This window comes from Arvicola amphibius, chromosome 11, assembly GCF_903992535.2.
Source record: "Arvicola amphibius chromosome 11, mArvAmp1.2, whole genome shotgun sequence".
NCBI lineage: Eukaryota > Metazoa > Chordata > Mammalia > Rodentia > Cricetidae > Arvicola > Arvicola amphibius.
The window spans coordinates 59151396-59223484 of record NC_052057.2 but is presented as its reverse complement, the minus strand read 5'-3'; the positions used below and the strand labels follow the sequence as shown (position 1 = coordinate 59223484).

Here is a 72089-nt window from a genome sequence, read left to right as displayed (position 1 = left end):
ATAGCAAAGAAAAACTGTTGCTCAATACATCGATCTATGACCTTTAATATAAATTATGGCTCAATTAAGTATGTGTTCCAATATTTCAATGTTGTACTTTTGATTTAATCACATTAGCGATAACTAAATTTAAAATATTAATAAACTAATATTTGTTTAATGATTCATTCATATATCTAGATTTATATTTTGTTGTTTCATTTATGTTCTACACAAGCCTAATGTCTCTTTCTTTTTAATATATAGAAATGATACTAATTTTTATTTGAACTCTAATTTCATTAACATCTTTTTCATATATTTAGTTTTTTAGCTACAGTTCTATTCAGTTATTCGAGGAAGGAGAAGATGTGTCAGCTGAAGAAATGGACTATGGTACTGTTCACTGTCCTTTGCATCTTTAATCAACAAACATCAAACCAGAGCATCAGGTGCCATGCGTAAAGTATTTTTTCTCATTATGCATTGAGAATATAAATTTCAAACTTACATGAGATGTCTTTTTTATACAAGGGATTTATTACAGCCTAATATTTTTGAAAAGAAAATACATCCATCAAATTTGTTCTCCAGAGTTAATTTTAAAATATAAAACTGATTTAAGAAGCAAAATTTACTTGTGAGTGTTGTGCCTTTAATATTAATTTTTGAAAAATGTTTATTTGAAAAGCATAACCTGTTAACCATATTTTTACAGTCTGCCCTTCTGATCACAAGTTATGAAGTATAGAAATGACCAACAGGTATATAAAAACTAAAAATTATCACTAATTATGAGAGAAAAGCAAATAAAAAGACAAGGACATATCTCTTTCTTCTAATAAAAGTAGTGACTAATCAAGGGAGTAAGACAGAAAATGTTTATTGTTTATGGAGGCTGTTCATTGGTTTCCAGGCCTCCTAGGCCAGAAATAATCACAAATAAACTGTATTAATTGCAATACTTTTTGGCCAATAGCTTAAGCATATTTCTAACTAGCTATTACACCTAAAATTAACCTATTTCTATTATTTTAACACAATGCTCATTGTCTACCAGTACTGGCGCATGGGCATTTTTCTCTGCTGGTGGCTACATGGAATTGCCAGACTCTGATTACTTTCTCTGAGAATTTTGTTTAGTTTTCTAGCATAGCTCTATTCTGCCCTGCCCAAGGCCAAAGCTGCTTCTTTATCAACCAATGACAATAAAACATATTCACAGCATACAGCGGGGACTCCCATATTATATCCCATTTTCTATATAACTAAAAGGGAAGGTCTTTAATTTAGTAAAATTGCAAACTACAAAACAGTTATCAAGGAAGAATTATAATTACAATATTTGTTCCATTTATTTTTTACAAATTACACTCTATCATCTATCCTATCTTTGTGAGTCTAAAATTTTATATTTAATTTATCTTTTATCATAACTAAAATATTATAATTATTTGTCTTCAACTCTTCAAAGACTTCAAAAGGATACCATATTATCAAAGGAAATATGAAGTGCATTACAAGCAAATTCCAAAACTCTAGAATTGACAAATACATGGAAAGTCTCCCAAAATTCTTCTGTAGCATTGTGGTATCCATCTTCAGCCTACAGGCCCACAGTATCTGGCAGACTTTTCCATGAAGCAGGAAACTTTAAAGTCAGTTTTGTCTATGTTGGAAGTTTTTCAGACACGTTTTTCTGTGTCCTGTAGATTGTCTTGCAAATTCTTTTATGAAGCAGGAACCCTGAAAGACTGTTTCACTTTTTTTAGGCAACTTCAGCAGTCATTTTTACGTGTGTGCTGCATGTCCAGTTTATACAACATTCCATCAAACAGTCCAGGCAAGAACAGTTTCTTGCTAGCAAATTGAGCCAAAACTCCTGAAGTAGCCTCTATAATGCCCATCATATTCTGGAAGTAATTGGTGCTATAGGGAGCAGCCATGTCTCACTGTCAAGAAAAGTCTATGTAGAAAACCTTTAAAATATCATATTCTGTAGGTCTTGAAATGTTTAAGATTAACTATGTCATTGAAATATATCTCTATATATCTACAAAAAACTAGTATGACCACAAATATGACTATTATAAATACTATCTATTAATCTGTAATTCTGTAATTTTAATTATACATTACAGTTTTTAAATAAGCTGTAAAACATAGTACCTTAAACAAGAGCATAAATACATATAGGCAATAGAAAAAATAAACCATAAATTTTTATCAATATACCAAGATCCGTACCAACAAAGCAAAGTATTTATCTCTATATTATATTCCCCTTTAAATGAATATAGATATTTATAAACAATATTAGGGGATTTGGGCATATTTCCCTCAAAATTACCTACTGATTTTCATTGGGTGAACTGTTTTGGAGTTTCACAAAAACCTTTCAGTGGTTCTTAGCCCATCAAACCACATTAGTCTGGAAGGAATTAACATGTTCTCATGTTCTGTGGAAACAAAATCAGTATCTCTTTTACAAAGTAACACATCCTTAGGCCCAAATTTGGAAGTCAAGATACCTTAAAATATATATGTTGGTTCAGATTAGGAGCCTATGCAATGAAATATCTTTCTTTACTTAGCTCATTCACAGTCAAAAAGTTAAAAAAAAGCCCTTCTTCGGGGCCATAACATCCGCCAGCTCATCCTGTTTGATGGCTGGGATGGAGTGGTGAGCACAACCAGGTGGGAGTTCCTTTGTTTCATCAACTTGCCTGCAGCAAGGTAAGCCTTTTGTCTATGAGGTCCCTGCCCAGCTAGGGGCTCTGATCCTGTACCAGAAGATCCATCAGAGGGGTGAGTGAGTTCCTGACCAGCAGCAGAAGTCCAGGAGCTGGGGCACAGACATTCCTCAACCCCCTATACTTCCTGGTCATTCTGCAGGGGCTTCTCTCCCTGGCTACTGCTCTCTCTTCCTATTCCATCCTAGCTTGTACCCAGGCAACCCCTCCTTTCTTTCTCCCTTCTTAGAGGCCATAAGATCCCCCAGCTCAGCCTGTTTTGGTGCTGGGATGGGGTGGTGAGTGCAATCGGGCAGGAGTTCCTTTGTTTCAATAACCTGCCTGCAAAAAGGTAGTCCTTTTGTCTGCGAGCTCTGTGGCCACCTAGGGGCTCTGATCCTGTGCCAGAAAATCAATCAGGGAGCATTTGGAGGAAGAGATGGGCAGGCACCAATGCAAGAATTCCTCCAACAATTTGAAAACAACATGAAAATACCAGAACCCAGCGAACTTACAACAGGAGGACTTAAACACCCTAATCCAGAAGTAGGAGAAAAAATTGACTTTATGAAACTGATAGAGTCCCTTAAACAGGAGGCGAAAAACTCCCTTAAAGAAATGGATGAAAAGAATAACAAAAAGTTTGAAGAAATGAGTAAATCCATAAATGAAACCCTAGGAAACCAAGAAAAAAAAACAATCAAACACATAATGGAAACAGTTCAAAACTTGAAAACTGTAATGGAGGCAATGAAGAAAACACAAACTAAAGGCCGGCTGGATATGGAAAACCTAGGTAAATGAACAGAGACTACAGAAACAAGCATAACCAACAGAATACAAGAGATAGAAGAAAAAAAATCTCAGATTCTGAAGACACCATAGAGAAAATAAATGCACTGATCAAAGAAAACAGCAAATCCAACAAATTCTCATCACAAAACAGTCAGGAAATCAGAGATACAATAAAAAGACCAAACCTAAGAATAATAGGGTAGAAGAAGGAGAATTACAGCTCAAAGGCCCAGAAAATATATTCAATAAAATTATAGAAGAAAACTTTTCCAACATAAAGAAAGATATTCTTATGAAGGTTCAAGAAGCATACAGAACACCGATAGACTTGATAAAAAAAAAAACCCTTGTCATATAATAATCAAAACACAAAACATACAGAATAAAGAAAGAATATTAAGAGCTGCAAAAGAAAAAGGTCAAGTAACATAAAGGTAAACCTATCAAACTTACCCTTGACTTCTCTATGGAAACCATGAAAGCCAGAAGGTCCTGCATAGATGTACTGCAGAAACTAAGAGACCATGGATGCAAGCCCAAACTACTATACCCATCCAAGCTTTCGTTCACTATCAGTGGAGAAAACAAAATATTCCGGGATAAAAACAAATTTAAACAATATGTAGCCATAAATCCAGCCTTAAAGAAAGTAATAGAAGGAAAATCACAAACAAAGGAGTCCAACAATGCCCACATTAACTCAGACATCTAGCAACACTTCACCAGCACAACTAGAAGAAGGGAAACACACAAACTGTAGTACCAAAAAATAAACCCGGATTAATAACCACTGGTCATTAATATCACTTAATATCATTGGACTCAATTCACCTATAAAATGGCTAAGAGATTGGATACAAAAACAGGATCCAACATTCTGAAACACACCTCAACCACAAAGACAGACATCTACTCCAAGTAAAGGGTTGGGGAAAAGGTTTATCAATCAATTCCCAGCAACCATATGGTGGCTCACAACCATCTGTAATGAGGTCTGGTGCCCTCTTCTGGCCTGCAGGCATACATGGAAGGAATGCTGTACACATAATAAATAAATAAATATTTTAAAAAAATGTTTATCAATCAAATGGACCTAAGAAACAAGCGGGTATGGCCATACTAATTTCTAAAAAAAAATTGACTTCAAACTAAAATCAGTCAGAAGAGATGGAGAGCGACACTTTACACTCATAACAGCAAAAATCCATCAGAATGAATTCTCAATCCTGAATATCTATGCCCCTAATATAAAAGCACCCACTTATGTAAAAGAAACATTACTAGAACTCAAAGCAGCCATCAAACCACACACACTGATAGTAGGAGACTTCAACACTCCTCTCTCACCAATGGACAGTTCAGTCAGACAGAAACCTAACAGAGAATTAAAAGACTTAATGGAGGTAATGAACCAAATGGACTTAACAGACATCTACAGAACATTCCACCCTAATAGGAAAGAATATACCTTCTTCTTTGCAGCCCATGGAACCTTCTCAAAAATTGACCACATACTCAGTAACAAAGCAAACTTCCACAAATACAAAAAAAAAATATTAGTAACCACCTGTGTTTTATTGGATCACTGTGGAATAAAGTTAGAATTTAACAATAATTCTGTCACCAGAAAACCTACAAACTCTTGGAAGCTGAATAGTCAATTACTGAACCACCCCTGGGTCAGGGAAGAAATAAAGAAAGAAATTAAAGTCTTCCTTGAATTCAACGAAAATAAAGACACAACATACCCAAACCTATGGGACACTATGAAAGCAGTGCTAGGAGGAAAGTGCATAGCTCTAAGTGCCCACATTTAGAAACAGAGAAAGCTCACATTAGAGACTTAACAGCACAGCTGAAAGTTCTAGAAAAAAAAAAGAAGCAGACTTACCCAGGAGGAGTAAAAGACTGGAAATAATCAAATGGAGGGCTGAAATCAACAAAAGAGAAACACAGAAAACAATTCAAAGAATCAATGAAACAAAAAGGTAGTTCTTTGAGAAAGTCAACAAGATTGACAAACCTTTATCCAAACTAATCAAAAGGCAGAGAGAGAACATGCAAATTAACAAGATCAGAACTGAAAAGGGGGAGGCCGGGCAGTGGTGGCGCACGCCTTTAATCCCAGCACTCGGGAGGCAGAGGCAGGTGGATCTCTGAGTTCGAGGCCAGCCTGGTCTACAAGAGCTAGCTCCAGGACAGGCTCTAGAAACTACAGGGAAACCCTGTCTCGAAAAACCAAAAAAAAAACCCCAAAAAAAAAAAAATGCAAAGGGGGACATAACAAGAGACACTGAGGAAATTCAGAGAATCATTAGGTCTTACTAAAAAAGCTTATATGCCACAAAGTTGGAAAATGAAAAAAAATGGACTTGTTTTTAGAGAAGTACCATTTACCAAAATTAAATCAAGAGCAGGTGAACAATTTAAACAGAACTATAAGTCTTGAGGAAATAGTAGCTCTCTTATACACAAAGGATAGAAAAGAAAAGAGGGAATTCAGAGAAACTTCACAAATAGCATAAAATATCTTGGGGTAACTCTAACCAAGAAAGTGAAAGATCTATTTGATAAGAACTTTAAGGCACTGAAGGAATAAAATGAAGGGGACACCAGAAAATGGAAAGACCTCCCCTGCTCTTGGATGGGTAGGAACAACAGAGTAAAAAACGCAATTCTACCAAAGGCAATCTATAAATTCAATGCAATCCCCATTAAAATCCCATCAAAATTCTTCACAGAACTTGAGAGAACAATAAGCAGCTTTATATGGTCAAACAAAAACCCCAGGATAGCCAAAGCATTCTTATACAATAAAGGAACTTCTGGAGGCATTAACATCCCTGACTTCAAACTCTATTACGGAGCTACAGTATTGAAAACAGCTTGGTATTGGCATAAAAACAGAGAAGTCAACCAATGGAATCAAATAGAAGACCCAGATCCTAACCCACAGACATATGAACAGCTGATTTTTGATAAAGGAGCTAAAAGTACACAATGGAAGAAATCTTCAACAAATGGTGCTGACATAACTGGATGTCAACCTGTAGAAGAATAAAAACAGATCCATATCTATCACCATGCACAAAACTCAAGTCCAAATGGATTAAAGATCTCATTATCAATCTGAACACACTGAACTTGATAGAAGAGAAAGTGGGAAAGAGTCTACAACATATTGGCACAGGAGACCACTTCCTACGTATAACCCCAGTAGCACAGACAATAAGGGCAAAATTTAATAAATGGGACCTCCTAAAACTTAGAAGCTTCTGTAAAGCAAAGGAAACTCTCAATAAGACAAAAAGGCAACCTACTAATGGGGAGAAGATCTTCACCAACCCCACAACAGACAAAGGTCTGATCTCCAAAATATATAAAGAACTCAAGTAACTAGACTTCAAAATGCTAATTAACCCAAATAAAAAATGGGGCTCTGAACTGAACAGAGACTTCTCAACAGAAGAAGTTCAAATGACCAAAAGACACTTAAGGTCATGTTCAACCTCCTTAGCATCGGGGAAATACAAATCAAAACAACTTTGAGATACCATCTTACACCAGTAAGAATGGCTAAAATCAAAAACACCAATGATAGCCTTTGCTGGAGAGGATATGGAGTAAGGGGACCACTCATCCATTGCTGGTGGTAATGCAAACTTGTGCAACCACTTTGGAAGGGAGTGTGGTGGTTTCTCAGGAAATTCGGGATCAATCTATCCCAGGATCCAGCAACACCACTCCTGGGAATATACCCAAGATATGCTCTATCATACTAAAAAAGCATTTGTTCAATTATGTTCATAGCAGCCTTATGTGTAATAGCAAGAACCTGGAAAGAACATAGACTCCCCAAGAATGGATAAAAAGAGTGTGGAATATATATGTATTAGAAGACTAATCAGTGGAAAAAAATGACATCTTGAATTTTGCATGCAAATGGATGGAAATAGAAAACACCATCCTGAGTGAGGTAACCCAGACCCCAAAAGATGAATATAGTATGTACTTACTCATTAGTGGTTCTATTCATAAATACAGGACATTGAGCCTGAAATTCATGATCCTAGAGAAGCTAAATAGGAAGGTGAACCCAAAGAAAAACATGTAGTTATCCTCCTGGATATTGGAAGTAGACAAGATTGCCAGGCAAATATTGAGAGTTTGGGGGTGGGGGTTGGATGGGGGTAAGGGGAGATAGGGAGAGAGAAGTGAGAAGGGGAAGATGGGGGGAACTTGCGGGAATGGGACACTTGGGATGGAGGAGGAGTGCATATGGGAGCAGGGAAGTATATATCTTAATTAAGGGAGCCATTTTAGGTTTGGAAAGAGACTGGACTCTAGAAGGGTTCCCAGATGTCCAAAGACATGTCCTCAGTTTGTTCCTTGAGCAGCTGAGGGGAGGGCGCCTGAACTGCCCCTATACTATAGCCACACCGATGGATAACTTTTTTACCATAGAACCTTCATCTGGTGTTGGATGGAGATAGAGACAGAAACACACACTCGAGCACTGGACTGAGCTCCCAAGGTCCAAATGAGGAGCAAAAGGAGAGAGAACATGAACAAGGAAGTCATGGCCGTGAGGGGTGTGCCTACCCACTGTGACGATGGGGCTGATCTATTGGGAACTCATCAAGGCCAGCTGGACTGGGACTGATGGAGCATGTGGTCAAAACGGACTCTCCAAATGTGGCTGACAAGGAGGGCTGACTGAGAAACCAATGGCACTGGGTTTTGATTCTACCGCATGTACTGGCTTTGTGGGAATCTAGTCTGTTTGGATCTTCACCTTCCTAGATCTGAATGGAAATGGGAGGACCTTGGACTTCCCACAGGGCAGGGAACCCTGACTGCTCTTTGGACTAGGAAGGAAGGGAGATGGGGAATGGGGGAAGGGGAGGGAAATGGGAGGAGGGGGGGAGGTGAAAATTTATAACAATAATAATAAAAATAATGATAATAATAATAACAACAACAAAAACAACAAAAGGAAAAAGTTTTAAAAAACACAAAAATATACATAATTCAGACTCAAGTACTTTTTATCCTTACATGGCTCTCTTTTCTTTACTCCTTTAATTTATGACTGTACTCTGTCTTTTTAAAGACTATGTTTTATTTTTAAAAATAATTTATTTCCTTTTTATAATCTCTATATTCTTTTTCTTATCTCTCACCAGCTTCCATACATTTTTTAAACATACTGTATCTCGTTTAGAGGTCTTTATGTCTGCATCTCTCCTTTTGTGTATCTGAAGTACTTTTGTGAAAAAACGTATTTTAAAATGGTAAGCAATGTGTTCACTGTGGCTCTGGATACTGGTTCAACCTTGCTTGGCCTTTTTAAATGGTGGAAGTAATTCACTGCTGGGATGGAGCCATCCATCCTCACAGCCTCAACTCTGGTAAGCAGTTGATCGTTGCTACCAAAATGTATTACAGCACACTGTCCATAAATTCCATCCAAATGCTCAGCCTCCTGAAACAGCTAGAATTTGGGCTGTGTGGACGAAGAAGCCACCATTTCTTGTGCTGAGTCAGTAACCATTTCTTTTTTTTTTTTTTTTTTTTTTTTTTTTTTGGTTTTCGAGACAGGGTTTCTCTGTAGCTTTTTTAGAGCCTGTCCTGGAAGTAACCATTTCTTAAAGGAGCCACAGCTGGACTGGGAGTCAACTCTGAAGGGGGTTGACAGTACAGACAGATAGACACTGGAATTTGTCTCTATGGCATATACTGGCTTCTTGGGATCTTATTCTCTTCAGATGTAAGCCTTGCTGAACCTAGATGTAGTAGGGAGGGCCTTGAACTTTCCACAGGGCAGGGTGAATGGCCCTCTCTTAACATTGGAGAGGTGGGGTTGGAGGGTCTATGTAGGGAGTGGGAGGGGAGTGGGAGAAGTGGAGGGAGTGGGAATTTGGATTGATATTTTTAAGTAATAAAATAATAATATTAAAAGGAGTCACAGCGTCCCTGTTCACCACCAGCAAAGAGAGCCCATCCAAAAAATAAAAAATAAAAACAAAACAAAACCAAAAAACAAAAAAACCAAATGTGGCTACCAAAAAGTTATGCTTAAGTCTGTTCTTTTGTGTCTAGAAATACTTCACAAGCTCTCTCAAGTTTTATGTGTACATAGTTGATCACATTGGCACAATTCTGTTGACAGAGGCCGTTCATTCATTTCCTGACTAACCAGACCCAAAATAATCCCGCAGAAACTGTATTAATTTCAATATTGTTTGACCAATAGCTTAAGAATATTTCTAGCTAGCTTTTACATCTTAAATTAACTCATTTCTATTATTTAATATTTGATCATGAGACTCATGGTTTACCAGTACTGGTACACAGACATCTTTCTCCTCCAGTAGCTACATGGTGTCTCCCTTACTCCACCTACTTTCTTCCAGCATTTAGTTTTGTTTTCCCACCTAGCTCTATTCTGCTCTTCCATGGGCCATAGAAGCTTTTTTCTTAATCAATTATAATAAAACAAATTCAGACCACAATTCACAGCATACAGAGGGGAATCCTATGTCAGTTGATAGTCATTTAAAGCAAAATTTATGTGTGAGAGGAAGAGAAATTTATAATCAATTAATAATCCTTATGGAAAATAATGTTGAGATCTCTCAAAGATAAACAACTCCCCTATTAACTCAAATCCTGCTACTGAAGAATGTATGCAATGAGTATCGAATCATTTTTCCATAAAATACTTGACTGTAAGATTTATCTCATCATTCTTTATAATATCCAGGGTATGAAATCATCTCAGTATCAAAATAATAGGTGTATACATGATGTAATACTTTTAAACTTTATAAACAAAGACTGCCAGTGATGCATGGATGAGAATGAAGTATTAAAACAGTAAATCAGCATAAAATGGCAAATAGTGTGTACTCTTCTTTATAGGTGAAGCATATAAAAGTCAAAATAGGAACCAAGAAAAATATATTTATTTGAATAAATGGAAAATAACTTACTTGATTTATATGCCTATCTTAAAACTTTATGTTGTATACCACAAATATGTTCATTTTCATGGTATGAAAATAAAAACAGAACATATCTGTATATGTAATTATATTTGCATAGTCTAGAGTTTCTAAACCTTAAAATAAATATTTCATTATAAATATAATTAAGCAAAAATTGTAAGTATATATAAACCTTTATCTTTTATAATTCTGTGAGAGAAGTCTCTTAATATTTGGCATACTAACATAAAATTTATAAGAACTGAAAACTTTTGCAATATAACTTAAATAACTGTAATCTGTTTTCACAGCCTTTAAAGTGTTATCACTTCAAACAAATAGGATACCTACTCACATTGCCTATCCTGAATTAATTAGTCATCATCATTTGTTGTTTATAAGTCATCAAATTCAGCAGGGATACATCAAAGTGAGAATGATGATGGCCTTCAGAAATCACAAATATCCATTGAAGTCAACAATTGCTAAGTAACATCACTTCCAGACTACAGAAATAGAAACTTGATAAGCTTCAGTTCAAAAAATTTTTACACCTCCCATTTTAATCTTTTCCAGGAAACCAAACCTAAAATAATGCTTCCAACACATTAATATATCTCTATCAACAATAATGATTTAAGAATATTCTTAAAGGGCTGGAGAGATGGCTCAGAGCTTAAGAGCATTGCTGCTCTTCCAAAGGTCCTGAGTTCAATTCCCAGCAACCACATGATAGCTCACAACCATCTGTAATGGGATCTGGTGCCCTCTTCTGGCCTGCAGTCATACACACAGACAGACTATTGTATACATAATAAATAAATAAATAAAGAATATTCTTGAAAATAATTTTAATCAAAATAATTTTTTAAACTTTCATTATTGTTTGTTTCATAGATTAAAGTTTAACAAAAAAGTTTTTTTTGCTTTTTTTAAAAAATTAATCTATATATTTTTTCTTTCATCAAGTTTTTCTTGACATATATTAATGGTTCATGATAGCAGATTTTATTATGACCATTTTATAAGTGTAAGGTGTATTTTGATCACATTCACCCCTCTGCCCTCCTTTGTCCCCTCCCACTCCTACTGATCCTCTTCTTCCCAAGTTGTCCACTCTACTTTCATGTCTGTCTCTAAACTGACCCCATGACTAGCACACACATTTTTTCCATTCAAAAATTTACACTCCCTCCCCTCCTTCTAATTACCTGCCACTCCCCCACTAACCCTCCTTCCTCCTCATCCCTGCTTGAGAAAGGGCAGGTTAGCCTGCCCTGTGGGAATTCCAAGGCCCTCCTCCCTATATCCAGGCCTAGGAAGCTGTGTATCCATATAGAATAGGGTCCCAAAAAGCCAGAACATGTTATAAAAACAAATTCCAGTGCCTTTATCAATGGCTTCTCAGTCAGCCTCCATTGTCAGCCACAGAGAGTCTGGTTTGATCACATGTTCGTTCAGTCTCAGTCCAGCTGGATTTGGTAAGCTCCCATTAGAACAGGCACACTTCCTCAGTTGGTGGACCAACCCCTTGCAGTCCTGACTTTCTTGATGGTCTTCTCCTTCCTTCTGCCCTTCAACTGGACCTTGGGAGCTCAGTCCATTGCTCTGATGAGGGTCTCTGTCTCTATCTCCATCCGTCGCCAGACAAAGATTCTATGGTGATATTCGAGATAATCATCAGTGTGATAGTTGGGCAAGGACAGTTCAAGCACCCTCTCCTCTGCTGCCCAAGGACCTAGCTGGAGACATCCTTGTGGACATCTGGGATTCCCTCTAAAGCCATGTCTCCTGCCAAACCTAAAATGGCTCCTATATCTGCCCTTACTCCATCTCCACATTTCTGGCTTCAATCTCCTCCTACCCTCCCTTCCAAGTTCTTCTCCTCAATGCCTACCACCATCTTCCAATCCTTTCCTCTTCCATCTCCATTCAGAAAAGGCAGAGTGTCCTGTGAGAATCAATAAAATACTTCATATCAAGTTGCAGTAAGACATCCCTGTGTATTAAGACAGGGCAAGGTGATCTGGTATGTAAAATAGGTCCCCCGTGAAGCCAATAAAGAGTCATGACAGCCCCTGTTCTAGCTGTTAGAAATCCTATCAGACTACAAAGCTACACAAATGTAACATATATGCAGATTGTCTAAGTCAGTCCAGTGCATGTTTCCTTGTAGCATGATTAATATAAAGCCAGAGAGAGATATTGGAGTTCAACCAGAAGACCAGAAATGTAAAGCAGCCAGCTACTGGATTATACTTCTACCTCAGTCCAAAAATGGTAATCCAGCCTCCAGGAATCCTCGGAATGAGACTGAGACTGCTAAATCTGAAACCTGTGTCCTTGCATTTTATATTCCTCTTCATTGCTGGGATTAAACCCATGTACCATTACTGCCTAGTATCTACAGCAACCCTGTGTGGCTACTGGGATTAATGGTGTATGCCAGCATTGCCTGATCTATCAATGCAGCAGTTTTACTCTCTGATCTTCAGACAAGCTTTATTTATTAAAATACAAATGAAATATCACTATATTCCCCTTTTGTATAAAACAAAAAGGCTAAAATTAGTAAAATAAAACTGTATACAATAAGTACAATGACTATATACAATACATATAGGTAATAAATATATCAACAATATTAAATCAATTTGCATTTGACATATTCAGAAAAATACTCCATATCTATCCTATTTTGGTGAGTTCAAAGTCTTGTACCTCATTTACTTTCTATCATAATGTGCTTTCAACAGCAGGTAACAAAAAAACTATAACTATAACTATCTACTCTTCAAATCTCTCAGAAACCCAAGGTAGAAATTGATGTGGAAGTTGATATATGCTGTGAATATGTTTTATTGCTTTTAGTTATTCTGATATATATATATATATATATATATATATATATAGAGAGAGAGAGAGAGAGAAAGAAAGAGAGAGAGAGAGAGAGAGAGAGAGAGAGAGAGAGAGAGAGAGAGAGAGAGAGAGAGAGGGAGAGAGTAGGCAGACTCAGAAAGAAGTCACTTAGCCCCACTGGAAACAGATGCCAGACTGGCAGATAGCACTTTACTTGGTAAGCCACAGCCATGTGGCAATACACAGATTAATGGAGATGGGTTAGTTTAGGATATAAAGCTAGCTAAAAAATATTCTTAGGATATTGACCAAATAGTATTGCAAATAATATAATTTCTGTGTGATTATTTTGAGTTAGGGGAGTTGAGACATGAGCTAGCAGGTTCTGCCAACAAGAAATATTAACTGAGTAAGAAAAAATTGTGAGCAAGTGATTTCCCAAAAAAAAAAAAAAAAAAAAAATGTTAGAAATGACAGAAACATCTGGCTGCCTGGATAGTCACCCAAAGTTTCTCTGCATTGATGGGGCATCTATTTTCAGCCTACAATCCTTGGTTATCTGTTCAATCTCTGTGAGCCCCTATGAATCCAGGATAATTGATTGTGTGAGCCTTCCTGTGGTGTCTTTAACCCATTTGGCTTCTACATTCTTTTCTCCACTTCCTTGCAGAATTCCAGAATTCTCAGTAATGTTTGGCTCTGGGTCTCTGCATCTGCCTTCATCAGTTGTGGGATGATGCCTCTCTTAGACAATTTGGCCAGGCACCAATTCTGGTCACAGAGGATGGCCGTTTCTGGCTACTTATCCCCAATACTTCTAGGAATCTAAGCTGGAATCCTCCCCATAGTTTTTTGGTAGAGTTCCCTGCTCCAGGCTTCTGCTGGACTGGCTGATAAAGTTCACCTCAAAACTCTTCCACTCCTTGCCCCTCCCTATAACCTGATCATTCATGATCTATTCCCACCTGCTCTCAGTCCCCTCACAAAATCTCTATTTTCCCCTCCAAAAAAGATCTGTGTGTTCCCACATGAACTGTCCTTGTTATCTAGTGTCTCAGAAAGATTTATAAAAAATGTTTTTAATCAAAACAATTGTTTTAAATTTTATTCTTGTTTGTTTCATAGATACTAAAAGTTTATTAATTTATTGAGAGTAGAAAAGATTTGTATTTGCAATGATAACATTGTATGTATATTCTTGTCAATCATCTGACATATTAATATTTTATCACTAACATGTATGCTATAATTTAGTATCTTATTCCCAAGCATCAACAAATTTAGTGCTAATATAATAATGTATTTTTAACCATCAAATATCTAAAAAGTAAAATATAAATATAAAAATATATAAAAGAGAATAAAACTTCTTCAGTAAATTATAAAATATGAAAAAATTAAGAATTATGAAATAATTTGTTCACCACCACAAGAATACAAATTTTAAACAAAATAAATTTATTAAAGGCTGGTAAAACTACTGAATAGACATTTGGTTGTTTAGTAGCATGCTCTTAAATCCTCTTTCTATAAGGTACATTTAATTACCAAAAGCAACAAGGAAATAAAAGCAAAAAAAAAATCAAAAGAAATTTTCAATTTTTTTTGTCGACAATGCAATTGGTGCTGAGGTTGTGGTGAGTAGGAGAGTTTTAGGGCAGAGTGGGACTTGTAGCTTGCAGGGTCTGATCTATTTCCCTGATTTCTATCTCAGTCTATTTTCATTTGTATATAGAAAGACCACTAATATTTGTGAGATTATTTTGTATCCAGCTACTTTTCTGAAAGTGCTTATCTACTATAGCTGTAGGAATTCACAAGTGGAATTTTTCAGGACACATATTTATACTATCCTATAATTATACCTTGACTTCTTTTATTTTCCAATTTGTAATTCTTTGATTTCCTCCAGATTTTTTATTGTTCTAGCTAAAACTTACAGTACTATATTGAGTAGGTAAGGAGAATGTTGACTTGTTTCTGATTGTGGAACTTCTTGTTCCAAAGCAGTGGAATTGCTTTGAGGTCCTCTCACTTTATGTTGATTTTGGCTATGGGATAGCTATAAATTGTGTTTATATGTTGGTGTACATCTCTTGTATCATTAATTTTCCTGGACATCTATCACAACCGGGTGTTAAATTTTGTCAAAGACCTTTTCTAGATCCATTGAGATGACCATGTGGTTTTTAGTCTTTCAGTTGCCTATACAAAGGATTACTTCTGAATTTCATATAATGAGTCTTCCTTATATCTGTGTGATGAAGTCTATTTGATCATGGTGGTTGGTATTTCAGATGTGTTCTAGAATTCTACTTGCAAGTATTTCATTTAGAATTTTTGTATCTATGTTTATAAGGAAAATTTGTCTGTAAATATATTTACTTCTTTAGTCATTATGTATTTTAAGTCTTTCATCATCTGTGTATAAGGGACCATTCTGAGTTAGTTACAGTAATGTTTGTTTTATAAACTGTAATACCTCTTACATTTGGAACATAAATGCTAAAAATCAAAATGATATTTTGTGAATTTTTTCTTTGATAAACATGTTTTCTTTCATATCACTTCTGATTTGTTTTTGCTTGAAGTGTCTTTTGTTAGCTATTAAAATAGCTATATTAGCATGCTTCTTAGGTCCATTTTCTTGTAATATGTTTTTACAGCCCTTTACCCTGAAATAAAATGTTAAAGAATATTTCTTGGGTGCAACAGAAGGATGGATCCTGTTTATTTCATCCTTTCTGTTAGTTTTAGTCTGTGTCTTTTTATTGGGGAATGGAAATAATTGATATTGAGAGAAAGCTGTAGTGTTTTTTTTTTTTTTTTTTTTTTTATAATCCCTGATAGGTTACACTCAGTGTTGGCTATGATGGTAGTGTGTGCTTGTGTGTGTGTGTGTGTGTGTGTGTGTGTCTACTTTTGATTTCATAATATGGTGCTAGTTATGAGTTATATTTTTATCACTGTATCATATCCTAAGTTTGGAGATTTTCTCTTGGCACCTCTGTAAGACTGGATTAATAGATAAATATTGCTTAAATTTGACTTTACTGTAAAATACCTCATTATTTCCATCTATGGCCATTGAAATTTTTGTCAGATATAGTAGTCTGGGATGGCAAGTATTGTCTCTTAGAGCTTGTAATACATCTATTCAAGCATTTTGGCTTCATAGTCTCCATTGAGAAACTAGTTCTCATTTTAATAGATCTGCCTTTATATCTTACTTTACTTTTTTGTAGCTTTTAGCTTTTAATATTCTTCCTGTGTTCTGTACACTTTTTGTTTTGATTATTATGTACAAAGAAGACTTTCTTTTCTAGTCCAGTTTTCTTTTCTTTTGTGTGTGTGTGTGTTCTATATACTTCTTGTATGTTTATAACTGTTCCCTTCTTTAGGCTACAAACATTTTCTTCAATGATTTTGTTGAAAATATTTCCTATGTCTTTGTATGCATTTTTCTCTTTTATTTCTATTATTCTTAAGATTTTGTCCTTTTATAATATTCCAATTTTTTTGAAAATTAGTATTAAGATATTTTTATATTAACCATTTATTTGATCAAAGTATCCATTTTTATAGAGGGGTTCCTGTTAGAGTTCCTATATTTTTCTTTTCCAGACTTCTCTCAGTCAGATTTTTCTCTATTGATTCTATTTACATTTTCATGTCTTGTTAAGTTTTATTCATTGCTTTCTACTGTTTGTGTTTTCATAGATTTGTTTAAGGGGTTTATTCCTTTTCTTTTTAAGGATATCAATCATAATCATAAAGGTTATTTTAAGAAATATTTTACTTGTACCTCAGTTATGTTATAATATTCAGGGCCTGATGTTGTAGGATTGCCAACCCCTAGTGGAGACTTATTATCCTGGCTATTATTCATTGTGTTTTTATACTAGTGTCTAAGCATTTGGGATTGGAAATATTGTAATTCTAGGTGTTAGTATCTGGTATTGTCTTTGATGAGTGGCTGTTTTATTTCTTGGTTTCTGTTTTCTATCTGGTTTTCTTAGAGTTTCATGGCTGTATGTAACCTGATAAGAAATTATTCTAAGGGGTGTAGTCGCAGATAAAATATGTTTCTGGGTATTGGGTGTCAAACCTTAAGCTGGGGTATGAGTGCAGGTGTCCTCAAATGAAATGAAAGAACAGTTTTTCACCACATTTTGCTTAGTTATTCCCCTGAGGAGGGGAGCAGAAATTGAGGAAGCCACAGGAGAATGTTTTTATGCAAGTGGAGATGAGACTGCTGGGATGAATTTGAAGGATCAGAGGAGAGTTGAATATCTGCAGTTATCCTTTCTGTTTCTGGCCCAAGTGGCCTATGTATTCCCAGGGAGTTCCAGATGGAATAGAGGGCTAGGACAAAGCAAGAGGCAGGGAAAAGTAAACTTGTAGGGGAAGATTTCTGTGATCTACTGGAGATGGGTGTAGGGGTAAGTGAGCCTGCAGCAGGTGTTCTGCTGCCGAGCTAGAATTAAGACTGGATACTGAATTTGGAGGCTCTCAGAGAGACTGAATATCTAAAGTTAGCCTACCTGTTTCCCTGATCAGAGTTAAATTTGTACAAAATATTTAAAAAATAATAAAATACAAAATTTAAACTTTGAAAATGAATTATGTTCAATGCGTATTTGCTGATATATTTTCTTTTCATTCATATGAAGAAATCTCAGTACCATTTGCCTAAATAAAGACACTCATTTTGTATGTATTTTGTCTTTATCATTATTTATAGGTCTTTCCATTATCCTTCATCCTAGATTGATAATTGCAATATTTGATCCAGGAAATAACTCCATGTTCTATGTTCCCAACTTAGTTCCATTTCTTTAATGAAATCCCAAATTATATGTAAGAAATCAGTGGTGTTAAATAAATTACATGGTTTATATTGTTTAAAAATATATGTTATATTCTGTGATTTCTCTATTAATTGTTTTATCTAATGCAAAATTTTGCAACTGTGATAGTTGGATGGTGGGTGACAAGTTCAATGGGTGTTAAGAAGATTAATACTATTCCCATGCTATAGAACTTTCTGTGGCAAACCTTTTAGTGAAGTAAGAAATAGAAATGAAACATCTCATTTATGCTACTTAGTCATACAATAAATAGCTTTGAAACAAAAAGACAATCGTTATTTTTGATTTTAATAAAAATCATAGTGTTTACATTCTTGCTCATTTTCCAGATACCTGTTATCCCTGTTTTTCAATCTTGTGACAAAAAAAAACTGGATAATGATACTAAAACTTTCATCGGCTTATTAAAAATATAAAAACAAATGTGTATATTGAGCACTTTGAAAAATGTCAAGTACACAAACATATAATCATTTATACAATGCTGCAATAAAATTCTGGAATTGAGAAGAGATTTATTCTATAGTCAACAAGGAATAAATTATTTTATTTATTTATTTATTTATTTATTTATTGACAGGGAAATTTTTTTGTAGTTTGGGCAAGTGTTGAGTTGTAGGCTTATTTTAAGGGCTTTTACAACCCAGAAGACAGATCCTTGGGGGTGGTAATTTTATTGAACTCCAGCTTGGGAAAATGGAGTGGAGACCACTGTGCTTCACAGAAAAGCAGTCCCCACATTCCTAGGAAGCCACAGATGCGGGGTTTTTCAAGGGCTATGAGTAGAAAACTTCTACTTTTAATGCCTTTTGTTCTCCCACAGAGAGATTTGTTCCTCTTCTTCTTCAGTCTGGCAGGGACATCCTGCAGTCCTATTAACATACTAATAGGTAAAGGAAAGCTTTCTGCTGGAAGTTAGGGCCTAAGGGAATAAACTATTTTAAAACAAACAAAAGTAATAAATGGTGCACTTAGCAAATTTTTGGAGAACCTGTTAAACAACAACAGCTCCCATGGACAGGTGTCTATCACTAAGGGTGTGCACCTGATGAGAAATTCCAGTCTATATACTGGAATAACATGTAGTAAAAAGATTTAAACAGTAAATCAAGATGTGGTCTTTGTGACTTCCACCATAGGCGTACCCTTGCCAGAACTAGAAGGTGCAGATAGTAATGGTGATGCCTATCAGCCTCACCTTCAGATGCATTCAAAATAATTCTAAATCCAGGTGCTCCTCTATGATAAAGTGACTATCCAGATGGGGTTGTGTTTATATCTTTGATGAGTACCTAGACCTCACATTAGTTAAAACAGAAAAAAATTCTCTCTAAAAGATAAAAAAAATGGAAAGGGTCATGCAAAAATGTGATAACATTACTATTTTCCAAACTATTTTCTACTAAAAATGGTGCAGGACAGGGTAAGTTAAGAAGGCAATCTACTTTTTTTTTCTTTAAAGGAGTCTTTTCCTGAAATCACTATTTGAAGAATTTATTCTTACTATTTTCTTATTTATGCTATTATCCAGTGACAATAAATGCTATGAGATTGTTTTTGTTACAAAAAGAAATGAATCAAATAATTAATGTTGTAGCATTTCAATTGTATTTTAATAAATAAAGACAGTCTGAAGATCTGAAAACAAAACAGTCCTTCTGGTCAGCCTTATAGATCAGGTAATAATAACACACACCTTTAATCTCAGTAGCCACAATGACACACACCTTTAATCCCAGTAAACACACTATAGCCATAGAAACCATGCAGTGCATGCCTTTTATCAAGGTGGTGTACAACTTTAATCCAAGCTCTAGAGGGATTATATAATGGGAGGAAACAGCTCTCAACACACAGTCTCATTCTAAGATTCCTAGAGAAAGGATGATCATTTCATTATGAGGTCAGGTAAGAGCCAGTGGCTTACTGTTTTGCTTCTCAAATCTTCAGATTAAACCTTAATTTCTGACCATGAGCTTTTATTAGGGTAGAGAGGGTATTAGGAAAACAAGGATCTCTAAATCATTGGGGCACAGCTCATGTGAACTCACAGAGAATACATCAGCAAGCACAGGGCCTACACAGGTCTGCCCAGGTCCATCTTTTATATATTATAGCTTTCTGTTCAGTACTTTTATGGGACTCTTGAGAGTACTGTGGTGGAACTCTGATTCTTGTATCTTCTCTTGGGATGTTTTCCCCTGTGTTGTATGTTGTATTGTCCTGTCCAACTGCAACATGATGTTTTTTGTTTTATTTCATTAAATTTTATTTTGTTATATTTTGTCATTTTCTCTTAGAAGCCTGTTCTTTTGTAAAGAGAGACAGAAAGGTAGTGAGTTCATATTGAAGGGGAAACAGGAAGGAACTCATAGCAATACAGGGAGGGCAAATTGTAATTAGGATATATTGTATTAGGAAAGAATATATTTTCAATAAAGGTGTTCAAAATAAAATCTTTCTCAGTCAACATAAAATCTATAATTTATCTCTCTCTCAGTGGTCATTATCCAGTAGCTCTTGCCTAAACGTGGGTGCCTTTTACACATTAGTGTGTCTGTGGGTGGCATCATAGTTCAATTTTGCCTTAAGAAGACATATTGTACCATATACATTGTTTCTCTGTCATTTATAGGAGACACGATCTTGAAGGAGATTTTCTGGTTTTATGGCTCTTACAGTCTTCGCACCCCCTCTCCTGTGATGCTACAAGCCTTAGCAATGGAGGCTGCGTAGTATGTCTATTGGGGATTGGGGCCTTGTGATTGGTTGATCTTTGCCTCCTGAGCAGTTTTAGCTTTCTGTAGTGATATCTGTCTGTTGACAACAGATGATTTTTTTTTCATGAGGGATGAAAGTAACACTAGTCTATAGGTATAAAAGTAAACTACATTTAGAATGCAATTTAAAGTACACCTTTCCCCCAGAAATTAGTAATGGTAGATTCCCTCTGAGATACAAGATCTTGTGAGCTCTGAGTAAATGGCTGTTTCCATTCCCAGGCATGAAGTCCCTCCTGTTGAGAAATTGTTAAGTCTAATTAGACAACTGTTGATTATTGCTAGAATATAAGTGCCACTACTATTCCTTTAGGGATATCTTGAGATAGTGGTCATTGAGGTAGTACATAGTTTTTTACAGCTCGGTAGAAGAATTGATTGTTTGCTTTCTTCCCTTGGCAAGTTGCACAGCAACTTCCAGCATTATGAAAGTCCTCAGAAAGGAGGCAAACAGGTCAGATCCAGCTCGAATCCTCCATGTCCTATGTTCAAAGTGTGTTGTATCTTCAGCAGTAGGAAGGCACTGTCAATTTACTGGTAGCAAACAAGGGCAACACTAATAGTCTTATTTGGGGGTAGGGAGATTCTTATACACCCATCTCCATACTACTTAAAAAATCACCATAATTATAATTTATTCTATAAATGTTCTGTGGGTTAAAAGTCTAGGTTAAGTAACTGGCTGTGTTACATAAGATCACAGAAGCCTTAAATTAAAGCAAGTCGAAGAATCAAAGCCCAGCGCCATTGTCCTTGGCTTCTCAGTCATCCCCCACCGTCGGCCACATTCAGAGTGTCCGGTTTGGTCGCATGTTCCATCAGTCCCATTCCAACTGGAGTTGGTGATCTCCCGTTAGTTCTGTCCCACCGTTTCCATGGGTGAACGCACCCCTCACGGTCCTGACTTTCTTTCTCATGTTCTCTCTCCTTCTGCTCCTCATCAGGACCTTGGGAGCTCAGTCTGGTGCTCCAATGTGGGGCTCAGTAATTTTCTTCATCTATCGCCAGGTGGAGGTTCTATGGATGGGCTCTGTGGGAGCCTTCTCAGCTTGGTTGATCACCTTCCTGGACCTGGGGGGAGTTGGGAGGACCTTGGTCTTAAGATAGAGTAGGGAAACCTGATGGCTCCTTGGCCTGGAGAGGGAGGGAGGGGGGGTATGGGTGGAGGGGAGGGGAGGGAAGGGGGAGGAGGAGGGGAGGAGATGGAAATTTTTAAATATAAAAAAATAAACCATGAAAAAAAAATTAAAGTAAGTCCTGATATCACAAAAGCCTATGTTCCTTTCTAAGCTTCTGTGATCCCAGGTATAATGTTTTGCCCTTCTACTCAATTCTCATGGCTTCATTTTCAAAGGCAGCAGTAAAAACACTGCTTTACAAAGTTCACCTGATTAATCATACTGAGAATATTATTCTTCTAGACTAAATAAAGAGATAGATTATATAAACTTCTCTTGATATCTATGACATGTGATATTCATTCACAGTTTGATCCAAACTAAAATAAAAATATACAAATAGGTTGTACACCTAGAGATTTTGTCACAAGTATATTTTATTAACTAGATCTGAAATAAGCTTCTTTAGTTGATAAAAATTTTCCATTTCAGAATTTAAAAGCTCAAGAAATGTCTCTTGTGAATGATCCAGCTGACTAAGATCTGGCTATGTATACTGTAGCAATCATCTAGCCCATTTATTTTTTGTTCACAAGTATGAGTGAGAACTGTTAAAGGAAAGCCCTGCCATTTCCCCTTTATCTCCTCATCCATCAAAAATCCTAAAGGTTTGTCAGAGCTTTCCTATATTTTCCTATATTTTCTAGTTGACTTATTAGTCAACACTGTTGCTATTTCATAGTTAATAAATTTGATTAATAGTAACCCAATTAGCTGGCTTTAGTAAGTTTATCTGTGTGTACATTCGGACACAAATTATAGGCTAAAAATTCTAACTCCGATGTTGTGTATAATTTTTAATCTTCCAGCTGGCCATTTATGGATCACATTTTCAACATTTTCATTCAGCTTTATGATACCGTACAGCTGTCACTTTATTACAGCTCTATAAATATCATTTGAAACCCAAGTTGAAAGAACAAATAAAGTTAAAATTACTTACGGTAGATGCTTTGGATGTTCTTAAGGGAGCCTAGACTTTAAACTTGACAATATTTCACTCAATTGCAGTTTCCTCTTACTGTCCTAGATTCATTTTTGTTTGGTTGCTTTTTTCATTTTCATTACAAAAACTTTTAAAAATGGTAGAAATTTGTGGGATAAATGTAGCAAAATTAATGTAATAAGAGAAATTAATATACATTTTTATATTTATTTTTTCATCTTTCTAATGTTCTACAGTAAAGTATTATTTAGTGATGTCACTGTTTACATAAAGCTAAAGCAGTCATTATGCTTGAAAGATAATTTATGTAAATATAATATCTATAAAAGAAGATAATATTTGTGAGACAAAATGAATGGAAGACAGCATGGCGAATAGAATAATATCAACAGATAAGGAAGCAAAAGCTCAAGTAAAACTGCTTTCAAAGATCAGTGACTCAAAGACAAAAATGTGTATTTCATTGCTGATGGGATGAGATAGAATGGTATAGACAAAAGGTTATTATAACCAGTGTGCTTTCCAGAATGCAAATGGAAATGAGGAAACCCAGAAGTTATTGTAGAAAATAATATCTAGTATAATAGAGTCTTAAGTTAATTATAGTAGATTCTAAAGACATATAAAATTTCCTAACTGTTTCATTATATCTGAGTTATTCTTGGAGAAATAAAGTGTGCGCGCGCGCACACACACACACACACACACACACACACACATATATGTGTATATATACAGTTTCTAATGTTCATTTTCAAAGAATATCATGATTCAGTAATGCTTATTTTTCTAATTCAGAAGAAAATTACACGATTACTGCAGCAATTTCAGCAATAATCAGGGTCTTACTGGTCCCTCTAGCTTAGTGATTTACACAGGGCAGACAGAAATCCATTACTGAAAATAGATAATTGCAGGGACTAAGAAAACAAAGTGTAAATTCTTCTTTATTAGACAGACATTGACATGATCTTTGAAAGTGCAAAATGAAGATGTGATAGGATTATATGTTTTAGGAAATATGTTTAAGTACCGTGCGATATTTCTAGTATCTTAAATGATATAGTTATTTCTTTTCATGTTGAGTTTTACATGTTAAATTCCCATTCTTTCCTGTAAAATATCCTTTAAGGCTCCTGTAAGATGAGAGGAGAACCAGCAGCAAAACCCCTCACATTCTAACAGACTCTATGTGCTGGAATCAAATAGACATCCCTGAGTGTTATCAACATAAACAGAGAGCCTTTCATGTGAAATAAATTAACTGGAGAAAATAATGGGTACCATCTCAAAGGAATCTGTCTGTGTAATTAATAAGTGTGATTTCATTCCAGCATAGTTTGCCATTTTGGATGACTAGAAGTAAATGAAATGATATTTTAAGGTCAGTCTTTAAAAATGTTAACCATAATTATTTCATTTCAGAATATATTCACATTTGAAAAATACATAGCACATTTAATTAGATTCAAACTATCTTTTTCAAACCATTACTACTTGAATGCAATAGAAATTATAGCAATTTAGCAAGCATTTTCAACCTCCTAAAAAGGAGTAATACATTTCTCTTCATTATACTTAGCCAGTTTCTTCTCTTAATTTTGTATTTTTCCTTAGGCTTCATTCTTGCCCTTGGTTCCAGTGTTTTACTTCTTATACATGCTTTGAAATAATTCTACAAATTTCCAAACATCTGAAATAGAATCGACTCAAGCTATATATCAGGGCCATGTCTGGAAAATCATCTTTATAGGACTCTTCTCACTAATTTCCATGTCTTTAATTACACTAATATGTTTAGAGAAATCTTATAAAATAAAATTGTACTCTTTAAAATAAATGCTCAAATCTTATCAAACTATTAATCTGTTTGAAGAGTGTAAATTTCTGTATTAAAGTTACCCAATTGAAGCTGGATATTAAATGACAGTAAAAATAATGAATGGTTAGAAAGTATATACAAAGTAAAATCTACCCATACTCAAAATTCCATAAAGATAAAACTTACAAACAAAATTAATATTATATCCATGGAACTTGTAGATGTAACAATCAAACGAGTTCAAGGAATTTCTCTGGCCTTGTGTTTTCCTGCAAAACATTAAAGAGTGTTTTCTAACTGGAGAACATATACCCCCGAGCCTACTTGAAGAAATTATCCAAGATTTTTAGGCACTCAGTATTTTTAAAGCAATCAGTACCCATATCATTAACTTTTGTATGAACTCTTTCTATAATTGATCTAGCTGATATTGTGTCTTTGAGGCATACTGTGAAATTGTCTTTTCCATTTTTCTTTCTCTGCTTCCTTCCTACTTTGCAGAACAAAGGCATGACCCTAAGCAATTGGAAGCCAGGAGTCATGGATCTCTCCAGAATGGAGAGGACTCTATAGGCCATAAGGAGAGGATTCTAAGAATTTTTTTCTGGATAGAGTCCCTAAGGACTCGATTAATGCGTAATGATTTGGACAGAGACAAGTGGCCAGGTTGAAAACCCAGCACATCTTGCTAAATCATCTTTCTTTCCTTTCTCTTAATCAACCCCTGTTAAAAGAAATCAGATGCAGAGTCAGTGTTCTCTAAGGATGAGCCCACAGATAGGTATCCAAACTCCATTGGTTAGTCCTAAACACACATACATAAATAGTAAAAGGACTTAGTAGGTTATGTAGTAGGTTATATAACAATAACAAAGAAGATGTAATAAATTTAAGGAAGACTGAATGCTATGTGAGAGAGTTGGAGTTAAGAGTTGGAGGGTTCAAAATTGATGAGAATACTGTACTCATACATAAAAGTCCCATAAAATAAAATACAATATAGAATAAAAAAGAAGCTAGAAGTTATGCCTAAAGCTTTTTGCTATAATCATACTAACTGGACTCTAGAATATAAAATATGTTAAAAACTTTAAAACCTACAATAACTTGATCACCATCATGAGTAATGTAATAGGTGATAATAAAATATTATCTGACATATATAGATTCACAAAAATAACAACAAAGCAAAACAAAAAATTTCTAAAACTATCCCAAAAGAATGTACTGGACTAAACTAGAAGCTTAGAAAATAGAAAAAACTAAGTTTTAAGACCATTAAAAATAAAATATTAATATGGAATGCTGCAATATAATATATTTTCAAAAGTAATAAATTTAATTTAATAAACATTTTTACCTTTGGATGTGATATCCTTCAATTTTCTTATTAAGAAGTATTTCAAATGTATACAATTTTTCACTTTCTACATTATAAGTACATTTCTTCTTGCTTTCTTCCCTTCAAACCATCTATTATAATGTTCTCTGTTCTTCAAATTTAGGTCTTCCTTTTCCACTAAACTGTTATTGCATGTGAATATGTAAATGTATACACATATTTACATTCCTGAATAAAATCTGTTCAGTCCATTTCCTTGCAGATATATTTTCATGACTGACAGTTTGTCATTGGACAGCCAGTTGGTGTGCTCTTCCCTAGTAAAGAACACCTGTCCTATTCCTAGCTTTCCTCAGTTGCCTCTAGTTCCTCTGGTGGAGATATGCCCTTATGGACTTTTCCCCCTTCCAGTTTGTCAGGCATTTGCATGATCCTTTTCAGCTCACATTTAGAGTCATGTTAGTGAGACTTCATGCGTGGAGCTTCTTTTTTTTTTTTCTTTCTCATGGTTTATTTTTTTTATATTTAAAAATTTCCATCTCGGGGGACCTGACAGTCTGCAGGAGGATCCATCGTTCTTTGGGGTGAGTGAGGAGTGAGTGCCCGAACCGCGGCAGCTGCCCGGAGAGGGACCACCGACTCTCCACAACTCCCCCTGCCACCAGCACACTTCCTGCTCTTCCTGCAGGGGTTATTCTCCCCGGATACCGCCTCTCTCTCCCTGTCCCTTCCCAGCTTGCACCCAGAATCCTCCCCCCCTCCCCCTTCCTCATCCTCCCATCTTTGGGGCCACAAAATCCCACAGCTCAGCCTGTTTGGGCCCTGGGGACCTGGAATTGAGTGCACCCAGGCCGGTGGGAGGTCCCTTCCTTCATTTGACTGCCCGGAGCAAGGTAGGCCTTTGTCTGAGAGCTGCTTGGCCTGCAAGGGGACCTGACAGTCTGCAGGAGGATCCATCATTCTCTGGGGTGAGTGAGGAGTGAGTGCCCGAACCGCGGCAGCTGCCCGGAGCGGGACCACCGACTCTCCACAACTCCCCCTGCCACCAGCACACTTCCTGCTCTTCCTGCAGGGGTTATTCTCCCCGGATACTGCCTCTCTCTTCCTGTCCCTTCCCAGCTTGCACCCAGAATCCTCCCCCCCTCCCCCTGCCTCATCCTCCCGTCTTTGGGGCCACAAAATCCCACAGCTCAGCCTGTTTGGGCTCTGGGGACCTGGAATTGAGTGCACCCAGGCCGGTGGGAGGTCCCCTCCTTCATTTGACTGCCCGGAGCAAGGTAGGCCTTTGTATGAGAGCTGCTTAGCCTGCAAGGGGACCTGACAGTCTGCAGGAGGATCCATCGTTCTTTGGGGTGAGTGAGGAGTGAGTGCCCGAACCGCGGCAGCTGCCCGGAGAGGGACCACCGACTCTCCACAACTCCCCCTGCCACCAGCACACTTCCTGCTCTTCCTGCAGGGGTTATTCTCCCCGGATACTGCCTCTCTCTTCCTGTCCCTTCCCAGCTTGCACCCAGAATCCTCCCCCCCTCCCCCTGCCTCATCCTCCCGTCTTTGGGGCCACAAAATCCCACAGCTCAGCCTGTTTGGGCTCTGGGGACCTGGAATTGAGTGCACCCAGGCCGGTGGGAGGAACCCTCCTTCATTTCACTGCCCGGACCAAGGTAGGCCTTTGTCTGAGAGCTGCTTGGCCTGCAAGGGGACCTGACAGTCTGCAGGAGGATCCATCGTTCTTTGGGGAAGAGATGGGCAGGCGCCAATGCAGGAGCTCCTCCAACAACATGAAAGGCAACATGACATCACCACAAGCCAGACATCCCGAAACAACAAGAATTGAACACCCTACCCCAGAAGATATAGAAGAAACCGACATTAAACAGTACTTTATGAAAATAATAGAGGACCTTAAACAGGAGGTAAAAAACTGCCATAAAGAAATGGAGATGACAAACAAAAAGGTAGATGAAATAAATAAATCTCTCAAAGATACCCAAGAAAAACAAGAAAAACAAGAAAAAGCAATCAAACAGGTAAGGGAAACAGTACAAGACCTGATAAATGAAATGGAGGTATTGAAGAAAACACAATCTGAGGGACAACTGGAAATGGAAACTCTGAGTAAACGAACAGAAACTTCAGAGACAAGTATTTCCAACCGAATACAAGAGATGGAAGAAAGAATCTCGGACTCTGAAGATACTATAGAGGAAATAAACTCACAGATTAAAGAACTAAACAAATCTAACAAATTCTTAACACAAAACATTCAGGAAATCTGGGACACCATGAAAAGACCAAACCTAAGAATAATTGGGGTAGAAGAAGGAGAAGAATTACAACTCAAAGGCCCAGAAAACATATTCAACAAAATTATAGAAGAAAACTTCCCCAACCTAAAGAAGGATGTTCCTATGAAGGTACAAGAAGCCTACAGAACACCAAATAGACTGGATCAAAAGAAAGCATCCCCACGCCATATAATAATCAAAACACAAAACATACAGAATAAAGAACAGATATTAAGAGCTGCAAAGGAAAAAGGTCAAGTAACATATAAAGGGAAACCTATCAGAATTACACCTGATTTCTCAATGGAAACCATGAAAGCCAGAAGAGCTTGGATAGATGTGCTACAGACACTTAGGGAACATGGATGCAAGCCTAGACTACTATACCCAGCAAAGCTTGCATTCACCATTGATGGAGAAAACAAGATATTCCAGGACAAAAACAGATTTAAACAATACGCAGCCACAAATCCAGCCTTGCAGAAAGTAATAGAAGGAAAATCACAAACCAAGGAGTCCAACAACGCCGACAATAACTCAAGCATCTAGCGACCCTTCACCAGCACAACTAGAAGAAGGGAAACACACAAACTCTACTACTAAAAATGACTGAAGTTAACAACCACTGGTCATTAATATCACTTAATATCAATGGACTCAATTCACCTATAAAAAGGCACAGGCTAAGAGACTGGATACGAAAACAGAATCCAACATTTTGCTGTTTACAAGAAACACACCTCAACCACAAAGACAGACACCTACTCAGAGTAAAGGGTTGGGAAAAGGTTTATCAAGCAAATGGCCCTAAGAAACAAGCGGGTGTGGCCATACTAATTTCCAACAAAGTTGACTTCAAACTAAAATCAATCAGAAGAGATGGAAAGGGACACTTTATACTCATAACAGGAAAAATCCATCAGAATGAAGTCTCAATCCTGAATATCTATGCCCCTAATATAAAAGCTCCCACTTATGTAAAAGAAACACTTCTAGAACTCAAGGCAGCCATCAAACCACACACACTAATAGTTGGAGACTTCAACACTCCTCTCTCACCAATGGACAGGTCAATCAGACAGAAACCTAACAGAGAATTGAAAGACTTAATGGAGGTAATGAACCAAATGGACTTAACAGACATCTATAGAACATTCCACCCAAATAGGAAAGAATATACCTTCTTCTCTGTGGCTCATGGAACCTTTTCGAAAATTAACCATATACTTGGTATCAAAGCAAACTTCCACAGTTACAAAAAAATATTAGTAACCACCTGTGTCTTATCGGATCACCATGGATTAAAATTAGAATTCAACAACAATGCTACCCCCAGAAGGCCCACAAACTCATGGAAACTGAACAGTCAACTACTGACCCACACCTGGGTCAAGGAAGAAATAAAGAAAGAAATTAAAGTCTTTCTTGAATTTAATGAAAACAAAGACACAACATACTCAAACCTATGGGACACAATGAAAGCAGTGCTAAGAGGAAAGTTCATAGCACTAAGTGCCCACTTAAAGAAAACGGAGAAAGCACTCATTGGTGACTTAACAGCACACCTGAAAGCTCTGGAAAAAAAAGAAGCAGACTCACCTAGGAGAAGTAGAAGACTGGAAATAATCAAACTGAGGGCAGAAATCAACAAAATAGAAACACAGAAAACAATCCAAAGAATCAATGAAACAAGAAGCTGGTTCTTGGAGAAAATCAACAAGATTGACAAACCCTTAGCCAAACTAATCAAACGGCAGAGGGAGAACACGCAAATTAACAAGATAAGAAATGAAAAGGGGGACATAACCACAGACACAGAGGAAATTCAGAAAATCATTAGATCTTACTACAAAAGCCTGTATGCCACAAAATTGGAAAATGTAAAAGAAATGGACAGTTTTTTAGATAAATACCATATACCAAAGTTAAACCAGGACCAGGTAAATGCTCTAAATAGTCCTGTTAGTCGCGAAGAATTAGAAACTGTTATCAGAAACCTCCCTACCAAAAAGAGCCCAGGACCAGATGGTTTCAATGCGGAATTCTACCAGAACTTCCAAGAAGACCTAATACCTATACTCCTTAAGGTATTTCATAATATAGAAACACAAGAGTCACTGCCAAATTCCTTCTATGAAGCTACAGTTACCCTGATACCTAAACCACACAAAGACTCAACCAAGAAAGAGAATTACAGGCCAATCTCACTCATGAACATTGACGCAAAAATTCTCAATAAAATACTGGCAAACCGAATCCAAGAACACATTAGAAAAATTATCCATTACGATCAAGTAGGCTTCATCCCAGAGATGCAGGGCTGGTTCAACATACGAAAATCTATTAATGTAATCCATCATATAAACAAACTGAAGGAAAAAAACCATATGGTCATCTCATTAGATGCTGAAAAAGCATTTGACAAAATTCAGCACCCTTTTATGATAAAGGTCTTGGAGAGATTAGGGATACAAGGGTCATTCCTAAATATAATAAAAGCTATTTACAGCAAGCCGACAGCTAACATTAAATTAAACGGAGAGAAACTCAAGGCTATCCCACTAAATTCAGGAACACGACAAGGCTGTCCACTCTCTCCTTATCTCTTCAATATAGTGCTTGAAGTTCTAGCAATAGCAATAAGACAACATAAGGGAATCAAGGGGATTCAATTTGGAAAGGAAGAAGTTAAACTTTCATTATTTGCAGATGATATGATAGTATACATAAGCGACCCCAAAAACTCCACCAAAGAACTCCTACAGCTGATAAACTCCTTCAGTAACGTGGCAGGATACAAGATCAACTCCAAAAAATCAGTCGCCCTCCTATACACAAAGGATAAGGAAGCAGAGAGGGAAATCAGAGAAGTATCACCTTTCACAATAGCCACAAGTAGCATAAGATATCTGGGAGTATCGCTAACCAAGGAAGTGAAGGATTTATTTGACAAGAACTTTAAGTCTTTGAAGAAAGAAATTGAAGAGGATACCAGAAAATGGAAGGATCTCCCCTGCTCGTGGATTGGGAGGATCAACATAGTAAAAATGGCAATTCTACCAAAAGCAATCTATAGATTCAATGCAATCCCAATCAAGGTCCCATTAAAATTCTTCACAGAGATTGAGAGGACAATAATCAACTTTATATGGAAAAACAAGAAACCCAGGATAGCCAAAAAATTCTTATACAATAAAGGTACTTCTGGAGGCATTACCATCCCTGACTTCAAACTCTATTACAAAGCTACAGTATTGAAAACGGCTTGGTATTGGCATAATAACAGAGAAGTTGACCAATGGAATCATATAGAAGACCCGGATCTTAAACCACAAACCTATGAACACCTGATTTTTGATAAAGGAGCCAAAAGTACACAATGGAAGAAAGAGGGCATCTTCAACAAATGGTGCTTGCATAACTGGATGTCAACCTGTAGAAGAATGAAAGTTGATCCATATCTATCACCATGCACAAAACTCAAGTCCAAATGGATTAAAGACCTCAATATTAATTTGAACACATTGAGCTTGATAGAGGAGAAAGTGGGAAGTACTCTACACCAAATGGGCACAGGGAACCGTTTCCTATGCATAACCCCAGCTGCACAAACTTTAAGGGCAACATTGAATAAATGGGACCTCCTGAAGTTGAGCAGCTTCTGTAAAGCAAAGGACATTGTCACTAAGACACAAAGGCAGCCTACTGACTGGGAAAAGATCTTCACCAACCCTGCAACTGACAAAGGTCTGATCTCTAAAATATATAAGGAACTCAAGAGACTAGACGGTAAAATGCCAATTAACCCAATTAAAAAATGGGGCGCTGAACTGAACAGAGAATTCTCAACAGAAGAAGTTCGAATGGCCAAAAGACACTTAAGGTCATGCTCAACCTCCCTAGCTATCAGGGAAATGCAAATCAAAACAACTTTGAGATATCATCTTATACCTGTCAGATTGGCTAAAATCCAAAACACCAATAATAACCTTTGCTGGAGAGGTTGTGGGGTAAGGGGCACACTCATCCATTGCTGGTGGGAATGCAAACTTTTGCAACCACTTTGGAAAGCAGTGTGGCGGTTTCTCAGGAAATTCGGGATCAACCTACCCCAGGACCCAGCAATTCCACTATTGGGAATCTACCCAAGAGATGCCCAATCATACAACAAAAGCATATGCTCATCTATGTTCATAGCAGCATTATTTGTAATAGCCAGATCCTGGAGACAGCCTAGATGCCCTACAGTGGAAGAATGGATGAAGAAACTGTGGAATATATACATGCTAGAATACTACTCAGCGGTAAAAAACAATGACATCTTGAATTTTGCAGGCAAATGGATGGAAATAGAAAACACTATTCTGAGTGAGGTAACCCAGACCCATAAAGATGAACATGGGATGTACTCACTCATATTCGGTTTCTAGCCATGATTAAAGGACATCGAGCGTATAAGTTTGGGATCCTTGAGAAGATAATAAGAAGGTGAACTCCCAAAAAAGAAATAGTAATCCTCCTGGATATTGGAAGTAGACACGATCGCCAGGCAAAATTGGGAACTTGAGGGTTGGGCAAGACTGGGCCAAGGGAAGATGGGGAGAGAAAAGTGTGAAGGGGAGAGCGGGGTGAGCTCGGAAGAATGGGGTGCTTGGGATATAGGAAGGGTGGATATGAGAGCAGGGAAGCATATATCATAATTTAAGGAGCTACCTGAGGGTTGTCAAGAGACTTGACCCTAGAGGGGTTCCCAGGTTTCCAGGGAGACGCCCCCAGTTAGTTCCTTGGGCAGCTGAGGAGAGGGAGCCTGAAAAGGCCAGTTCCTATAGCCATACTGATGAATTTCTTGCATATCACCATAGAACCTCCACCTGACGATAGATGAAGAAAATGACAGAGCCCCACCTTGGAGCACCGGACTGAGCTCCCAAGGTCCTGATGAGGAGCAGAAGGAGAGAGAACATGAGAAAGAAAGTCAGGACCCTGAGGGAACCTCCAGCTGGCGACAGATGGGGAAGATGACTGAGCCCCACATTGGAGCACTGGACTGAGCTCCCAAGGTCCCGATGAGGAGCAGAACGAGTGAGAACATGAGGGAGAAAGTCAGGAACGAGAGGGGTGCGTTCACTCATGGAAACATTGGGACAGAACTAATGGGAGATCACCAACTCCAGTTGGAATGGGACTGATGGATCATGCGACCAAACCCGTCTCTCTGAGTGTGGCCAACAGCGGGGGCTGACTGAGAAGCAAAGGACAATGGCTCTGGGCTCTGATTGTTCTTCATGGACGGGCTCTGTGGGAGCCTTCTCAGCTTGGTCGATCACCTTCCTGGACCTGGGGGGAGTTGGGAGGACCTTGGTCTTAGCATAGAGTGGGGAACCCTGATGGCTCCTTGGCCTTGAGAGGGAGGGAGGGGAGGTATGGGTGGAGGGGAGGGGAGGGAAGGGGGAGAAGGAGGGGAGAGAAGGGGGAGAAGGAGGGGAGGGAGGGGGGAGGAGGAGGGAAGGAGATGGAAATTTTTAAATATAAAAAAAAATAAAAAAAAATCGAAAAAAAAAAATTTCCATCTCCTTCCCTCCTCCTCCCCCCTCCCTCCCCTCCTCCTCCCCCTTCCCTCCCCTCCTTCTCCCCCTTCCCTCCCCTCCCCTCTACCCATACTTCCCCTCCCTCCCTCTCCAGGCCAAGGAGCCATCAGGGTTCCCCACTCTATGCTAAGACCAAGGTCCTCCCAGCTCCCCCCAGGTCCAGGAAGGTGATCGACCAAGCTGAGAAGGCTCCCACAGAGCCCGTCCATGCAGAAAAATCAGAGCCCAGAGCCATTGTCCTTTGCTTCTCAGTCAGCCCCCGCTGTTGGCCACATTCAGAGAGACGGGTTTGGTCGCATGATCCATCAGTCCCATTCCAACTGGAGTTGGTGATCTCCCATTAGTTCTGTCCCACCGTCTCCATGAGAGAACGCACTCCTCTCGTTCCTGACTTTCTCCCTCATGTTCTCGCTCCTTCTGCTCCTCATCAGGACCTTGGGAGCTCAGTCCAGTGCTCCAATGTGGGGCTCAGTCATCTTCCCCATCTGTCGCCTGATGGAGGTTCCCTCACGGTCCTGACTTTCTTTCTCATGTTCTCTCTCCTTCTGCTCCTCATCAGGACCTTGGGAGCTCATTCCGGTGCTCCAATGTGGGGCTCTGTCATTTTCTTCATCTATCGTCAGGTGGAGGTTCTATGGTGATATGCAAGAAATTCATCAGTATGGCTATAGGAACTGGCCTTTTCAGGCTCCCTCTCCTCAGCTGCCCAAGGAACTAACTGGGGGCGTCTCCCTGGAAACCTGGGAACCCCTCTAGGGTCAAGTCTCTTGACAACCCTCAGGTAGCTCCTTAAATTAAGATATATGCTTCCCTGCTCCCATATCCACCCTTCCTGTATCCCAAGCACCCCATTCTTCCGAGCTCCCCCCGTTCTCCCCTTCACACTTTTCTCTCCCCATCTTCCCTTGGCCCAGTCTTGCCCAACCCTCAAGTTCCCAATTTTGACTGGCGATCGTGTCTACTTCCAATATCCATGAGGATTACTATATCTTTTTTTGGGAGTTTACCTTCTTATTATCTTCTCAAGGATCCCAAATTTATAGGCTCGATGTTCTTTAATTATGGCTAGAAACCGATTATGAGTGAGTACATCCCATGTTCATCTTTTTGGGTCTGGGTTACCTCACTCAGAATAGTGTTTTCTCTTTCCATCCATTTGCCTGCAAAATTCAAGATGTCATTGTTTTTTACCGCTGAGTAGTATTCTAGCATGTATATATTCCACAGTTTCTTCATCCATTCTTCCACTGAAGGGCATCTAGGTTGTTTCCAGGATCTGGCTATTACAGATAATGCTGCTATGAACATAGATGAGCATATGCTTTTGTTGTATGATTGGGCATCTCTTGGGTAGATTCCCAATAGTGGAATTGTTGGGTCCTGGGGTAGGTTGATCCCGAATTTCCTGAGAAACCGCCACACTGCTTTCCAAAGTGGTTGCACAAGTTTGCATTCCCACCAGCAATGGATGAGTGTACCCCTTACCCCACAACCTCTCCAGCAAAGGTTATTATTGGTGTTTTGGATTTTAGCCAATCTGACAGTGCGTGGAGCTTCTTAAGTCACTAGGATATGTAATCTTAAGATCAAGTTCGCTTATCCTCTGTCTCCTCCCACCTTGGGCGCTGAGCCTTAGGTTCTGGAGTGTTTTGTAGATGTATTTATTGGGACTGAGCTCTATACCTCTGGATATTTTAAGGTATTTTAATGTTATAACTTTACTTTAGAAAAATATGTTACTTGATTTGAATATTTTCCAATATTATGGCCTATTAATTCAAGGAGAAATGGAGAAACAGCATGCTGTAGGTGATTAGGACTCCTCATCCAAACTGGAGCTGGTAAGGCATGTTATTACCTTTCTTTGTGTGTGTGGTTAAATCTCCCAGGACAGAGATTTAAACTTGCTTTTTCCATTCTCTACATTGTCTGTTTATATTTTGATAATCTGCATCTAATAATTTATGCCTTACTGTTGACAGTATTGATTGACATGTTTTTCTACATAGATGCTATGTTAATTGAATTAAGTGGAGCCAGGCAGTGGCGGTGTATGCCTTTAATCTCAGCACTTAGAGGGCATCTTTTCTGAAAATGGAAGGTTGGTTACAAAATCATATTCTCTAGCTTTCTATGTCATTCTTTATTTGTGTATGAATATGTATTTCAGTGTTTCTTTGTAATTTTAATTAGTTGATTAACTTATTAATGCTTGGAAAGCATGTGAAAATTAGCAGATACTAAGGGGAGTCTGTTTTCTCCATCCACAATATAATTTCTGGGTATTTGAACCATGTCATCCAACTTCTGTCTAGCATTTTCTTACTATGAGCTCTTTCATCCTGCTGGGAATGGTGATACATACTTTATCCCTCTACATGGCTGGAATAAGTAAATTTGTTTTGCACTTACAGGAAATTATATTCAAGACATAGCCAAAAGTCTTCTGAGAGATTTTACACTTGAAACTTTTAAAAATTATTAGAAATTTTAAAGATTATGGTGGGCTTTTTACTGATTTTATTGAGCTATACATTTTTCTCTGCTCCCCTACCTTCCTCTCTTTTCCTCTTCTGCCAGGTTCTCTGGCAGAAAGAGCAGGGGCAGAGCTGGACCCATAGGACTCTCCCTGGGGCTGTGAAGGATGTTGAGTGTTGAACAACCCAGCCCTTCTCCTGGCCACTGGAGAGTAACACACCCATTGAATCTTATTGAGCAGGATCTCATTTAATTGCATCAGGCAGGAACTTATATAGGCTGAAGTAGGTGGTGCGAATTCTGGGATGGGTCGAGGCAGAGCAAGGAACAAGGGCCAATAATATTCTGCCATGTTAGCAGTGGGTGAGCATAGGCAGGCCTAGATCAGGTAGCCAGAGACAGGTCTCCAAACTCGAACTAGGCTCAGGAGGTTATACTAGGCCTAACTCCAACTCAAGTTAGGCCTAGGAAGTTACACTGGGCCTCATGCCTGGGTCTCATGAAGCCCAACACCCTTCAGCCCTCACCCATAGTATCCATGCTCCCAATTTAATCAGAAAATCTTGTCTTTTTATACTTCCCTTGTCGATTAGATCCATGTATGTGCTTATTGTTGTCTAGGTTCTCTGGGATGGTCATTTGTAGCATGATTTTCTTTGCTTTATGTCTAGAAACCACTTATAATTGATTACATATGATATTTGTGTTTCTGGGTCTATATTATCTCAGGCAATGTGATGTTTTCTTGCTCCATTAATTTACCTGCAAATTTCAAGATGTTTTCTTGCTCCATTAATTTACCTGCAAATTTCAAGATTTTTTTCTGCTATGTAGTACTCCATTTTGTAAAAGTACCACATTTTTCTTATCCATTGTTCAGTGAAGGGGCATGTAGGTTGTTTTCATGTTCTGGCTATGACAAACAATGCTTCCATGAACATAATAGAGCACATGTCTTTGTGATATGATTGAGCATCCTTTGGGTATATATACAAAAGTGATATTGCTGGGTCTTCAGGAAGGTTATTTCCTAATTTTCTGAGAAAATGCTGTACTGATATTCAAAGGGGTTATACCTTGCACTCCCACCAAAAATGCAGGAGTGTTTCCCCTACCATACATCCACTCTGGCATAAGTTGTCATCAGTGTATTTGATCTTAGCCATACTTACATTTGTAAAATGAAATCTCAGAGTTGTTTTGATATGCATTTCTCTGATGGCAAAGGATGTTGAACATTCCCTTAAGTATATTTCAGACATTTGAGATTTTCCTGTTGAAAGTTCTTTGTTTAAGACTATAATCCATTTTTTATTTGATTATTTGTTCTTTTGATGGCCAATTTCTTGAGTTCTTTGTATATTTTAGAGATCAGTCCTCTGTCTGATATGGGGTTGGTGAAGATCTTTTCCCATTCTGTAGGCTGTTCTTTTGTCTTGTTGACTATATCCTTTGTTTTACAGAAGCTTTTCAGTTTAGAAGGTCACATTTATTAATTGTTTCTCTCACTGTCTGTTCTACTGGGGTTATGTTTAGAAAATGGCCTATTGTGTCAATGCATTGAAGTGTTCTTTCCATTTTCTCTTTTATGAGGTTAGTGTGGATGGTTTTTGTTGACATCTTTGATCCATTTAGACTTGAGTTTTGTGCATAGTGATAAATATGGATCTATTTTCATTCTTCTACATGTTGATATACAGTTATGCCAGCACCATCTGTTAATATTGCTTTCTTTTTTCAATTTTATGTTTTTTGATTCTTTGTCAAAATTCAGGTGTTCATGGATGTGTAGTTTAATATCTTGGTATTTGACTCAGATCTATTGGTCCTCCTACCTGTTTTGTTTTGTTTTTTTTTTTTTTTTTTTTGGTTTTTGGGTTTGTTTTTTTTGTTTGTTTGTTTGTTTTTTGTTTTTGCCAATACCAGGATATTTTTAGTACTGTAGATCTGTAGTAAGGTTTGAATTCAGGGAATGTGATACCTCCAGAAGTTCCTATATTTTACAGGATTATTTAGGCTAGCCTGGGTTTTTTTGCTTTTTTGTATGAAGTTGAGTAACATTCTAGCGAGGTTTGTAAAGAATTTTGCTAAGATTTTGATGGGCATTGCATTGTTTCTGTAGATTGACTTTGGTAAGATTGCCATTTTTACTATGTTAATTCTACCTACCCAAGAGCATGGGAGATCTTTCCACTTTCTTGCATCTCCTTCAATTTCTGTCCTCAAAGATTTAAGGGTCCTATCATACAAAACTTCCACTTGTTTGATTAGTGGTACTCTGAGATATTTTATGCTATTTGTGGCTATTGTGAAAGGTAATTTTCTCTGATTTCTTTCTCAGTCCATTTATTCTGTGTAAAAGAGGGCTACTGACATTTTTTAGTTAATCTTGTATCCAGCTATATTATTGAAAGTATTTATGAGTTGTAGAAGTTCCTAGGTATAATTTTTGAGGTTGCTTATGTAAACTATCATATCATCAGCAAATAGTGAGTGTTTGACTTCTTTTTATGCCAATTTGTATCCCCTAGATCTACATTTGGTGTCTGATTGCTCTAGCCAGGACCCAAGAACTATATTGAATAGATGTGGAGAGAGTGGGCAACCTTGTCTTGTTCCTGATTTCACTGGGATCGCTGGGAGTTTCTCTTCATTTAGTCTCATTGCCTTTGTTATGTTTAGGTATGTTCCTGTATCCCTGCTTTCTCCAAGACCTTTATCATGAAAGGATGTTGTATTTTGTCAAACACTTTTTGGCATCTAATGAGGTGATCATGTGGTTTTATTTTCCAGTTTGTATATATAGTGAATTACATAGACTGATTTTCATATGTCGAAACAATCCTGTATCTCTGTGATGAAGTTGGCATAATCATGGTGGATAATTTTTCTCATGTGTTCTTTCATTCAATATGCCAGTATTTTATTGAGTATTTTTGCATCAATATTCATGAATGAGGTTGCTCTTTCTTAGTAATGTCTTTCTGTGCTTTTGGGTATCAGTATAATTGTAGCCTCATAAAATGTGATTGGCTATGCTGCTTCTGTTTCTATTGTGTGGAACAATTTGAATAGTATTGGCATTAGTTCTTCTTTGAAAATTTTGTAGAATTCTGAGCTAAAACCATCTGGTCCTGAGCTTTTTTTGATTAGGAGATTTTGATGACTATTTCTATTTCTTTAGCAGTTATAGGTCCATTTAATTTGCTTATCTAGTCTTAATCTAATTTTGGTAAGTGATATTTATCCAGAGAGCTGTCTATTTCTTTTAAGTTTTCCAATTTTGAAGGTTTTCAATTATGACCTAATGATTCTATGGATTGCCTCCATGTCTGTTGTTATGCCCCCATTTTTATTTCTGATTTTCTTAATTTGGATATTCTCTCTCAGCCTTTGGGTTAGTTTGGATAAAAGTTTGTCTATTTTGTTGATTTTCTTGAAGAACCAACTCTTTGTCTCATTGATTCTTTGCGTTGTTTTCTTTGTTTCTATTTTACTGATTTCAGCTCTCAATTTGATTATTTCCTTCCATCTAGTTCTCTTGAGTGAGTTTGGTTCTTTTTGTTCTAAAGTTTTCAAATGTTCTGTTAATTCAGTAGTGTGGGATTTTCTGCCTTATTTATGTGGGCATTTAATGCTATGAACTTTCATCTTAACACTGCTTTCATTGTGTCCCATGAATTTAGGTATGTTTTGTGGTCATTTTCATTGAATTTTAAGAAGTCTTTAATTTCTCCATTTATTTCTTCCTTGTCCAATTGATGCTTTATTTAAGCATTGTTTAATTTCTATGTGTTTGGGGGATTTCTGGAATTAATGTTACTGTTGGATTCTAATTTTAAGCCATTAAATTACTTAAGTATTTGTATTAAGTATTCAATAAGATACATGGGTTATTCCAAAATTTTTTATACCTCCTGAGATTTGTTTTGTTACCTAGTATGTGGTAAATTTTAGGGATGGTTCCATGAGGTGCTGAGAAGAAGGTATATTGTTTTATGTTGTATGGAATATTCTATAGATATCTGTTAAGAACATTTCAGTCATAACATCTATTTGTTCCCTTACTTCTCTGTTAATTTTTTATCTGGCAGATCTGGCCAGTGGTGAGAGTGGATTGTTGAAGTATCCAACTATTAGTGTATGTTATTTAATGTGTGACTTAAGCTTTAGAAGTGTTTTTTTTTTTTTCCATATGAGGGTTCCATTGTATTCAGGACATAGATGTTCAGTTTTGAGATTTACTGTTGATGGATTTTTCCTGTGACTAATATGAAATATCCTTCTTTATCTCTTTTGATTGATTTTAGTTTGAAGTTATTTTGTTAGATATTAGGATAGCTTCACTGGCTTATTTCTTAGGTCCATGTGATTGGAAATTTTTTTTCTTAACCCTTTACTCTGAGGTGATGTCTGTCTTTGAAGTTGAATTGTGTGTCTTCTATATCCAGTCTGTTAGCATGTGTCATTTTATATGCGAGTTGAGTCCATTTATAGTAAGAGATATTAACGACCAGTGATTGATATCTCCTGTTAACTTAATTTTCATCATTGGTGATGTTATTTTGTGTGTTTTTTCCTTTTTTAGGATTTGTTGCTTTGAGATCATCAATTGTTTGTGTTTTTCTGTTGTAGCAAAATTTATTGTGTTGGTGGTTTCCTTCTAGTACTTTGTGTAGGGCTGGGTTTGTGGCTGGGTAATGGTTAAATCTGGTTTTGTCATGTAATATCTTGTTTCGTCTTTCTATGGTGATTGAAAGTTTTGCTGGGTATAGTAGTCTGTGTTGGCATCCATGGTTTCTTAATGTCTGCATAACGTTTCACCAGGACCTTCTAGCTTCCATTGTTTTCATGGAGAAATCAGGTGTAATTCTGATGGGTCTTACTTTATATGTTACTTGGACTTTTTCCTTTGCAGCTCTTAATATTCTTTCTTTATTCTGTATGATTAGTGTTTGATTGTTATATGGCAAGGGGATGTGGCAAGGGGATCCATTATGTTTGATGTTCAGTAAGCTTCTTGTATCTTCATAGGCATATCTTTCTTTAGGTTTGGAAAGTTTTCTTCTATGATGTTTTTAAATATATTTTCTGTGCTTTTGAGTTGAACTTCTTCTTCTATGCCCATAATTCTTAAGTTTGTCTTTTCATGGTATCCCATATTTCCTGGATATTTTGTGTTAACTTTTTGTTAGATGTAATGTTTTCTTTGACTGATGAGTCTACTTCCTCTAGTGTATCTTCAGTGCTTTAGATTCTCTCTTCCATCTCTTATATTTTGCTGTTTATGCTTGAATTTGTGGTTACTGATCATTTTCTCATAATTTCTGTTTCTATAATTTCCTTGGCTTGTGTTTTTTATTGACTATCTCAATTTTCAAGTCTTGAATATTTTCATATGTTTGATTCCTTTTTCATGGTTTTTTTAAGGGATTTGTTGATTTCTTCCATTTTTTTGTTTGTCTTTTCCTCCATTTCTTTGAGGAAATATTTTATTTCCTCTTTAAGGGCCTCCAATATTCTCCTAAAGTTATTTTAATGTCATTTTCTTATGCTTCATCTATATTTATTTGGTTGTTCAAGTCTTGCTGTTGTAGAGTCACTACTTTTTACTGGTGTCATGCTGCTCTTTGTGGTTTGCAGGTGTTCTTACCTTGTCTACCCATCTTTTCCTCTGATTGGAGTAGTTGGGGCTGTATGTGAATCTGGTGATCATTCTCCCACGTGACAATGGATCCAAGGCTTAGATGGTTGCTCCTCATGGTGCAATCAGATCTATGGTTCCATCACCCTGTTGATCAATCCATATTCCTGGAGAGTGCTTCGTGCTCTCAGAGTTTGCTCTATAATACCAGGGGTAGATCAGGCCTGCTACCACAGAGATTGCTTGCTTGGAGCTTTTTCTGCTGAGGTTGCTACCTTGGGCCTGCTCTGGCAGAGGTCCTGGCTTAGGCCTACTCTCTCCGAGCAGTTCTAGATTTGTGCTCTGGAACCACAGACGTCTCTGGTTTCTGCCTACTTCCTCAGTAGTCCCAGACTCACATGTGGAGGTCCTGGCTCAGGCATACTTCCTTGAAGGTCCCAGACTCATGCCTAGACCAACAGAGGTCCTGGCTCAGACTTCCTCTGCAGGTGCCAGACCTGCAGAGATCCTTGTTGTTTAAGCCTGCTTGTTTGTCTCCTTGCAGCTCAGACCCAAAATAATCACATAGAAACTGTATTAATTAAATCCCTGCTTGGTTCATTAGCTCTAGTTTCTTGTTGACTAACTCCTACATATTAATTCCATTTCTGATAATATATGTATTGCCATGAGGTTGTGGCTTTTTGGCTAAATTTCTGTCTGGCTCTGGCAGGGCTACATGGCTTCTCTCGTACTCTACCCTTCTTTCTCCCAGTATTCAGATTAGTTTTCTCTGCCTACCTCTAATCTGCCCTATCAACATGCCAAGGTGGTTTCTTTATTCACCAATGGTATTCATAACATACAGATGGGAACCCCACATTGCCTTCCCTTTACTGTTAAAACAAAAGGGACGGTTTTAACATTAACATAGTCAAATTACATATAACAAAACAGGTATCAAGCAAGAATTACAATTATATTTATATCGACTTTATCTTTTATCATAACTAAAGAAAAGTATATTATTACTATTTTTCTTCAACACCATCAAAGACTCCAGAAAGATATAATATTACCTAATTAAATGGAAAGTTTATTGTAAGCAACTTCCAAACTCTAGAATTGACAGAGACAGCTTGCTACCTGGACAGCCACCCAAAGTTCTTTTGTACCATTGGGAAATTCATTTTCAGACAATAGGCCCATAGTATCCAACAGACTATTCCATGAAGGTGGAAATTTCAAAGACAGTTCTGCCTATATTGGCATTTTGTCAGTCACTTTCTTCTGTGTCCAGCAGAATGTCTAGCAGACTCTTCCATGAAGCAGGAACCCCAAATGATTGTCTCACCTTTAGGCAAATTCACCAGTCATTTCTCTATGAGTACTCCATGTCCAGTTCACATAGCATGCCATCAATAAGTCCATGCAGGAGGAGTTTAAGACCCAAATGGCTAACAAAATCTGTAAGGAGTCTCTTCAATGCCAATCATCCTCTTGTAATAGATTGGTGCAGCCAGGAACAGATGTGTCTCATTGTCATGAAAAGTCCTAAATTCTTAAAACACTTTAAGTACCATGTTCTGTAGTCTTTGAAAGATTTGAGGAATTCTTATCCATCTGAAATACATCTCTGTACATCTAGAAAATCTAACTAATCTGATTACAAGGTTGACTATTATAGATGTCTATCTATTAACCTTTATTTCTTAATTAAATATTATATTTTAAATGAGCTGCATAAATACAATATTTTAATCAAGAACAGAGATACATATAACAAAATTGATCTTATATTTGTGTCAATAAACTAAGATCCATATCAGTGCAAAGCATCCTTTTCTATAGCATATCACCCTTTAAATATAAACAAACATTTCTAAACAATATTTGGGAATATAGGCATAGTTCTTTAGATTACTTCCTGCTGATTTGGGTGCTGTTTATCAGGTCTTTCATGCTAGGTTCATCTCAGTCAGCAGTTGGGTAAACTAATTTTGAAGGGTGTGTTCACATGACCTTTCAGATGTCTCACTGCATCAAACCATATTAGCCTGGAAGTATTCCACAGGTTGTAATCTTTTGTGGAAACAAAAGCAAACATCTTTACCAAAGCAACTTACCCTTAATCTCAAATTTTGAAGACAAAATGCCTTTAAAGTATAGATGTTGATTAATCAGCTCTTTCATAGTCAAAAAATTAAAAAGAAATACAAAATATACATAATCCAGACTCTCTGTTAATAGTCCATCTTTAAGTCACTAGTTTTTACTCTATTACTTTTTCATCTATGACAGTCTGTACTCTGTCTCTTTAAAGACTTTGTTTTATTACTTTGAAATCATTTAATTCTTTTTATAACTCTTTTTCTTCTCTCTCCTAAGCCTACGTACATTTATTCAACACTGTGACCCATTTAGAGGCCTTTTATGTCTGAATCTGACCTGTTATGTATCTGTAATTCTTTACTTTCTAAGAGCACTTTAAAATGATAAATGCTTAAAAACTTAAGCTGTAGCATTGCTAGGTCAAATACAGCCATCCTGCTTGATCCACCCTGTTCAATGTGGTGGAAGAGGTCCATTCACTGCCTCTGAGCCATGTACACTGCCCCAGTTACAAGTATGCAGCAAGTCTGTGTCAAGCCATTAAGCATTATGTTTAGTTTTCCCCCATTAACCTCTATTCTGCTCTATCAGCAGGTCAAGTCAGTTTCTTTATTCATCAATGGTATTCACAGCATATAGAGGGTAATCTCATATCATATTTTGGTTCTGGTCTACTTCCTCGGATATCCCAGATTCATGCCTGGACCTGCATAGGTCCCGACTCAGGCCTACTCCCTCAGAGGACACTGACTCATGCCCGGGACTGCAGATATCTTGGCTCAGGCCTACTTCTTTGGAGGTCACAGACTCATGCCCAGACCTTCAATGATCTCTGGTTCTAGCCAACTCCCTCAGCAGTTGTTCCCTTGTACCTGCTCCGGTGGAGTTCATAGTCTCAGGTCTGTTCTTGCCTAGGACACTGGCTCAGTTGTGTTTTTTATGGAATGTCCCCAGTCTGGATCTGCTCCTGTATAGGTTCCTGGCTTGGGCTTGCTCCCTCAAAGGTCTCTACCTCTGGTCTACTCCCTCAGACTTGGATGTGCCCAGACCTGCAAAAAGCCTTGCTCAGGTGGTTCCAGACTCCATTATGCTGGTTTTTATGTTGGAATATATGCATTTTACATTTTTATATTGCCATGAGCGATTGGTGCCAGGGAATGAAATTTGGTTGTTTAATGAGAAATGTCCCAAAGATATAAGAGCTAGCTATCAATATACTTAAGTGACTAGCCAACCAATGATTTAAATAACATAGTTTCTGTGTGATTATTTCAGAAGTCTGGGTGGCCAGGAAATTAACAGACAGCCTCCCCCAGCATAGGTTCATGTATTTTAAAATATGATGCCTTGTGTGATGTGGGAATTCTTTCTGTACATGTGTTGCTTTTATTGAATAATGAATAAAGAAGCTACTTTGGCCAATGACAGGCAGAATAGAGCTAGGCTGGAAAACTAAACTGAATGCTGGGAGAAAGAAGGCAGAGTCAATGAGAAGTCATGGAGCCACCACAGGAGATAAATGCAGGAGAAAGACATTGAACAGAAACTTACTGGTAGGCCACAACCACATGGCAATACACAGATTAATAGAAATGGGTTAATTTAATATGTAATTTAATATGTAAGAGCTAATTAGAAATATGCATTGATTAATAGACCAAGCAGTATTGTAATATAACACAGTCTATGTGTGGTTATTTTGAGTCTGTATGACAAGAAACAAATGAGCAGCCTCCAGCAAAACCAATGACTGCAATTGAAGAAGTACAGGAGGTTCAGCCTTGCTGAAGGGAGTATGTCACTGGGGATGGACTTTGAGAGCATGTAGTTTCACTCTTCTCTCATTTTGTTCTCTGCTTTCTATGAATATTTGAGTATATGATGACTCTTCCTGTTCCAGATGCCTGTTAACACTCTGAGACTGCCATTTTTGACTCTGGATCAATAAGCCAAAAACTCTTCTAGATCTTTACTTGGTCATGATGTTTTATTATAATTTCATGGGTACTATAATAGCCAGCTTCCTATCATTGTAACAACTGCAAAGAGCAAACATTTTCTCAAAAGCAAACATTTATTTTACTTACATGTTTTGAAGACTTGGCTTATGGTTAGTAGGCCCTATTGCATTGAGCCTGTGGTGGGTGTTTGAACTTTATAGGGATGTATCATGTAGAGAACTTCTTAAAACAGAGCCCAGAAAGAGGGGCTGTTTTCTTATAAGCTCCTACAAAGGCACTTGTCCATTTTTGTAAAACTGCCTAACTACTCTGTACTTTTTCAAATGTTCCCAAGTATGGATCTAGGTCAATCCTCTAATACTTTGGCCTTTGGAAACATATAGCAATCACACTAGAAGTTTTATGTTGTTATTTTTTGTATGTGGATATGTTTACATGCAAACCAGTCCTCTAATGCATTGGCCATTTGTGACATTTAATATTCACATTATAAGTTTTGGTTTATTTTGTTTTATCATGCATATGTCTTTATATGTTTGTATGTAGGTGCACATGTTTATAGATTCAGATGTCCTCACACATGTGTAAATGTGCATGTAGAGTCAAGAGAACAGCCTTGGGGAATGCTTCTCAGTTACATCCTACCTCATCTTTTGAGACAGAGTCTCTCACTAAACCATGAGCCTGCTGATTAGCAGGTAGTTTAAATGGCCAACAGGCCTCATAGTCCCTTCCTGTTCTTGTCCCTGGTGTTGGGATCAGAGATACATATTTTCTCACTTGACTCTATATGCTTGTTTTGTGTCTGAGCTTGGGTGATTTGTGATAGGAAATGTACAGACTGAGCTTCATCCTTAAATTACAAACTATTGAGTAAAAATAGATCATTCTGGTAGATACACATTTTAGTTAGAAGTCTTTTTAATTTGGGACCAATATAAAAAAACATTTGAGGCCTATGTAAGTGTATAAGAACTGTATAATTCTTTAAAAATATTTTAGCTAAGATTTAAGGAATCACATTGGCTAAGTAAGTTATCTGATTTAATCAGCAGAAACACAAAAAGTCAAACCTAATTAGATAAAATTTAGCTTTTATTCAAAAATACAGTTTCATTGAGTTTCTTTTCCACAAAGGGACATTATATCAAAAATTGATAGTACTTGTATAACATACCCTTAAGGATTATTCTACAGCCTCCCTCTTAGATTATGCATCATTGTATTACAGATAAATCAGAGCATATCAGAGTGTTCTGACTTATGGACATGCTTGAAAATTATTCCTGATGAGAATTAATTTGGCTTCTCCTACCAGCACGAAGAAAACCACTTTCCACCTGTGTTCTACTTGTATTCCTATTACTATGAGCTAAATCCTGACTAAAAAGTTAAAGGGGAGAAGTGTGTATTTTGGATCAGCACATTAAAAGAAGGCATGCAAAAATATATGGTGGTCAGTCATGTGGTAGAGACTCTTTACAGTATTGTAGGCCAGGAAACAAACAGCAGCCAGAAACAAGACCTTGCATATTAGTCTCAAAGTCATATCTCTAGTGACTTCTAAAATGTTGTATAGTCTCACAGTACAGCATCATGTCTTGGGTAATATGAGAATAAAACAGGAGTCCATGATGGACATTTTATACCTAAACAATACAGTTTTCCATGTTTTGCATAAATATTACCTAACTTCATTGAAGTTAGTGTACTATGTACCTTGTTTTCTCTTGTCTACCCTGAAAACATAATGCAAGTAACATTATACAGACTGAACAGGTTGCTTTTAGGAGTATATGTGTGTGTATGTATGTATGTATGTATGTATGTACATGCAGGTAACAACAGTTAATGAACAAGAGTTCATGAATTTAAAAGAGAACAAGGAGGAGTCCATGGTGAGCTTAGTGAGAGAAAAAAATGGAAGTGCTAAATGATGTAATTTTACTATAATCTCAAAAGCAAAAGAAAAATATGTTTAAAAATAGAAAACAATAACGTTTAAAATGTTTTTACATATAAAAAGTATGTGACTGGGTGGTGGTGGTGCATACCTTAATCCCAGTACTCAGGAGGCAGAGGCAGGTGGATCTCTGCAAGTTTGAAGTCAGCCAGGTCTACAGAGTGAGTTCCAGGACTATTTCACAGAGAAACCCTTTCTCAAAAAAAAAGTAAAGCAAAAAAAAGTATGTGAAGCAACTTGTATCTTTTTCTGTATGTACTAGAAATAAAGGTAAAAATGTTCAAATGTATTAGATTTTATCCACCCACATTAGTTTTAGAATGTCAGAGCTGCCCCAAAGTTTAGTGAACAAAGTAATCACAATGATGCTCCTTTTACTATGACAATACTAAGCTTTTCTACCTTTTCAAATATACCTTTTCAAATATAAGTATATAAATATACTTATAAACTTATGTTGTATACACTCTAGCCATATTTGTACTGACATTTCAATTTTGTAGCCTACAGAATCTTCAAATGGAAAAGTTTGAATCCCTCTAGACAAAGATGCTTTGATGCTAACATGAACTTGCTGTGTGGATCTCAGATTCTAAGACATTCATTATACCCTCCCTAAAAACAAGAGGAAATTAGACATTGTCCAGTTGCTTCAGGTCACTGGAAGGCATATAAACTTCACAGCTCATGACATGTATAAAAAAATGTATTGATGAATATTAGTCTATCTAGGGGAGGGTACAACATAATAGTTCAAGATATAATATTAAATTATTGTGTAGTTTATCAATACTCAGTGATTATTCTATTTAATGCGTCAGAAGCTTTCTGTTAAGTTACCTGAATATATCCACCAAATCAAACCTCATCTTCAGTCACCTTGTAATTGTGATATTTCTATAACATTTTCTTCTCTTATTTAAATAAAAAATTAAATAAAACAACAACCACTTCTTAAATTTTTAAATGGTAACTTTTTCTGTAGTTGTAATAAAATACTTTTTATTTCTCATATACATGAATGCTAAATAAGCCTATTTAGTGCTCAAGTGTTGTGAAGCCTGCTTTATCTCTAAATACAGCTGATTCTTAAAGTGTTTTTCAAATCTCAGTGTGAAACTGATGAGTAAGAGCTCACAGGATGTTCTGAATAACTCAAGCCTCATCTGGACCTCATGCTACTTTATTGTTTTATGTTGTTTATAATGCATATTCTAAATGACTCATTTCTTGAACTTCTGCTTGATAATTTCTAAAAGAATTCAATCAAATTATACAGTTAAGTTCTCAGTGTTCCACTAAGATTTTACTCAGCAGTGCAATTTTACATTTCACAGCATTTATAGGGGAAAATGTTAGGTTGAATTGATCTGCATTATTTTACACAGAAAAGCTGAAACTTGCATCTTTATCTTGTCAAGAAAGCTTATTTAATTCCATTTTTGGCCTGAGAAGCACTTCTATTCTTTGACCAAATAACAGCAATCTAAGAAAGTATCCATCAATTCATAAATTGTCAAGGGATTCTGGTCACTGGACCATGAAGGTGGAAACAAGGAGGAATAGGATTGCTGGTTACAAAGGTATTCTGACACAATCTTAACATTGGGCATCATAAGTGAAATGTGTGGGATTTAACCCACTGAACTTAACTCTAGCAAGGTTTAGAAAAGAAGATGGAGTTGTAAAATGCTTTAATTAGATATAGGACAGTTTTTGAAGTTTCCTTATTAAGAAATTGAAGATCAAATCAAAGAGTCATAATTCTCTAGTGTGAGCTACTTTTGAAATTTCTACTCATTTATTTACTAAACAGAGGGAGGCAATGACAGTAATTTCTTTGTCTTAGAATGTGTACTTGTTCTTACTTAAAATGTATATGCACAAAAATTTTAAAAATGTTTGAAGTATTCATTTAAGATATGGGGATTTTTAAAAATTCCTATATTAAGATCTTACAGTTGGATTTGCATTGTTAATATCCTTGTGATAACTTGAAGGTAAATCCAAACAGCAGTCACAAAATATTAGATAGTAAAATCAGATCTATTATACTGGGTTTAGTGCAGATATGTGTGGATATTTATAGTCTACACTAACAAAGAATTTCTATAAACCTAAAGGCATGAGGTAATTTTACCCTATTTATTACAAATATGTCTTAAATTTAGAGATCAAGTGGACAGGTGCCCCAAAGTCATTCTCTTTCTGAACAAATTAACCGAACCATAAATATTCTTACCACCAATTGTGGTGGATACGTCACTAAGCTGACTCACAACAGAACAAATATGTGTGTTTTACCTCCATCCCAAGGTCATTCCTGTTACTCATATTATTCCTTTCAGGTACTGCAAAATCAATGTAAGCAAGCATATGGAAACTCTACATTGAATAAAATTGATTCACATGAGGATCTTTCTTCCAGTGACTTCTTCAACTTCTTAAGGTATGTCTAGATATTTGCCTCTAGTTTGATCTGTAGGAAAATGAAGCAAAACACAGAAGACTGCATAAAAAGATTTTGGCAGCCAGGCAGTGGTGGTGCATGGCTTTAATACCAACACAAAGAAGGTAGAGGCAAGCAGAGCTCTGTAAGTTTATGGCCACCCTGGTCTATAACAACTAGTTCTATGGTAGGCTCCAAAGCTACAGAGACACCCTGTCTTGAAAAACAAACAATCAATCAATCAATCAATAAATAAATAGACTCTAGCACCTACTGTTGCTTTTTGTCTGTTTGTCTCATTCTCTTAAGTAAAATGTTTTGCTTGTTATAAACTTTCAAGACATATTTATAAAATACTTCTTTGTTCACATGGTTTTATTAATATTTTATATGAATCATATATTGGCTTATTGTGAACTCCTCTTACAATCTGTTTTGTTTCAAACCTTAGTGAATCCCAAAGACATGTGCTCATATTCTTTATATTGAATAGGATCATTTAGAAAAGCTAGAGCATAAATATTCTTTTATAGTATCATACTCCATAGATATTAATACATAAAATGCAAATTACCCACACGATCTAGTTGAATATCAGGAAGCATCAACCTACTGCACTTGTGGTTGTCTGTATCATATTTCTAAACAACTTATTCTTCATTTTCTTTCTGGTGTATCACTTACAGAAGGTCTTTTTCCTGCATAAAATTCTTTTGAAATTTCTCTTAGTATACCAGATCAAATATAATATAAAAATTTTAAATCAAATGAAAGATAGCTTTGAGTTTTAAAGCACAGAGCTCCTTCACCTACTAAAAAAGTTGATTTACAGTTCCTTCTTCCAAGAAATCATTTTCATATCATAACCTCATTTTATTATCTGTTCCTAGAATGATCCACCACTGAGTCTCCCCTCCATCTGATAAACACTACTTTCCAAAAAGATACTGTTTGTCCTATTTTTGTTCTTCTATTCTAAAGTACAAAGAGGGTTTTTTGAACTTTGGTCCTAAATGCTGAGTTTCTTGATAGAATGCTAATTACATATGCAATGTTCACTTTGTAATGATTTATCATGGTGACATTTAAGATATGTGTCTCATCCATTATCTTCTTTGGGGTTCCAGATATTACCAATCGTAAAAAATATACTTTCACAACTCAACATCAAGATGCTAGTATGTATTTTCCTATAAAAGAAATCCAATAGAATTTTCTCCACATGAAATTTATAAAGAACCTGGTTTCTTCAGGACCACCCAAAAAGAAAATAAAACAAAAGCAATAAAACCCAGCAGCAAGAACAACAAAATCTAGTTAAATTACAAAATGAAAAATACGGTTATGTATATTACTCCAGGCTTTAATCTTCCTTAATAAAGTATCACTTAACTAACTTCCATTAATTTTTAAAATGCTTTTTATGTGCTAAGCATATTAATTAGGTTCATTATTCACCTGTCACATCTGTTTTTGGTATTCATCATCACATAAATCCCTTTACTAATGCCTCACATGTTCTTTGCCTGTTTCTGCACTTGTTTCTATCCCAAAAGTGTTAAATGTCAGTCAATTGATGATACAACATTGTACTGGTTAGCTGTAGATTTGTTCCATATACCAAGAATGTGTTCTTTGTTATGGGATTCCATTGAACATAAAACACACCATACATACAGTTTGTTTCCATGTCAAAGAGTTATGTGGTGGATAATTTATCAGAGTTGTTTCTATGATCCATTCCAAGAAATAAAAAAAAAAATATTTTCTAGGGTCATTTGTATAGAACACCAAAAATAACAATAGGCCATGTTAGTTAGTAAATGAAAACCATCCTTAAAGGCATAATGAAAATGATATCATAACCCTGGAGAGAGAATAACCCCTCATTGCAATGATTCCTGCTTGACTAAAACCATGCACTGGCCCTATAACTGCTCATCTTGGTTATAGTTAATTTGGGTGTTTACATGGGATTTCAACAGAGAACCAAAACTTCTTAAAAGCTTTTGTTTCAAGAATTCATGTTGAAAGTTATTGATTCCATTCCATTGAGTATAACTAATAAAAGCCCTACACCACAACAATTTTTTGACTGTATTTCCACAGTTACATAGACAATTGAGGTCTTGCAATCTCAGTGACTAGTTAAATTGGAGGGCTTCATTATAGTCTAGTTCTGAAGTGCTGATCTCTTCAATGAATAGTTTAATATGTGTTAACAACATATGACCATCATATAACCTTTTATGGTCATATGGTTTAAAACCTACTTGTGGAGCCGGGCGGTGGTGGCACACGCCTTTAATCCCAGCACTCGGGAGGCAGAGGCAGGCGAATCTCTGAGTTCGAGGCCAGCCTGGTCTACAAGAGCTAGTTCCAGGACAGACTCTAGAAACTACAGGGAAACCCTGTCTCGAAAAAACAAAAAACAAAAAAATAATAAAATAAAACCTACTTGTTATAAAACTTATGTAATTCAGGGTAAAACATAAAACTAACAGAAACACCATTTCCAAACTTTCTTCCCCAAACTTGGAGTTTAAGGTTTCATTCTGGTTTTCATTATTTTGGCACCATTAAAAGATGAAATGACGCAAACATTGAAGGGCCCTCAGTACTGTGGGTGCTTGCCTCAGGACTTCAAATTAGGAAAAGACCACACCCAAACACCATTTTCCAAGCACATCTAAATGCAAGTGGATTTTTGATTAAACAAGGTAAAGAAACAGGGCAGCTGAATCTGAATCTGGCAGAAACAGTGGCAAGTATCTTTGAAAGTGTTGATTTTAAGAGGAAAATGTATGGGGGCTGTGTTAAAATAATCTAGAACACATTGGTAAAATCTGATTAGGTATTTTGATTATTTTAGACAAAATAATGAATTTTGATACCTGGACCTTAATTTTTTGATACTTTGACCTTAGTGGTCAGTTTCAAGAATGAGTCACAGACAATTAAAGGAATAGACCTTGGTGGCTAGCTTTAGAAATGTAATCAATGTAACCTAATGCTTTAGCAAGGGGCAAAGGGCAAACGATAAAACCAGTCAGCACCATAGTTATCATGCTTGGGCCACTGTTTGCCATTGTCTCATTAAAGCCTTTCATGGTATATTGGCACTAATACAAGATAAACAGATACAAACATCACTTTGGATAGTTGTGAAGATCAAAATCTCTGGAAAATATGTCAGCAAATCAACATCCTCACTCTAACATTGCAATAAAGTGTGTGTGTGTGTGTGTGTGTGTGTGTAAAATATATGTGCGTGTGACTTTGCTTCAATTTTACTGATAAAGATATTGTAAAAGAAAATAAGATACTGCTATATCAGGTGCTAAAGTTTGTTCACATTATTTTGGAATCAGAGGCCCTGAGTATCTTAACAGTAAATATCTCATACTGACCATTAGCGAGTCAGTTCCAGTGTACTGATGCCTTACAGGAAACTGAGAAGGGAAACTGGAAGAAGAAACCTAGGGGAACTCATCTGCACTCTGTACATACCTGCATAAATGGATGTAGTATGGGTACCCCACCTACCCACAAAGCCTAAACAACTTATTCAGGGAGCAGGTAGAACACAAAATTGCTGTGCTTGCTCAGAACTGCTACAAAGTGATCAGTGGAGACATCACTGGCAAGATAAACTCTCACACGATCAAAAATTTAGGAGCCACAAGTCAGTGCTGGGACACTGGAAGAAAAACATCTCTGGGGAATGAGATGAGTTGATTGGGCACAAAGTGGCCCATGCCATAGCAGAGGAACTTGAAGTGATTTTCTTTGGAAAGAAGTTAGAGGAAAAAGAAGCTATCATCGCTGAAAAGGTTGTTTTGGAGCAAAACAAATTCATTGCAGATAATGGGAAGGACTGGAACCAAGTCCTCCTGGCCTATGAACCTGTATGTATCATTGATACTGGCAAGACTGCAGCAGACCCAAGAAGTGCATGAGAAGTTCTGAGATAGCTGAAATCCAGTCTCTGATGCAGTGACCCAGAGGACCCGAATCAGTTTTGAAGCTTCTCTGGAAGCACAACCTACAAAGAGCTGATAAGGATGGCATCCTTCTGCATGGTTTTTTATTCTTATTTAAAAATGGACTAGCAGAGGACTCAGGGAGGTTTAGAGATAGAATTCTTAGATAGAAGATAGACATGAGAGTCATAGCTGGGGGTAGAGGATCATATAAACCACGATGAAATTCTAAGCCATATTTCTACCTTTATAGTCTGACAAATAATTCTAAGATGCTGACCCAACTTCATGAGAACCTCTCAATAAAAATAAAGCAGCAAAATGTCTTAACCCCAAGACAAGAAAGTGTCAATCACATTGAGCATCATCAAAAGGAAACAGAATCTAAGGAATGTAGGAATAGTGCAGCCCTGTTTGGGTAGTGTTATGAATCATGTCAGACATTTGTTGGCTTTTATGTTCAATGAAGATGGACTATTCTGATTTATTTCTCTGAGGGCCTTGCATGTCCAGTTTATCAAGCTGTTCTTGCCCAAATGGCTAATAACTCTATAAGAAGCCTCTTTGAGGCCCATCATTCTCTTGAAGTAGATTGGTGCTGGAAGGAGCAGATGTGTCTCACTATCATGAAAAGTCCTCAGTTCTTAAAACATTTTAAATGCTATATTTCATAGGTCTTTGAAAGGTTTGAGAAACACCTATCTAACTGAAATATATCTATAATATGGAAAACCTAACATAACTACAAGTTTGACTATTATAGATGAGTATCTATTAACTTATATTTCTAAATTATACTTACATTTTTAAATGAGCTACACAAACACCATACCCTAATCAAGATCAGAAATATATATGTATATATACATATAACAAAATTGACCTTAAATTTGTATCAATAAATTAAGATCCATACCAATGCAAGAGTGAAACTGAGTTCCTTGGATGCAGTAGGAATTTCTCCTAACAACTGCAATGTCTCATTATATTTCAACACCTTTGAGCTCTATTAAAAGCTAGGGAGCCAGAAGTTTGAATGTACATAAGAGGTTAGGATGGAAGGTGTTGGAGGAAAGAAAGAAAAGGGAAGGAATGGTGTGATTATATATCAATTGAAAATTATAAAAATGATGAAAAATATCTAAGGTTCAAGAGTTTTTCACACACAAGTATTAAGAAAAGATCAGAATTCTCATTACAACATTATTTACTGTGTGTTTCTAAATCTGGTTTATCTAGTGGACCACAAGAATATATAGCCTAAAGGGAGTCCAAGTCTATCTTGGTTTGGGAAGGAGAATAGGGAACCTTTCTTCATGAATGTGTCACCCACCTAAAAATAATCATTATCTAGAATAGCAAAAATTATCTCCAATTGAAGCTCAAAAGCCACAGGGTTGCTCTGTCCACTTTGGTGCAGTTCATGCCAGTCTTCCTCCAAAGCATATACTCTGGTTTTCTAAATAATCTCCTGTCTACACTACCTCTGCCTGCAGATAGGGTTTGATTTCTTTGTTAAGACAAAAATGGAGGGACACTTTGGACTGAAACGCATGTTGAGCTATCTTATATACTTGCTCATATTTGCATGACAGTAAATATTATTTGCCTTCTTTTATGTAGAAAGATGTTTTGTTGTTGTTTGATTGGTTTATTTATTTATTTATTTATTTATTCATTTATTTGGTATAAAAAATGATCTGCGATAACTGGCTGGATTGCATAACTGGTAAAGGCAGATCCTATCAGGCATGAAGATCTGTATTTTATTACTGGGACCAACATGGGGGTAGAAGAACTAAATCCACAAATGTGCATGCCCTCATTCATATACATATGCAAAATAAATAAATGTAATAATAATATTTATAAAAATATTAAAAATAAAACTAAACAGGAGAACAGGAGTTAATATATAACTGAAAATATTTAAGTGAGCTCAGATAGTTCTTTATAACCCCACTGGCCATTCACTGCAAGTAGGATGTGTATTAATGTATAAAAAGGTGTTTGTATAACATGTGTGTTATTTGTATAATACGGATAAGAGTTTTTTTGTGTGTCAGGACTCTTTAGCCTTATTTCTCAGGGAAAGATGAGGGTGCTATCCACCCGTTCAGCAGCCCTATGATGCAGGACAATGAGAGGCAATAGAGAGTCAAGTCAAAGCAGGAAATCAGTTTATTACTGTGAGCATCAGCTTATATAGGTTAAGTGATATAATAGGGCTGATGTGATGTGGAGGTACCTCCAGCCAATGAGAGACAGCCAAGCTCTTGCTCTTTCTGGAAGGGCATCTACCTAGATTTTGCTGTCTCATCCCTACTAGGTAGCTTTTAGACTATCCTTCAAACTTGAGTCAGGCTTTTGTCTATCCTACAGGTCTTGAGGTACAGGCCCTGAGGTAACATCTGCATTTTTGTTTTATATCTCACCCCTACCCAAGTCACCAAGCCAGAATAACCTACCAGGTAGAGGGACAGGTCAGGGCCACCCCTGTCTGGAGTTTTGGCCTGGATACCCTCAAATTGAGAGTTCAACCATGGGGTGATATGTATTGAGCCTATCAGAATGTACTCATAGGGCCATGAGTTGTACCTGTTATATCTGTTTTTGAAATGCTTATTTCAGCCTTTGGAGAACACATGGGCCAAAAAGACAGATCAATAAACAAATAGCCATGGGCCCAATTAGGGAAGAGATGAGTGTGGTAAGCCAGGGGGACTAATTAAACCACGCCTCATAGGGGGGTCTTTGACTTAAATGAATCATTATTTTTTCTTAACTCACATAGGGTTCTTCTAACTATCCTGAAATGGTTAACACAGAAGCAACATTTTTCTGCAAGTGCCCTGCAAATTCCTCCCTGTTTCATAAATAGCAATTCCACGTCTCCTATTTTGTAAGGTTACTATTGTTAAGGAATCCAAGGACTTTTGTAAATAACATAATGCAGTCTCTGTCTTTTCTAAGGTTGCTGTAAATTGTGAGCAAATTATTTCCATTTCTTGTAAAATCACCAGGGATGAGGTGCCCAGGGCAGTTGCAGCCACCCTTATCCCCTTCAATGTGGTGATGTCCATGGCCATTAGGGGTTCTTTTTTATGCCTTCAGGCCAGGAATTCTACTTGTGTGTGGTAAAGCACATGAGGGGAAAATTAATGCAAGCAGGCAAGTATCATTATGCTAAAATATCAGTGGGTCAGACAGGCAGGGAATAACACCCATCTCTTGGCAGATTCAAGAATAGCCATGATCTTTGCACACCCTCCATGAAGCTATAGACCATTAGCCACATCACAAGTGAGGTTAAGAAGGGAGTGTCTGGTGTACAAGACACAAGTTGCAATCGACATCTGTGAAAGGGGGACAGTCGGTCCCGACAACTTTCCCATTTCAGGGTTTTCTCATCTACAGATATCAGCTTTCTCTAGTAACTCATAAGATTCATTTACCCTAAAGGTTTCCTTTTGTATGCTGTGATTACCATTAATGAATAAAGAAACTCACTTGGCCTATTGACAGGGCAAAACTTAGGTATGTGGGGAAAACTAAATGGTATGTTGGGAGAAAGAAGGCATAATCAGAGAGAATATATGTAATCCCACCAGAGACAGATGCCCAGACCTTTACCTGGTAAGCCAATGTCATGTGGCAATATACAAATTAATAGAAATAGGTTAAATTAAGATGTAAGTGTTAGCCAACAAGAAGCTAGAGTTAATGGGTGAAGAGGTGTTTTAAATAATAGTTTCTGTGTGTTTCTTTTGATTCTGGGCAGCCGGAATAAAACAAACAGCCTTCCTTACTACAAATTGGCACCCATGTGGCCAACTAAAATTTACTTAAAACATGAGAGGGTTTGGAAAAGAATTCTAGACACTAAAATTAAAAATTTAGTTGCATCTTTTTTCTGAATGGGTTTTGCTTGCTGGAGGCCTGCTGCTACTCCTTTAAGAGAGGTTTTCTTGATTCAGCAGTAAAAAATAAATAAATAGATAGATAAATTAATAAATAAAGCCACAGTGTTGTAATGCTGGATTTCTGGACCATGCTGCCAGTGTGACCTCTGGGTCTTTCAGAAGACTGAGCACTTGAATGGGATTTGTGAGCAATGTACTATGACTTGCTTGGTAGAAACATGGACCAACTGTGTGCCTAGAGATGGGGCACTATGCATGGCTCTCTGCCATGCTGAACTGGGTGAGGCAAGCATGAAGTACCGTATATACCCTAGTAATGCCACAGCTTATGTTTTTAAGAAATGTTTAGCATTTTAAGAAGTGCTCCTGGACAGTAAAGAATTACAGGTACACAATAGGACAGATTCAGACATAAAAGACTTCTAAATGGGTCACAGTGTTGGATGAGTGTACATAGTCTTGGGAGAGAGAAAAAAATGAATATGCAGATTTATAAAAAGAAATGGACAGTCAGATTAAAAAGAATAAGGAAAAATAAGCCATGTAAAGATGGAAAATTCACAGAGTCTGGATTATGTATATTATTGTATTTTCTTTGAATTTTTTTACAGATTAACTAAAATTAACTAAGGGTATACAAGTAGAAGTAATAGACTCTGAAGCTAGCCATGTACTTAATTAATCTATGGCTTTTGAAAATTCCAACTAAGGAGGCAAGAAGATCCTTGGGTCTTTAAAGGTCAGATCAGCACAAAGAGATGAATGGATTTTTGCATACAATGAATGTTGAGATATTTGAAATAGTACTGAAGCTTGGGTAGGAGAACAAATTTCCAGTGGTATGAGGAGACACCAAGATGCCAAATGGTTTAATTGTGGTAGAATAGAACATCTTAAAGGGGACTGTAGACAAGGAATTCCTAGTAATAATGACTCCTCTAGGAAAGTCAAGAATAGGAGAACTCGGTCTTTTATATATATATATATATATATATATATATATATATATATATATATATATATATATATGAGGTGTACCAAGATAAGGACATCATCTAACCAATAAATGTAGGTCAATAAAAGACAGACAAGGCAACTTGACACTAAAGGAAACTACTTGGGGGGCCTCTCACAGGGCCCCATGTCAAACAAGTCCAGTCATTCCCATCATGTTGGAGAAAATGTCTTACCAGGAAAATTAAAAAATCTAGTGCCTATGGTGAAACCATCATGTTCTTAATGATGGAATAGACTTGGAGGATGAATCAAAACTCCAGTATGAAATTGGAAACATATATTCTGGCAGTCTTTCATATATGATCAAAGGCCAAAGCTAGGAATGCATATAAATAACAATGTATTGAGGGATTACTAGACATTGATCTTAGCATTCAAATTGGCCACTCTAAAAGGCAGATATTCAATTCCTAGGAATCAGAACCCTATCTCAAGTGAAACAAAGCACAAAATGGGTTAATAAGCTATTATAGCAATAAAATACCCAGGTTAACATTCCTGTTGTCCAAACAACTCATGTTTCTAGAAAGGATATTATAAGATATTATAAACAAAGGTCGCCAGCCTATCAGACTGTACAAGAACATGAAGCAACTAGAAAATCTTCAGAATTACAAATGGATTTGCCTTTAAAATTGTTAACTGAGAAACCCCTTTGGGTTAAACAATGTCCTTTAACAGAAGAGAAACTGCAGGTTTTAGAACAGCTGGTACAGCAGCCACTATATTATTGCCATATTGAAGAATTAACCAGCCCTTGTAATTCTCTTGTATTTGTTGTTTTTTTTTTTGTTGTTGTTGTTGTTTTGTTTGTTTGTTTGTTTGTTTGTTTTGTTTTTCGAGACAGGGTTTCTCTGTAGCTTTGAAGCCTATCCTGGAACTAGCTCTTGTAGACCAGGCTGGTCTCGAACTCACAGAGATCCGCCTGCCTCTGCCTCCCGAGTGCTGGGATTAAAGGCGTGCGCCACCACCGCCCGGCTACTTGTATTTGTTGTTAAAAAGAAATCTGGAAAATAGAGAATGGTGACAGATCTAAGAGCTGTCAATAAGATAATTCAACCTAAGGGCCCTCTATAATCTGGAATTACTCTGCCTTCTCTATTACCAAAAGGATAGTCTCTTATAGTTATTTATTTAAAAGATTGTTTCTTCAATATACCTTTATAAGAAATGGACAGAGAAAAATTTGCCTTCACAGTGACTACTTACAATAACCAGCCAAATAAGAGATACCAGAAGACTGTCCTCACACAAGGAATGTCAATAGCCTCACTCTGTGCCAATGCTTTGTAAGTAAGACATTGGAAATAATATGTAAGCAATTTCCTAAGTCAATAATTTATCATTACATGGATGACATTTTGTTATCTGACTCAAATGCAGATACTTTAGAAAAATGTTGAAAAGTAAAGAAAGTTTTGTCTAAATGGGATTACAAATTGCTTCTGACAAACTACAAAGAGAAGATTCTGTCAAATACCTAGGTTATAAAATAGGCATATAAGAAATTAGAAAGCAAAAGGTACAAATTAGGAGAGGTTGATTGTGGACCTTTAATGACATTTAAAGTTTGTTAGGAGACATTTCCAATTTATGGCCAGATATTTGGATAACGTCTGATTTGATAATTCATTTAAACAAAACCTTAGATGGTGACAAAGTCTTAAATACTCCCAGAGAATTAACAAGTAAAGCAGAAAAAGAATTGATAATCATTGAGGAGAAATTATAGGAGGTGCATGAGGATAGGGTGAATCCAAACCTTAATTGTATTCTATTCATATTTCCCTCCAAAATTTCCCTATAGGAATTTTAACACCGAGGAAAGATATTATTTTACAATGAATCTTTTTGCCACATAGTCAAGTAAAAACTTAAACACTTATGTGAAAAAATCTCTGAATTAACTATAAAAAGACAATTGAGACCCAGCAAATATTATAATGCCTTTTACTACTGATGAAATAAAAAAAAAGTTATGAGAAGACAATGAACCATGGCAAAGAGATTTTGTTAATTTTTTGGGGGGGAATTAATAGCAATAATACCAAAAGCAATAGATATAATCTTATAAAGAGAATACTTTTTCTTCATTGAATTGTACGTGATGAATAAATAACTGGAGCTCATACATTCTGATGAATTAAGTCAAAAAATGTAGGTTACAAATTAATGGAATTAAGTAAGGTAGAATAAAGCCCTTATAATTTTGTCAGAAGGCAGAGTTATATGTTTTTCTAATGGTGCTAAGGGATTTTAGAGTCTCATAATATAGTTACTGATTCACAATACGCAGAAAGAGTTGTCTTACATACTGAAACTGCTGAATTTATACCAGATGATATGGAATTGACTTCATTATTCATCCAGGTACAAGACATAATCATTAATAGGCTTTGTCCTATATACACAGCACACATCCAATTCCATATGGGACTGCAAGGTTCTCTAGCACAATGCAGAAATTGACTGATTATTTATTGAAAGTGTGCTAAAGGCTTCAGAATTTCATAAGAAACATTATGTTAATAGTAAAGGTTTAAATGGTTTTCTATTACATGGCAACGAGCTAAGGAGATTATAAAGACAAGTCCTACTTGTTTTTTCTATAATCAAATACTGTTACTTTCAGGGAGTAATCCAAAGGGTACTCAAAGGAATGAAATCTGGAGGATGAATATGTTCCACTTTACAGAATCATTGATACTTATTCAGGTTTTCACAGGGAAATTGCCTTGAGCTCAGAAAAGGCTGAGTCAGTAATCATATATTTATTAGAAATTATTGTCATCATGGGTATACCAGCATAAGTAAAGACAGACAATGGTCCAGCATAGGTGTCTAAGAAAATGAATTATTTTTTGCTTATGATAATAAAACACATACTACAGGTATACCAAACAATTCTACAGGTCAGGCAGCTATAGAAAGATCTAATCAAACTATAAAGGATAGGCTAAAAAACAGAAATTGATGGAAAATGCTCCCAGAAATAGATATCATAATGTGTTATTAACCTTGAATATTTTAATGCTAGTGAGAAAGGAATAATAGCAGCAGAGAGACATTGGATAATAGAAAAAAAACTTCTGAACTAAATAAGCTGGTATATTTCAAGGATGTGTTGACCTCACAAGAAAAACCAGGAGATGTGCTACATTGGAGAAGGCATTTTGCTCTTGTTTTCACAAGAGAAGAAAAACTATGGATACCATCAAAATTAACAAAGATTTGGTTTGACAAAGAGAGAACTCTTGAGAAAGAGAAATGATAGCTCATTTACAGAAGTGACAATCATACAGATGGTAAGAAAATGTTATAAGGGTTGGGGCAGGGTTCTGTTTTTGTCTATGTCTAAAAATATTCATTTTTAAAGAGTCAAGAGATCTTGGACATCTACCTAAATTTCCAGAAAGAATCACCAAGCAAAGAGAAATCTGACTTATGATGCTGTATCATCTGCATGGTAAAATTTGATTATTTGGATATGTATACATCTCTAATTAAAAATCAGACCTGAATTTGGAGTTAGACAATGGCTATCCTTCTCTAAATACATGCGTATTGCTAAAAGAAAAATTCAGAATTTCTATCTTATATTAGAAGCCATCTGGTATGGTACAGAAAAAAAAGATAGATTTTAAGAAAATATTTTACTTTTCTCCATTTCAATTTTGTTTATATCATACCTTTGTGGAATATATGTCTATATGAATAATGTTTAAATTTCCACAATTAACAGTATATTTGCCTGAGATAACCTTTAAAGCTTCCAGGAAGAAGATGAGGCCCCACAACAATGATTCCACCTGGCTGACATGATGTTATGATGCTGATTCATGCTACTATGAGACCAGTTTTTTGGTACCAGCTATGGAAATGGTGCACTTTCATAAAACATTATGGCCAGAACTTCAAATAAGAGTTTCAGAAAAACCCTATTGACTATTCAGAGACTATTTGCAATTATACAAAATAGTGATCTTGAAGCTTAACCATCATTTTACTTTCGCAGGATCCCATAGAAAGAGCATCGCCCCCATGACAGCTGGAAGCTATTCTAGAAGATGATGTACTCTCTCCCAATGTTTGTCCTTGGGGTTAGGCACATGTTTAGAAGTTGATTATAATTATTATAGGGTTGGGGGTTGGGGTGGAAATTATGTAAGCCCAGAGTTTTTAGAAAAGAGGGAAAGCTGTATGGGATAATAAGTATATTAGTGTGAATTTACTCACAGTAGTAATAATAATAGTGAGTAATAGAATGAATACTTGTGAGCTATTATTTATGAAAGATTTATATTGGTATAGATTTTTGTATATTGATACAAGTTGAATATTCTATTTCTGTTTACAATATTTGTACCTATGCAAATATCTTGTCATATTGTATGCATGCATGTTTCTACATCTGTTCAAACTTTTTATATATTGAAACAATTTGGGGATATATTTATTATATTGCATATATTATTCTACATCTGATCAAGATACTTACACATTGTTTACATTTTGAGATCATTGTCTTTCTTTACTGCATAGTTGTTTAAAGATTGTTTATTATTCTGATATGAAGTCTTAATCTTTAAATTATATAGGTATTAAAGATTATAGGTCAATAGTCATTTATGTTTGTTATACTTTTATTCAGAATTATTAGGTTCTTTAGATACATAGAGATTATATTCTGCATAGATAGATAATCTTCAACCTCTTCAATGATCTGTAAAACATGGTATTTAAATGACTTAGGATTCTGTGATGTGAGACATGATTGATCCTCACAGCACTGATCTATTCCTGAGAAAGCACTGAGCACGAAAGACACTCCACTTGAAATTTGTTTTCTTCTTGGCACAACTGGCATTTTGGCAAGAAACTGGTCATACATTGACCACTGACAAAGTAAACAATATCTGGACTGAACAAGCAGGATATAAAAAAAAAGACTGGCAAATCTTGCCAAGACAGGATAAGACAATTTTGAAAAATTTCTTGCCTCTGAAAATGATTTGTCAGCTACTCTAGGCTTTAGCCAAAGTTTTTTGCTTCAACATTGTGAATGAGACTTTGGATGTTTGGTCAGGCAGCCAGTTTTCTCTGTCATCTATTGCACATTTTGGAAGCTTCTTGATTGTACTTCTTGCATACTCAAGTAATATCTTCTCCCTCCTAAAGCCTTTGTTAGGGTTGAAGATTAGTCATAGTTACCATCCTCTTATGATATAGTCAAGCCATGTCCAATACAAGACTTTGACTCCTTAAGATAGAATGTTTATTAAAACATTTAGCATATGTTCCTGGCTTAATATTGTTTATGCTGGTTGTAATTGTAAATTAATACTTGAAATATGTTCCTAGTGCACATAGTTTTGTATTAGGTTTGGAACTCTTTTATTTAAACAAAAGTGGGAGGTGATGTGGGAGCTCCTTCAGCCAATAGCTTTTAAGATACTAGCCCACTTGGGTGTTGTCTCTTATACTATAAATACTATTAACTCTTATACTATAAAACACAGCTATAAAACGTGCCCTCACTCTCTTACTTCTGGCTGCTGGATTAGGTTCTGGTTCCCCATTCATGCAAAGGACTCTGATGGAGGTTTGTGATCTTTGAGTCTACCACTAAATAAATAACCTTTTTATATGTAGCTCTGAACTAGTTTGGAATTATTTTGTAACATATCCTCAAAGTTCTGAGAACAAATGGCTACAATTGTTCATCCTTTGTAGAAAAATATAGAATAATCTGCTTTTCCATCCACAATATACAGGGAATGTTTCAAAAAAGAAAAGAAATTAATATAAGATACTGAGATGATGGAAAATGTGGCAAAATGATGATTTCTAGATGTAACTTTGCTGATGTACTCATGAATTCAGATTAGTTCTGCTTACTTCCTAAGAAAAATTTAAATAGGATAAAATCTTCTAGAAATTTCAAAGCCTGGAGGAAAACAAAAATATTTTGAAAAACTTAGCATTAATTTATTTATAACAAATATTGAACATTTTCCATACATTATTTTTCACAGAATAAAACACACTGTAATATTTTTCAGTCAGTATCTGAACAAAATTCTTAACCACTTCATTCAGCACTGATGTTTTTGTATGAAAATCTACTTCATTTTCATTAAAGGAGGTGAAATGTAAGACAGCAAAAAGAACACAAGATAGTAGATGTGTAAAATACAAACATATTTTTCCAAATCTTTAATCCTTTCACTTGTAATCCACTCTTTATATAAAACATATAATTTAATTTTTTCAGAAGAATTTTTTTTACTGTATTATTTTTGAATTTTGACATTGGCAAGTTTTTAACAGAAAATATAAATACAGACTTCAAAGAAATTTATTGAGTTAATAAAAGGATATTCAAAAATATGTTTCCATCCATTCCCATGACATTTGCTACTATCTTCTAAAGTGAAATAACCATGGTGATTAATTCAGATATACACAAGTTAGTTTTGTTTATTTATAGCAAAAGAGCTATTATGTTTTCTGCAAAAATTGGCCTTGATTTACTAGTACAAAATACTGATAACCTAGAAAAGTTATGTTTATATTGTAAATTAATATTCAATTTACATGTATAGATAAAATTGAAACACTGATATAATTAATAGTATTTTAGGCTTGAACTAGATGAGGAAATAAATCTCATTAAATGTTGTTTAAAATGTTTGAGGAGCAAGTTTTTATATAATGAAAATAGCTACCTTTGACTTTATCAAAGGATGTTTTAGTCACACAGAATAGTGCACATTTTATTGTAATTACCAAGGCATTAGATGTTTCCTTTCTTTTATATGCACCTTTGTCATCTATAGTCTATAAATTTATTTTATTTTGAAAATAATGAAATATAACAAAAGATAATCTATTTTATCTACTGACACTCTTTTCATTATCACTGGTCAGGTGATCATGTCTCAAAGAAAACATTTGATTTACTTTGCCCAGTAGTAACACAAATAAAATTAATAGCTTTTTCAAGTTCAGTGCATAAGCCACTAAGTCCTGTTTTTAACAATTATTTTAAAATATCATTATTTTGGTAATGAGTCTTTCATCATAAAACTCATTCTTAATTGGCAACGATTAACCAAATCTTATATCCAATTTAATATCTTTTTAAAGTAGCATTGCAGTGTTTTTTTATATATTGTAAAATAGAGATAAAATCTTGGGGGATTCTAAAATTACTTTTTCTTGATCTAAAAGCTTACAAATCTGTCAGAAACTTGAAATCTTCATCGTTTAGCTCTTTGCATTTTCTCCTGCAGAAATTAGAGAACTGATACAAAATGAAATCTGTTAAGATTATAAATCGAGTTGTAAAGTCAACACATCAAATAGGATAAAGTGGGAACATAAAAAGTATACAAAATTAATTACCTTTCTCCACTGTAACATCCTTGGCTACCATTCTGATTTTCTCTTTCTCTTTTCAGTTTCTATTAATCCTTACTAATGTTTGTGTGTATATGCATTTGGTAATTAAAAACTTTCATAGAATTTGCATTCAGAAACCCTTACTTAGAAGACTGGCTCATTAGCTTAGGGGTACAGTGCTTACCTTGTATTTATGATGCTCTAGATTCAATCCCATTATTGTTAAATAAGTCAAAAAAAGCAAACCAAAATCAGCCCTTAATGAGCATTGTGTAACAACATTTTCTTTCCACTATCCTCAGATTTTAAACTATGCCTGAAAATTTATAAGAAACTGGGTAACATTGTCTCATCAGTTTGATAGTCACTTCCATTAAGTCTAAAATCTAACAATACTGATTTACTTGGTAATTAGTGCTAGATCAAATGTATGCAATCACCAAAATAATCTGTGTTTTTTATTTTCACTTGTTTTGTGAAGAAAGTTACTTTATACTCATTGAGGAGTTGTGTTCTCTTTGCTATGCTTTACTTTGTGGATAAAAATAACTCTGAGTGTGTGTGTGTGTGTGCCTATTTCTCTTTTTCTCTCATTCTCTCTTTTCTGTGTGTGTATAATTTTGTATTAAAGTTTATCAAAGTGATAGGAGAATCTTACCTGAAGTTTCTTTTGTATTTTCATGAAAATTAAAATCTGAGAAATGTGGAGAATATTTATATACAGTGATCATTGTTAGTGATTTGCAAAATGTTTTTTAGCATTGTATTTGAATATGTATGTTTGAACTTTAATATAGACATAAAAAAGAGAAGGTCTCAACATACCAAAAGAAATAGTCTAACAAGACCTTTACCTGAGAATTACCTAGTTATTGCATTGTTTATACAAATATAGGTGAAAAACTGGCATAGCAGCATTGAATCAAAACACTCATCCTGCAGATATCTATAAATTCTAGGCCAGGCTGATTATCATAATGAGTTGCAGGACAACCAGGGCTACAGTGAGAATCTGTTTCTTGAAATTGAGGAAAGAAATAAAGAACAAAAGGAAGAAAGGGAGGGAGGGAGACAGGGAGGAAGGGAAGGAGGAAGGAAGAGAGGGAGAAAGGAAGGAAGGAAGGAAGAAAGGAAGGGAGAAAAAAGTTGGAAGCAAACAAATGAAAGAAGGAAGGAATGAAGGAAGAAGGAACAAAGGAATATCACCAGAAAAATCCTTGTGGTTACTTTAGGAAAACAATAACAGCCTTCCCCACAGACCCATATTAACCTCTGTACAGTAGCAATTGGAATGTCAAAGAGAGGACAAGTCTCACAGTGATTTTGTGAACCTAGTTAAGTTCTCCTAGCTCTTACATTTTACCCCATGCTTTCAGACCTGATATAAGTGTCTTGTGTGGTTATTGTGGGCTGCTTAGATGATGGTGTTTATACCCTGTTCACAGGAAGCGGCTCCTCTATGTGTTTAATCCACATGATGCTAACCATCATCAAGAAGCTCACTTCTGTCTATTTGATCTGAGCCTCATTATGCTTCTAGAAGTTGTTTTTGAAGGAACACAATATTACTTGTTAATATAGTTTACATAGAAGCAATACTTAAACAAATTTTGTCTAAAATACTATGTATAGTGTGGTAGCCATAGTCCCTTTCGGATCTGAGGATAAATAGGAATATAGTATCTTCGGGTTCGCTCTATAGACCCTGCCAAAGAATTGAGCCAATCTCCTGGGACTGGCCCTGGCTAAGGAGGGGAAGTGTGCAGCTCGCCTCCCAGTCCCAAGTCCTTGGTTTGAGACAATCAGACACAGAGAGGAGTTGGGTCAAGCAGAAACTCATTTATTTCCTTACAGCATGCAACTCACAAAGCAAAACCCCACAAATCCCAGAAGAAGTAGAAGGGGAATTAGCCAGTCACCTTAGCAATCAAATCCACATGAGACAGGGCTTCTATAGTCCCTAATGGAGATCATGAGGGCATCAGGCACTTTAAGTCATCTTAATAGTCATCTTCCCCCGTCTTTAACTCCAATTATCTTTTTTTGTAAACAAGACATGTCTCTCCCCTCCTTGCTCTCTTTCAGTGCCATCTTGGCTGGGACTTTTTTTGTGGGCTTTGTGACATCACTGTTTTTAAATTTCACCTCCCCTTTTATTACCTGTTAAGCTTTTGGCACCAACTTTGCCACTCCAGCCTCCTATGTGCTTGACTCAGCCCACAAGTATCTTGATTTTCAAAAAAACAATTTGCAAATTTTCAGAAAACGATGAATTTCAAGTATTCTGTCATGTACATTTTCTATTTACAGACTCCATCTCATGAAAACAATGGCAAGAACATTCAAATTTATGATTCTGATAGTTAAAGATTTCATTTTTCCAGGTTTCATCTTGGGTTCTTCTTATAAACATATTGTATATTGATAGTCTGATAATATGAAATTATAGTCATAGGTCAGTACAGCTAAGTTTTAGTAATTTTACATAGTCCAATGAAATATGCAATTCTCACTACAATTTTTTGATTGTTTCAAGTCAATACTTAACTATTTAACAGTATTTCTTCACTGAATTTTTGGGAATTTCACTTCATTCAAACTAATTTCCCTCCCTTTTCTGTCCCTCTTTTCCACTGCAGCACACACACCAAAAAAAATTTAAAAAAATAATGAACTCTACAGCATGGACGGGCTCACTGTGAGCCTTGTCAGTTTGGTTGCTCACCTTCCTGGACTTAGGGGGAGCTGGGAGGACCTTGGACTTAACATAGTGAAGGGAACCCTGATGGCTCTTTGGATTGGAGAGGGGCGGAGTGGGGGTATGGGTGAAAGGCAGGGGAGGGAAAGGGGAGAAGGAGGGGAGGAGATGGAAATTTTTAATAAAAAAATGAGAAAAAAATAAAGATTAAAAAAAAATGAAACCCAAACAAACCAAACCAACAAAGCAAACAAAAAACAGAAAGGAAAAACAAAACCACAAAAGAAAAAAAACAAAGCAAGAGCAGCAACAATAGGACCTCAAAATATTTTTCACTCCTCCTGCGTTCCTACCACCCAACATGTCTTCATTAGTCCTAGTGTCTTTGATACAACTTCCTCATACAATTTCTTCCTTTTCTCTCCCACATTTACCAGGTCCCTAAAAAAAACTGTTTGTACTTCTAGAGAATGGAAATTCAACTCTGTTTTCCATAAAGAATCCCCATCTTAAATTTTAGTTTATGGTGATTTTGGAAACAGAGACATGTTTCTGAATTGATTTGATCTTTCAACTGCTATTCCATTAGCATTTCTTCTAGTCTTACTTGTGGAATTGTACAACTATCCTAATCTTGCATTTAAATTTTATGTTAGGTAAGTATATACTTTACATATGCATTTTTATTAAAAAAGAAGAACCATAAGAGATTAATTAAATTATTTAATAAAGATCTTGTGCTATGACTTTAGTTTCAAATGGCTAACAAGCTAAATGTTACAAACTTTAGAAGTTCTGAGTTTGAATTAAAGCTCATCAGAATAAATATTCAGAACACAGCTACTTAAAAGAAAAAGAAATATCTTCAGTTGGGATCAAAGTACTTCACTACCTTGTTTTTATATTGGCCTGTTTTAATTGTCAGAAACAATCACATTATGATCTGCAATAGTCCATGCTCTCTGCTTCATTCCTGTGATACGAGCATCCAAGATACTGCCAGGAGGAGATCATGTTCCCAAACTATCTGGGATGCATAGGATGTCTATGTCTCAAAATCAAGATTAAAAATAGGATTCAGTGCTGTGGAGTTCCATCTGGACAGGTGAGTGTGTGCTATCCTGGGGCGACCTGCCCTAGAAGAGAGCACAGCCCCCCTCCCCCAGCTCCTGGTGCAGGGGTTTCTTTGTTACACACGTCCCTGCCTCTCCCAAGCCTTCCCTAGTGTATTCAAGGTCCTTGGCTCAGGACCAGTGTCCTGCTCCTGCACCAAAACCATTCACCAGAGGGGTGAGAGGCTGCCCTCCAGGCAGATCTGAGGATTCCCGCAAGGGAGTACGGGCACCTTCAGATTGTGCTGCAAGGTTTGCTGTGTGATACAAGACCCCGCCCTGCCCCCACCTTTGCCCTTTTGTCCCTGCAGCATCCTTGTGCTACCAGGAATCCCTGATTAGGTGCTGTGGAGTTCCATCTGGATGGGTAAGTGTGTGCTATCCTGGGGTGACCTGCCCTGGAAGAGAGCACAGTCCCCCTGCCCCAGCTCCTGGTGCAGGGGTATCTTTGTTACACATGTCCCTGCCTCTCCCAAACCTTCCCTAGTGTATTCAAGGTCCTTGGCACAGGACCAGGGTCCTGTTCCTGCACCAAGGCCATCCACCCAGAGAGGTGAGAGGCTGTCCTCCAGGAAGGTCTGAGGATTCCCTCAAGGGAGTATGGGTACCTTCAGCTTGTGCTGCAAGGTTCCCTGTGTGATACTGGACCCCGCCCTGCCACCAAGTTTGCCCTTTTGTCTGCAGTGTCCTGGGGCTACCAGCATCCCTGATTCTGTGCTGAGGAGTTCCATCCAGTCAGGAATAGCTCCTGCTCCTGCACTGAGGAGATCTACCCAGATTCAGTCACAGAAAAGATTGGACGAGGACACCAAGTCTCTCCTGGCTCCATTTGAAGAAAGAGATGGGCAGGTGACAATGCAAAAACTCCACCAACAACCTGAAAGGCAACATGACATCACCACAATCCAGACATCCCGAAACAACAAGAATTGAACACCCTACCCCAGAAGATATAGAAGAAACCGACATTAAACAGTACTTTATGAAAATAATAGAGGACCTTAAACAGGAGGTAAAAAACTGATATAAAGAAATGGAGATGACAAACAAAAAGGTAGACGAAATAAATAAATCTCTCAAAGATACCCAAGAAAAACAAGAAAAACAAAAAAAGCAATCAAACAGGTAAGGGAAACAGTACAAGACCTGATAAATGAAATGGAGGTATTGAAGAAAACACAATCTGAGGGACGACTGGAA

The 72089-nt window shown here is 36.6% G+C and overlaps 1 pseudogene; it reads left to right on the top strand.

Moving 5' to 3' along the window:
• Positions 1 to 19633: 19633 nt before the first annotated feature.
• Positions 19634 to 54721, top strand: LOC119826102 (annotated as a pseudogene).
• The last annotated feature ends 17368 nt before the right edge of the window (positions 54722 to 72089 follow it).